The 62,500-nt window shown below is 50.3% G+C and overlaps 4 protein-coding genes across 4 annotated transcripts; all 4 read right to left on the bottom strand.

The window, feature by feature from the left end:
- Positions 1–19,420: 19,420 nt before the first annotated feature.
- Positions 19,421–27,629, bottom strand: LOC308146998 (FERM domain-containing protein 7-like; the record flags this gene model as incomplete). The annotated part of the gene is made up of 8 exons (XM_080519029.1): positions 19,421–20,605; positions 20,704–20,779; positions 21,335–21,403; positions 21,529–21,692; positions 21,779–21,874; positions 25,287–25,400; positions 25,659–25,994; positions 27,102–27,629. The coding sequence occupies 8 exons, from the start codon at positions 27,627–27,629 to the stop codon at positions 19,421–19,423; spliced, it is 2,568 nt and encodes an 855-aa protein (XP_080375155.1).
- Positions 27,630–28,479: 850 nt separating this feature from the next.
- LOC308146997 (uncharacterized protein) lies at positions 28,480–37,214 on the bottom strand (the record flags this gene model as incomplete). The annotated part of the gene is made up of 8 exons (XM_080519028.1): positions 28,480–28,530; positions 29,861–30,964; positions 31,062–31,137; positions 31,753–31,821; positions 31,947–32,110; positions 32,197–32,292; positions 35,469–35,693; positions 36,687–37,214. The coding sequence occupies 8 exons, from the start codon at positions 37,212–37,214 to the stop codon at positions 28,480–28,482; spliced, it is 2,313 nt and encodes a 770-aa protein (XP_080375154.1).
- An 823-nt stretch (positions 37,215–38,037) lies between these two features.
- Positions 38,038–47,722, bottom strand: LOC308146995 (uncharacterized protein; the record flags this gene model as incomplete). The annotated part of the gene is made up of 9 exons (XM_080519026.1): positions 38,038–38,082; positions 39,423–40,532; positions 40,632–40,707; positions 41,263–41,331; positions 41,457–41,620; positions 41,707–41,802; positions 44,786–44,941; positions 45,914–46,138; positions 47,195–47,722. The coding sequence occupies 9 exons, from the start codon at positions 47,720–47,722 to the stop codon at positions 38,038–38,040; spliced, it is 2,469 nt and encodes an 822-aa protein (XP_080375152.1).
- Positions 47,723–48,554: 832 nt separating this feature from the next.
- LOC308146994 (uncharacterized protein) lies at positions 48,555–58,901 on the bottom strand (the record flags this gene model as incomplete). The annotated part of the gene is made up of 11 exons (XM_080519025.1): positions 48,555–48,605; positions 49,952–51,067; positions 51,166–51,241; positions 51,898–51,966; positions 52,092–52,255; positions 52,342–52,437; positions 55,383–55,496; positions 55,755–56,090; positions 56,706–56,850; positions 57,952–58,064; positions 58,374–58,901. 11 exons carry the CDS (start codon positions 58,899–58,901, stop codon positions 48,555–48,557), a joined length of 2,808 nt encoding a protein of 935 aa, XP_080375151.1.
- Positions 58,902–62,500: the final 3,599 nt, after the last annotated feature.

Genomic DNA, 62,500 nt, shown 5'->3' with positions numbered 1-62,500 from the left:
AGGGCTAGCCTGTCGTATTTTTTCCCCTCTGAAACAACCACATTAGCACTAGCATTAGCTTTAGCTTTAGCGGCGTAGAACAGTCCCGGTTAATCGACGGCACAAAAGGAGGAAATTAAGCGGCAGTGAAATCCAAGATGGCGGCCGTGAAGGGCTAGCCTGTCGTATTTCGGCTGCGTCGGCGTGCTAACGGTTGAAGAGTCGTCCGTACTCGTCGAGTCGCGAGTCGTTTTCGTGAAACCAAACGTCTCAGCAGAACTCTGTCGCCCCCTAGTGGAACCTGACGTCCACCGACTTACAGGTGAAAACACTCGCACTCAATCTGCTTTCAACACACACACACACACACACACACACATACACACACACACACACACACACACACACACACACAATAAACACGTGTCACTGGTTGGCGTCGTACGTTTATTCCTGCCGGAGCGAGGGATTTGTTTTTGTTCTTCCTGTCACTCGCTCGTTTGACTTGATGGATGGTGGGTGGTGACGCAAAACACCTGCCCCCCCCCCCCCCACACACACAAACACACACACACACACACACACACGCACACACACATCAATGTTTACATTCAGCATTGTTCCTGCATGTGTGTAAATATGCCATCGACAAGTCGGAAGCAGCAAATAAACACAAGTGCTGCGTGTGTGTGTGTGTGTGTGTGTGTGTGTGTGTGTGTGTGTGTGTGTGTGTGTGTGTGTGTGTGTGTGTGTGTGTGTGTGTGTACTCATTCAGTCCTGACCACAACTCGTCAACGCTCCTCCGATAAACGAGACAAATAAAACTCCAGAATCGCGCCGACGATGCCAAACAGTGGCGGAGCTCGTCTGTTAGCATTAGCATTAGCTTTTAGCGTCAGCTGAAGCTCGTTCATGCTGGACTAACTCAGCAACACGACATATCATACCCCCCCCCCCCCCACACACACACACACACACACACACACGCACACACACAGACAACAGGAAGTAAATCGTTAGCCGACAACGTGGAACAGCTATTTCTGTCTGATACGATTCCGGGGGTGGGAACGTGTGTGTGTGTGTGTGTGTGTGTGTGTGTGTGTGTGTGTGTGTGTGTGTGTGTGTGTGTGTGTGTGTGTGTGTGTGTGTGTGTGTGTGTGTGTGTGTGTGTGTGTGTGTGTGTGTGTGTGTGTGTGTGTGTGTGTGTGTGTGTGTGTGTGTGTTGTTTCAGCTGGACCTCCTTGGTCTCCTTCTTGATCTTTGATCTTTCCAGCTGTTTGCATCCTCCTCCTCTGATTGGCTGTGAGCAGCGCATGGTCCTCCTCCTCCTCCTCCTCCTCTTCCTCCTCCTCCTCTTCCTCCTCTCTATCCTCTCCTTCCTCTCTGTCCTCCTCCTCCTCCTCCTCCATTCTGGCTGTCCCTCATCCCTTCATCTCGGCCGCCAAGAGAAAATCTCTTTGAGTTTGACTTGAAAGGACGACTCTCACAAAGTTTGGAGTCGGTGGCTCCGGACCGACGGAACATCCTGGAACCTCCTGGAACCTTCTGGAACCTCCTGGAACCTTCCGGAACCTTCTGGCCGGCGGCGGCGCTCTAATTATCACGCTCGCCGTCTGCTAGCGCAGCGCCACACCACCAACTTTTTTCACTCGTCGCTCAGAAACAAACAAAGCAACATCAAAGAAAATCCCTTCAATGACTTCAGTTTGGGTTGTTTTTTTAAAATGTGCTTAAATAGACGACGACGTATCATAAAACGGATAGTCAGGGGGGGGGGGGTTAGTGAGGCGGGGGTGGGGGGGTTAGTGAGGGGGGTGGGGGAGGGGGGGTGTCGTCCTCGGGTCTCTTTTACCATCATTTCACAGCCTAAACGTGCAAAAGGTCAGTTGTTATTAACAGCAGGCCCCCGAGGTGTGTGTGTGTGTGTGTGTGTGTGTGTGTGTGTGTGTGTGTGTGTGTGTGTGTGTGTGTGTGTGTGTGTGTGTGTGTGTGTGTGTGTGTGTGTGTGTGTGTGTGTGTGTGTGTGTGTGTGTGTGTGTGTGTGTGTGTGTGTGTGTGTGTGTGTGTGTGTGTGTGACAGACAGGCCTTGCATGTCACACCTCTCTGCTCTAAATGCCACGTATCCCGCCATCAGCGTGCCGCCGCCCCCCCCGCCGGCCGCTCAGGGTGCGTTTGAAAATCTGACCTGACGCCCCCCCCCCCCTCCTCCCTCCCCCCCCCTCCCTCCTCCCTCCTCCCATCAGTAGCATTGAGCCTTGACGTGTATCATTAGCTTGTAGCGTTAGCATTTAGCATGAATATTGATCATTAGCATTAGCTTTCACCAGTTTACATGAAACTGTGCGTGTGTGTGCGTGTGTGTGTGTGTGTGTGTGTGTGTGTGTGTGTGTGTGTGTGTGTGTGTGTGTGTGTGTGTGTGTGTGTGTGTGTGTGTGTGTGTGTGTGTGTGTGTGTGTGTGTGTGTGTGTGTGTGTGTGTGTCGTGACCCCCCGCAGTGAGCAGGAGGAAGATGGATGGGAGGAGGAAGAGGAGGAAACGATCTTCCTCTCTGTGTTTAACCTGCGACGCCTCAGAAGGAAACAAACAACCAGGAAGGAAATGAAGCCGGAGGACGAGGTCGCCGAGGGTCGACGGTTCGATTCCCCGGCAAACACCTCCTCCTTCTTCATTTACCTCCTCCTCCTCCTCCTCCTTCACCTTCTTCATCTTCATCTTCTTCTTCATCATCCACTACTTCTCCTTCTGCCTTCTTTGACACTCTTCTTCTTCCTCTTCTTCCCGTTCGTCAAATTGTTTTTATACATTTATGTGATTGTAGTAGTTAATCTGAGCGCAGGACACACACACACACACACACACACACACACACACACACACACACACACACACACACACACACACACACACACACACACACACACACACACACACACACACACACACACACACACACACTCAGGTGCAGGCAGGATCTCAGGGGTTCGGTTTGGGAGGAAACTCGTTCTAATTTTCCTCATAAAGACTCTAATGAAGACTAATGACGGAGCGAGGAGTGTGTGTGTGTGTGTGTGTGTGTGTGTGTGTGTGAGAATGTCTCTGTTCTCCCTCCATCTTGATCATCTCTTCCTGAACCAGACGATTGTTCCTCGTTTATCTGCCGTCAGTTCACGTCACGTCACGTCATCATCATGTCGTCGTCATGTCGTCATCATGTCGTCATCACGTCGTCATCATGTCGTCGTCATGTCATCATCATGTCGTCATCATGTCGTCATCGTGTCGTCGTCATGTCGTCATCGTGTCGTCATCATGTCATCATCAAGTCATCATCATGTCGTCGTCATGTCGTCATCACGTCGTCATCATGTCGTCATCATGTCGTCATCGTGTCGTCGTCATGTCGTCATCATGTCGTCATCATGTCATCATCAAGTCATCATCATGTCGTCGTCATGTCGTCATCACGTCGTCATCATGTCGTCGTCATGTCGTCATCATGTCGTCATCGTGTCGTCGTCATGTCATCATCATGTCGTCATCGTGTCGTCGTCATGTCGTCATCATGTCGTCATCATGTCGTCATCATGTCGTCGTCATGTCGTCATCATGTCGTCATCACGTCGTCATCATGTCGTCGTCATGTCATCATCATGTCGTCATCGTGTCGTCGTCATGTCGTCATCATGTCGTCATCATGTCGTCATCATGTCGTCGTCATGTCGTCATCGTGTCATCATCATGTCGTCGTCATGTCGTCATCATGTCGTCATCACGTCGTCATCATGTCGTCGTCATGTCATCATCATGTCGTCATCGTGTCGTCGTCATGTCGTCATCATGTCGTCATCATGTCATCATCAAGTCATCATCATGTCGTCGTCATGTCGTCATCACGTCGTCATCATGTCGTCGTCATGTCGTCATCATGTCGTCATCGTGTCGTCGTCATGTCATCATCATGTCGTCATCGTGTCGTCGTCATGTCGTCATCATGTCGTCATCATGTCGTCATCATGTCGTCGTCATGTCGTCATCATGTCGTCATCACGTCGTCATAACGTCGTCGTCATGTCATCATCATGTCGTCATCGTGTCGTCGTCATGTCGTCATCATGTCGTCATCATGTCGTCATCATGTCGTCATCATGTCGTCGTCATGTCGTCATCATGTCATCATCATGTCGTCATCATGTCGTCATCACGTCGTCATCATGTCGTCGTCATGTCGTCATCACGTCGTCATCATGTCGTCGTCATGTCGTCGTCATGTCGTCGTCATGTCGTAATCATGTCGTCATCATGTCGTCGTCATGTCGTCGTCATGTCGTCGTCATGTCGTCATCATGTCGTAATCATGTCGTCATCATGTCGTCGTCATGTCGTCCTCACGTCGTCATCATGTCGTCATCATGTCGTCATCATGTCGTCATCATGTCGTCATCATGTCGTCATCATGTCGTCACCATGTCGTCATCATGTCATCATCATGTCGTCGTCACGTCGTCGTCATGTCGTCATCACGTCGTCATCATGTCGTCATCATGTCGTCATCACGTCGTCATCACGTCGTCATCATGTCGTCGTCATGTCGTCATCATGTCGTAATCATGTCGTCATCATGTCGTCATCACGTCGTCGTCATGTCGTCGTCATGTCGTCATCATGTCGTCATCATGTCGTCATCATGTCGTCATCACGTCGTCATCATGTCGTCATCAAGTCGTCGTCATGTCGTCGTCATGTCGTCATCATGTCGTCGTCATGTCGTCATCATGTCGTCATCATGTCGTCATCACGTCGTCATCATGTCGTCGTCATGTCCTCATGTCGTCGTCATGTCGTCGCCATGTCGTCATCATGTCGTCATCATGTCGTCATCACGTCGTCGTCATGTCGTCATCACGTCGTCATGTCGTCGTCATGTCATCATCATGTCGTCATGTCGTCGTTATGTCATCATGTCGTCATCATGTCGTCATCATGTCATCATCATGTCGTCGCCATGTCGTCATCATGTCGTCGTCATGTCGTCATCATGTCGTCATCATGTCGTCGTCATGTCGTCATCATGTCGTCATCATGTCATCTTCACGTCGTCGTCACGTCGTCGTCACGTCATCATCATGTCGTTGTCATGTCGTCGTCATGTCGTCATCATGTTGTCATCATGTCGTCGTCATGTCGTCATCATGTCGTCATCATGTCATCTTCACGTCGTCGTCACGTCGTCGTCACGTCATCATCATGTCGTTGTCATGTCGTCATCACGTCGTCATCATGTCGTCATCACGTCGTCATCATGTCGTCGTCACGTCGTCATCATGTCGTCGTCATGTCATCATCATGTCGTCGTCATGTCGTCACCATGTCGTCATCATGTCATCATCATGTCGTCGTCATGTCATCTTCACGTCGTCATCATGTCGTCGTCATGTCGTCATCATGTCGTCATCATGTCGTCATCATGTCGTCATCATGTCGTCATCATGTCGTCACCATGTCGTCATCATGTCATCATCATGTCGTCGCCATGTCGTCATCATGTCGTCATCACGTCGTCGTTATGTCGTCATCACGTCGTCATGTCGTCATCATGTCATCATCATGTCGTCGCCATGTCGTCATCATGTCGTCATCACGTCGTCGTTATGTCGTCATCACGTCGTCATGTCGTCGTCATGTCATCATCATGTCGTCATGTCGTCGTTATGTCATCATGTCGTCATCATGTCGTCGTCATGTCATCATCATGTCGTCGTCATGTCGTCACCATGTCGTCATCATGTCATCATCATGTCGTCGTCATGTCATCTTCACGTCGTCATCATGTCGTCGTCATGTCGTCATCATGTCGTCATCATGTCGTCATCATGTCGTCATCATGTCGTCATCATGTCGTCACCATGTCGTCATCATGTCATCATCATGTCGTCGCCATGTCGTCATCATGTCGTCATCACGTCGTCGTTATGTCGTCATCACGTCGTCATGTCGTCATCATGTCATCATCATGTCGTCGCCATGTCGTCATCATGTCGTCATCACGTCGTCGTTATGTCGTCATCACGTCGTCATGTCGTCGTCATGTCATCATCATGTCGTCATGTCGTCGTTATGTCATCATGTCGTCATCATGTCGTCGTCATGTCATCATCATGTCGTCGTCATGTCGTCACCATGTCGTCATCATGTCATCATCATGTCGTCGTCATGTCGTCGTCATGTCGTCATCACGTCGTCATCATGTCGTCATCATGTCGTCATCACGTCGTCATCACGTCATCATCATGTCGTCGTCATGTCGTCATCATGTCGTAATCATGTCGTCATCATGTCGTCATCACGTCGTCGTCATGTCGTCGTCATGTCGTCATCATGTCGTCATCATGTCGTCATCACGTCGTCATCATGTCGTCATCAAGTCGTCGTCATGTCGTCGTCATGTCGTCATCATGTCGTCGTCATGTCGTCATCATGTCGTCATCATGTCGTCATCACGTCGTCATCATGTCGTCGTCATGTCCTCATGTCGTCGTCATGTCGTCGCCATGTCGTCATCATGTCGTCATCATGTCGTCATCACGTCGTCGTCATGTCGTCATCACGTCGTCATGTCGTCGTCATGTCATCATCATGTCGTCATGTCGTCGTTATGTCATCATGTCGTCATCATGTCGTCATCATGTCATCATCATGTCGTCGCCATGTCGTCATCATGTCGTCGTCATGTCGTCATCATGTCGTCATCATGTCGTCGTCATGTCGTCATCATGTCGTCATCATGTCATCTTCACGTCGTCGTCACGTCGTCGTCACGTCATCATCATGTCGTTGTCATGTCGTCGTCATGTCGTCATCATGTCGTCATCATGTCGTCGTCATGTCGTCATCATGTCGTCATCATGTCATCTTCACGTCGTCGTCACGTCGTCGTCACGTCATCATCATGTCGTTGTCATGTCGTCATCACGTCGTCATCATGTCGTCATCACGTCGTCATCATGTCGTCGTCACGTCGTCATCATGTCGTCGTCATGTCATCATCATGTCGTCGTCATGTCGTCACCATGTCGTCATCATGTCATCATCATGTCGTCGTCATGTCATCTTCACGTCGTCATCATGTCGTCGTCATGTCGTCATCATGTCGTCATCATGTCATCATCATGTCGTCGTCATGTCATCTTCACGTCGTCATCATGTCGTCGTCATGTCGTCATCATGTCGTCATCATGTCGTCATCATGTCATCTTCACGTCGTCGTCATGTCGTCATCATGTCGTCATCATGTCGTCGTCATGTCATCATCATGTCGTCATCATGTCGTCATCATGTCGTCACCATGTCGTCATCATGTCATCATCATGTCGTCGCCATGTCGTCATCATGTCGTCATCACGTCGTCGTTATGTCGTCATCACGTCGTCATGTCGTCGTCATGTCATCATCATGTCGTCATGTCGTCGTTATGTCATCATGTCGTCATCATGTCGTCATCATGTCATCATCATGTCGTCGCCATGTCGTCATCACGTCGTCATCATGTCGTCATCACGTCGTCATCATGTCGTCGTCACGTTGTCATCATGTCGTCGTCATGTCGTCATCATGTCATCTTCACGTCGTCGTCACGTCGTCGTCATGTCCTCATGTCGTCGTCATGTCGTCGCCATGTCATCATCATGTCGTCATCATGTCGTCATCATGTCGTCATCATGTCGTCATCATGTCATCTTCACGTCGTCGTCACGTCGTCGTCATGTCATCATCATGTCGTCGTCATGTCGTCATCATGTCGTCATCACGTCGTCGTCATGTCGTCGTCATGTCATCATCATGTCGTCATCATGTCGTCGTCATGTCGTCATCACGTCGTCGTCATGTCGTCGTCATGTCATCATCATGTCGTCATCATGTCGTCATCACGTCGTCATCATGTCGTCGTCATGTCGTCATCACGTCGTCATCATGTCGTCGTCATGTCGTCGTCATGTCGTCGTCATGTCGTAATCATGTCGTCGTCATGTCGTCGTCATGTCGTCGTCATGTCGTCGTCATGTCGTCATCATGTCGTAATCATGTCGTCATCATGTCGTCGTCATGTCGTCATCACGTCGTCATCATGTCGTCATCATGTCGTCGTCATGTCATCATCACGTCGTCGTCATGTCGTCACCATGTCGTCATCATGTCATCATCATGTCGTCGTCATGTCGTCGTCATGTCGTCATCACGTCGTCATCAAGTCGTCGTCATGTCGTCGTCATGTCGTCATCATGTCGTCGTCATGTCGTCATCATGTCGTCATCATGTCGTCATCACGTCGTCATCATGTCGTCGTCATGTCCTCATGTCGTCGTCATGTCGTCGCCATGTCGTCATCATGTCGTCATCATGTCGTCATCACGTCGTCGTCATGTCGTCATCACGTCGTCATGTCGTCGTCATGTCATCATCATGTCGTCATGTCGTCGTTATGTCATCATGTCGTCATCATGTCGTCATCATGTCATCATCATGTCATCATCATGTCGTCGCCATGTCGTCATCATGTCGTCGTCATGTCGTCATCATGTCGTCATCATGTCGTCGTCATGTCGTCATCATGTCGTCATCATGTCATCTTCACGTCGTCGTCACGTCGTCGTCACGTCGTCGTCACGTCATCATCATGTCGTTGTCATGTCGTCATCACGTCGTCATCATGTCGTCATCACGTCGTCATCATGTCGTCGTCACGTCGTCATCATGTCGTCGTCATGTCATCATCATGTCGTCGTCATGTCGTCACCATGTCGTCATCATGTCATCATCATGTCGTCGCCATGTCGTCATCATGTCGTCGTCATGTCATCTTCACGTCGTCATCATGTCGTCGTCATGTCGTCATCATGTCGTCATCATGTCGTCATCATGTCATCTTCACGTCGTCGTCATGTCGTCATCATGTCGTCATCATGTCGTCGTCATGTCATCATCATGTCGTCATCATGTCGTCATCATGTCGTCACCATGTCGTCATCATGTCATCATCATGTCGTCGCCATGTCGTCATCATGTCGTCATCACGTCGTCGTTATGTCGTCATCACGTCGTCATGTCGTCGTCATGTCATCATCATGTCGTCGTTATGTCATCATGTCGTCATCATGTCGTCATCATGTCATCATCATGTCGTCGCCATGTCGTCATCACGTCGTCATCATGTCGTCATCACGTCGTCATCATGTCGTCGTCACGTTGTCATCACGTCGTCCTCATGTCGTCGTCATGTCATCATCATGTCGTCGTCACGTCGTCGTCATGTCCTCATGTCGTCGTCATGTCGTCGCCATGTCATCATCATGTCGTCATCATGTCGTCATCATGTCGTCATCATGTCGTCATCATGTCATCTTCACGTCGTCGTCACGTCGTCGTCATGTCATCATCATGTCGTCGTCATGTCGTCATCATGTCGTCATCATGTCGTCATCATGTCATCTTCACGTCGTCATCATGTCGTCGTCATGTCATCATCATGTCGTCGTCATGTCGTCATCATGTCATCTTCACGTCGTCGTCACGTCGTCGTCATGTCATCATGTCGTCGTCATGTCATCATCATGTCGTCATGTCGTCGTTATGTCATCATGTCGTCATCATGTCGTCGTCATGTCGTCATCACGTCGTCATCATGTCGTCGTCACGTCGTCATCACGTCGTCGTCATGTCGTCATCACGTCGTCATCATGTCGTCGTCACGTCGTCATCACGTCGTCCTCATGTCGTCATCATGTCGTCGTCATGTCGTCATCATGTCGTCATCATGTCGTCGTCATCACGTCGTCCTCATGTCGTCATCATGTCGTCGTCATGTCGTCATCATGTCGTCATCATGTCGTCGTCATCATGTCGTCGTCATCATGTCGTCGTCATCATGTCGTCGTCATGTCGTCATCACGTCGTCATCATGTCGTCGTCACGTCGTCATCACGTCGTCCTCATGTCGTCGTCATGTCGTCATCATGTCGTCGTCATGTCATCATCATGTCGTCGTCATGTCGTCATCATGTCATCTTCACGTCGTCGTCACGTCGTCGTCATGTCGTCATGTCATCATGTCGTCGTCATGTCATCATCATGTCGTCATGTCGTCGTTATGTCATCATGTCGTCATCATGTCGTCGTCATGTCGTCGTCATGTCATCATGCCGTCGTTATGTCATCATGTCGTCATCATGTCGTCGTCATGTCGTCATCACGTCGTCGTCATGTCGTCATCATGTCGTCATCATGTCGTCGTCATGTCGTCATCATGTCATCTTCACGTCGTCGTCACGTCGTCGTCATGTCGTCATATTGTCGTCATCATGTCGTCGTCATGTCGTCATCATGTCGTCATCATGTCATCTTCACGTCGTCGTCACGTCGTCGTCATGTCGTCATCATGTCGTCATCATGTCGTCATCATGTCATCTTCACGTCGTCGTCACGTCGTCGTCATGTCATCATGTCGTCGTCATGTCGTCGTCATGTCGTCATGTCGTCGTCATGTCATCATCATGTCGTCATGTCGTCGTTATGTCATCATGTCGTCATCATGTCGTCGTCATGTCGTCGTCATGTCATCATGCCGTCGTTATGTCATCATGTCGTCATCATGTCGTCGTCATGTCGTCATCACGTCGTCATCATGTCGTCGTCACGTCGTCATCACGTCGTCGTCATGTCGTCATCACGTCGTCATCATGTCATCTTCACGTCGTCGTCACGTCGTCGTCATGTCGTCATCATGTCGTCATCATGTCGTCATCATGTCATCTTCACGTCGTCATCATGTCGTCGTCATGTCGTCATCATGTCATCTTCACGTCGTCGTCACGTCGTCGTCATGTCATCATGTCGTCGTCATGTCATCATCATGTCGTCATGTCGTCGTTATGTCATCATGTCGTCATCATGTCGTCGTCATGTCGTCGTCATGTCATCATGCCGTCGTTATGTCATCATGTCGTCATCATGTCGTCGTCATGTCGTCATCACGTCGTCATCATGTCGTCGTCATGTCATCATCATGTCGTCATGTCGTCGTTATGTCATCACGTCGTCGTCACGTTGTCGTCATGTCGTCGTCATGTCATCATGCCGTCGTCATGTCGTCATCACGTCGTCATCATGTCGTCGTCATGTCGTCATCACGGGTTAGGGTTAGGGTTAGATGGAACCAAGTGTAGCTCTAGGAGATGCTCTACCGATAGTAGCTCTAGGAGTAGATGGAATCTACCGAGTGTAGCTCTAGGTGTAGCTCTACCGAGTGTAGCTCTAGTTGTAGATGGAACCGAGTGTAGTCCAGAATGTCTGTCGGGGGAAACGTGGACAATGAAAGATGGAAGATTTTACAGGAATGTACTTTTGTTTTTTTTGTAGCGGGACTTTAGAGTTTTATGAATAAATATTTAAGTTTGATTGAGACTTTTGTTGCGTTCTCTCGTTATTTCTTTTGCTTTTCTGTTTCCATGGCAACAGCATTAGCGCCGAGAACGATGTCGCTTTCATGTTAGTCCACAGGTTGGCGCCGGCTGACGTTTAACGGTTTACCATTTTTCGAGTAAATCCACAAAAACCGCGAAGAAGTTTCCCGTACGAAGCTCATGAGAGAGACGCGCCTCGTGGAGATCAAAGATCAGCGTCTGTTGCCATGGAGACGAGCTCAATGTTTCACACAGTTTTGTCGCTACCTGACAGGATAATTAGCATCAACGTGTTAAAATGTGAAACTCTGTAGCCTCTATTAACAATATACAGTCATTCCCATCAAAGACAAAGTCATTCCCATCAAAGACATCAAAGTCATTCTCATCAAAGTTTTATCAACAGGAATCCAGTAAATCCAGAAAGCAAGGACTTTTTTTAATAGTGCCTCCCTCAGTGTGAAACCTGGACCTGATGGATGAAGAGCTGAGATCCTGGTTTTCAAAAACTTCTCCATCACTGTCACTGACACAGTACTTTGATACAAGATGGTAGCAGGAGGTGGAGATGAACCACACTGACGTCTGTCACTTTACATTTCAAAGGCACAGCCTAACAGAGTTTCTCAACCTCTGGTGTTTCCTCCAGATCGTCAGCTGAGTCGTGGGAAATGATCACATTACACATTATTTTCCAAAACAACCTTTGCTCTCACAGCGACAGTGTTGCAGAGTAATCATGTATAAATACTCTTCACCACTAGAGGGCAGCACAGAACTTTGCCGGTGAAATGTAAAGTGATTATTAAATTATATAAAAAAAAAGAAAAATCCGTTCCCACCAGTGATTAAAACACATTTTGATAAATAAATCACACGAGGAGCCAAAAAAAACAACAAAAAAGTTTGATTTAGTCCAGAAAATACGGTAAATCTACAAACTAACTTTGGGGGTTTTCAGGTTTCGTCAGTTTCTTCCTTCTGAACCAACAGTTCGTCCCGAACTCTTCCCCTCTTTCACTCCATCCCTCCATCCCTCCATCCCTCCATCCCGGTTCTCCTGGATGACTTGGCGGCGTTCTCCTCCCTCTCCGCTCTGTCCACCATCACCCGTCGTTCTCTCCGTCTCCGAGAGATTCAATTCAACTCAACTTTATTGACGCGGCAGGAAACGACACATTTCTTCTTTTAACGGAGAAAAAAACCAAACAAACTCACGGGAACAAGCGATTATTTACATTTACATTTATTTGCGACTGTGGGAAAGAAAAAGTGGAGGTGAAGAAGTCCGGGAAGGCGGAGCAGTGGAGTCTTGGACTCCGTCTCTTATGTGTCCAAGGAACCTTGGAGAGTCAACAGTCGGAGTTCCAGGTCCCGGGTGTTGCTCTCACAGTCGTCCATGTGGTCGCAGTACTTTTGTTCCAGCTTGTGAAAGACCAGCAGCACCTCATCGAGGTGTTCGTCTTTCTCCTGAGACATCTTCTCATTCTCTTCTCTTTCTAGCTGGAAACTCTTTTCCAAGGCCTGGACCTCCTCCTCCTTCTGTTTCAGCAGTTTCTCCTTGTCCTCCTCCAAACTGCTGACCTCTGAACTGAGCTCACTGACCTTCTGCTCAAACTCCGACCGCAGGACAAACTTGTGTTCCCCGGCCTCCTCCAGCTGAGTGACCTTCACCTGCTGGAGCTGAGCCTGGGCTCTCTCCAGGTCCACCCTGGTGCTCTCCAGGTCCACCTTGATGCTCTCCAGGTCGGTCCTGATGGTCGTTGCATCGCCCTTCAGTTCCTGCACTTCCTTTTTCAGGTCCTCGCACTCGGTCTCCTTGAGTTCCAGGTCATGGATTTTGTCGTCTCTCTGCTTTAACTTCCCCTCATTTTCTTCTCTTTCTAACCGGAGACTCTTTTCCAAGGCCCGGACCTCCTGAACCTTGTCTCTCAGCCGTTGGTCCTTGTATTGGAGTTCAAAGTGCCACTGTACTTGTTTCATCTCCAAAGCAGCCTTGGACTTCTCTAGTATATCCTGGGACATCTCTAAGTTGGTCCTGATTTTTGCTAGACCGTCATTCATGTCCTGCACTTCCTTTTTGAGGTCCTTGCACTCAGTCTCCTTGAGCTCCAGGTCACTTTTGAGGGTTTCCACGTCCAACTGTTCTTGTTTGGACTCCAGAGCAGCCTTGGACCTCTCTAGTTGATCCAGGGACGTCTCCAGGTTGGTCCTGATGGTCGTTACATCGTCCTTCAGTTCCTGCACTTCCTTTTTGAGGTCCTCGCACTCGGTCTCCTTGAGTTCCAGGTCATTCGTGAGGGTTTCCACTTCCAATTCCAGCTGGTGAGTGTTGGTGACACTGACCTCTATGTAGTCCTTGTGCAGCTCTGCCTGATGACTCAAGGCGTACGACAGCTCATTGATTTTGTCGTCTCGCTCCTTCAACTTCTGCTCAGTTTCTTCTCTATGTAGCGTGATTGTCTTGTCCACCCTTTTTGTGATGGTTTCCAGTTTCACTTGGAGCGTGTGATTCTTGGTGGTACATTCCTCTATGAGCATCTCCTCGCCCAGCTCTGCCTCATTCAAGGCGTACGACAGCTGGTTGATTTCACCGTCTTTCTCCTGCAACTTCCTCTCATTTTCTTCTCTTTCTAGCTGGACACTCTTTTCCAAGGCCTGAACCTCCTCATCCTTCTGTCTCAGCAGTTTCTCATTCTCGTCTTTCAGACTGGAGACGACTGCAGAAAGTTGACGGACTTCCTCCTCGTACGCAGACTGCAGGGCGGATTTCTCCTCAGCTGCTTCCTTCAGCTTGGTTTCCATCGTCCTCTCCAGTTGGGCCTTGGACTCTTCCAGTTGGGCCTTGGACTCTTCCAGTTGGCCCTTGGACTCTTCCAGTTGGGCCTTGGACCTCTCCTCCTCAGCTATGGACTCCTCCAGGTGATCCACGTACGTCTCCAGGTTGGTGCTGACAGTTGTTGCATACTCATGCATTTCCTTCAGTTCCTGCACTTCCTTTTTGAGGTACTCGCAATCGGTCTCCTTGAGTTCCAGGTCATTCGTGAGGGTTTCCACTTCCAATTCCAGCTGGTGAGTGTTGGTGACACTGACCTCTATGTAGTCCTTGTGCAGCTCTGCCTGATGACTCAAGGCGTACGACAGCTCATTGATTTTGTCGTCTCGCTCCTTCAACTTCTGCTCAGTTTCTTCTCTATGTAGCGTGATTGTCTTGTCCACCCTTTTTGTGATGGTTTCCAGTTTCACTTGGAGCGTGTGATTCTTGGTGGTACATTCCTCTATGAGCATCTCCTCGCCCAGCTCTGCCTCATTCAAGGCGTACGACAGCTGGTTGATTTCACCGTCTTTCTCCTGCAACTTCCTCTCATTTTCTTCTCTTTCTAGCTGGACACTCTTTTCCAAGGCCTGAACCTCCTCATCCTTCTGTTTCAGCAGCTTCTCATTCTCGTCTTTCAGACTGGAGACGACTGCAGAAAGTTGACGGACTTCCTCCTCGTACGCAGACTGCAGGGCGGATTTCTCCTCAGCTGCTTCCTTCAGCTTGGTTTCCATCGTCCTCTCCAGTTGGGCCTTGGACTCTTCCAGTTGGGCCTTGGACTCTTCCAGGTCGGCCTTGGACTCTTCCAGGTCGGCCTTGGACTCTTCCTGTTGATCCAGGAACATCTCCAGGTTGGTCCTGAGGGCCGTGACGTCGTCAACCATTTCCTTCAGTTCCTTTGTTTGATCGCCACACTCCGTCTCCTTACTGTCCAAGGCACTTTTGAGGACGTCCACTTCTAACTGAAGGTCATGAGTTTTCTCCTCGCAGTCGCCCATGTGCTCTTGGTACTTTTGTACCTGAGTACGATAGGCCTGCAGCAGCTGAGCGATTTGTTCAGCTCTCTCCTGTAACCTCGTCTCAGTTTCTTCACTTTGTGACTGGAGACTCTTTTCCAAGGCCTGAACCTCCTCATCCTTCTGTCTCAGCAGCTTCTCATTCTCGTCTTTCAGACTGGAGACGACTGCAGAAAGTTGACGGACTTCCTCCTCGTACGCAGACTGCAGGGCGGATTTCTCCTCAGCTGCTTCCTTCAGCTTGGTTTCCATCGTCCTCTCCAGTTGGGCCTTGGACTCTTCCAGTTGGGCCTTGGACTCTTCCAGTTGGCCCTTGGACTCTTCCAGTTGGGCCTTGGACCTCTCCTCCTCAGCTATGGACTCCTCCAGGTGATCCACGTACGTCTCCAGGTTGGTGCTGACAGTTGTTGCATACTCATGCATTGCCTTCAGTTCCTGCACTTCCTTTTTGAGGTACTCGCAATCGGTCTCCTTGAGTTCCAGGTCATTCGTGAGGGTTTCCACTTCCAATTCCAGCTGGTGAGTGTTGGTGACACTGACCTCTATGTAGTCCTTGTGCAGCTCTGCCTGATGACTCAAGGCGTACGACAGCTCATTGATTTTGTCGTCTCGCTCCTTCAACTTCTGCTCAGTTTCTTCTCTATGTAGCGTGATTGTCTTGTCCACCCTTTTTGTGATGGTTTCCAGTTTCACTTGGAGCGTGTGATTCTTGGTGGTACATTCCTCTATGAGCATCTCCTCGCCCAGCTCTGCCTCATTCAAGGCGTACGACAGCTGGTTGATTTCACCGTCTTTCTCCTGCAACTTCCTCTCATTTTCTTCTCTTTCTAGCTGGACACTCTTTTCCAAGGCCTGAACCTCCTCCTCCTTCTGTTTCAGCAGCTTCTCATTCTCGTCTTTCAGACTGGAGACGACTGCAGAAAGTTGACGGACTTCCTCCTCGTACGCAGACTGCAGGGCGGATTTCTCCTCAGCTGCTTCCTTCAGCTTGGTTTCCATCGTCCTCTCCAGTTGGGCCTTGGACCTCTCCTCCTCAGCCTTGGACCTCTCCATTTGACCCACGTACATCTCCAGGTTGGTCCAGTGGATCGTTGCATCGTCCTTCAGTTCCTTTTTCAGGTACTCGCACTCGGTCTCCTTGAGTTCCAGGTCTTCACTTTGTGACTGGAGACTCTTTTCCAAGGCCTGAACCTCCTGGTCCTTGTCTCTCAGCCGTTGGTCCTTGTCTTGGAGTTCAGAGTCCAACTTTTCCAGTTTGGTCTCCAGAGTTCTGACCCGGCTGCTGAAGTCTTCGTCCTTCTCTCTCAGCAGCTTCTCATTCTCGTCTTTCAGACTGGAGACGACTGCAGAAAGTTGACGGACTTCCTCCTCGTACGCAGACTGCAGGGCTGATTTCTCCTCAGCTGCTTCCTTCAGCTTGGTTTCCATCGTCCTCTCCAGTTGGGCCTTGGACTCTTCCAGTTGGGCCTTGGACTCTTCCAGTTGGGCCTTGGACTCTTCCAGTTGGGCCTTGGACCAGTGCAGGTCGGCCGTGGCCCAGTGCAGTTCGGAGTTGGACCTCTGCAGTTGGACCTTGGACCTCTTCTCCTCAGCTACGTACTCCTCCAGGTCATCCACGTACGTCTCCAGGTTGGTGTTGGCGGTTGTTACATCCTCATACATTTCCTTCATTTCCTTCAGTTCCTTTGCTTGATCGCCACACTCCGTCTCCTTACTGTCCAAGGCACTTTTGAGGACGTCCACTTCTAACTCCAGAGCTCCGACCCGGCTGCTCAACTCCTCCTTCTCTTTCAGCAGCTTCTCATCGTCTTTCAAGCTGCAGACGACTGGAGGAAGCTGGCCCAGATCCTTCTTGCACTGGCAATGCATTCCCGATCCGTCTTCAACTCTGTCCTCCCCCTGAGTGTCCACTTCCCCCTCCACGTCCCCTTTGGACCCCTCCAGAGCTTGGGCCAGTTGTTCTCGGTCTTCCTCCACGCTCCTTAGTCGACGCCAGAGCTTCATGTAATTCTCCATCTGGTCGTTGCTCAACGTTCTGTAAAAGCTGAGCTCGTTTTTCAATTGTTTGATTGCATCACAACTGCGTCCCGCAGTCGTCTGCTGTGCGCTTTCCATTCCTGAAGCAAAATCCTGCGACATGTTTTGACTTGTAACTCGTAAAATTCGTAAAATTCGTAAAACTTGTAAAACTCGTAAAATTCGTAAAATTCGTAAAACTCGTAAAACTCGTAAAGCTGCTCTCCACTGCAATGTAGTATCGATCTGTCTCTGAGATGAACTGAACACCTCTGGAACCTCGTGGGCTTTTATACCTGCGGACATCAAAGCCATCATGTTCCCATGACATCATAACATGATCCAAGGCTTTCATGTTCACATGACATCATAACATGATCAAGGGACTTTCATGTTCACTAACAAGGCATGACATGATCCACGGCTTTGATGTTCACAGTGAGCCTTCATGTTGTGGGTTGTCACGGTAACAGGTACCAGGACGACTGCAGACACACAAAGCTGCGTTGTTTTCAGCATTTCTGATGTTCCCATGGAAACGGATGTCATTTTTCAAAATGTGGGAAAACTTTTCTGAAACAATAAAAGAATAATATCTTTGTACTGGAAAAAACTGTACACGGCGCCTTTACCTCCACTAATCCAGATTATAGAGCATCTTCTTCTATATAATTTCAGATTACGGGTCAATAAAGTGACATCTGGTGGTTGTAGATGGATTATCAGGGCCAGTCCCCCCCCCCCCCCCCACACACACACACATTATGTCCTACAGTAAGTACACAATCAGAATCCAATGTAAGGCTCTACTATGCAGCAGTACTTCATCCACAGCAGCTGAGCAGCTTCACCGTCACATCGTCTCCCAGTTTCCTGCAGTTTGAACCCGTCAACACTTTACAATCAAAAACTGCCCCCAAAGCCACCAGCAGCACCGAACGAATCCAGAGAAAGTTACAAAAAAGACCAAAAAACAAACTAGCATCACCATCACGTGTAGATCAGACCAGAGTTTCTCAACCTCTGGTGTTTCCTCCAGATCGTCAGCTGAGTCGTGGGAAATTATCACATTTCACATTTCTTTCTAAAATAACCTTTGTTCTCACAGCGACAGTGTGTTGCAGAGTAATGATGTATAAATACTCTTCACCACTAGAGGGCAGTGTGTTGCAGAGTAATCATGTATAAATACTCTTCACCACTAGAGGGCAGCACAGAACTTTGCCGGTGAAATGTAAAGTGACAGACGTCAGTGTGGTTAATCTCCACCTCCTGCTACCATCTTGTATCAAAGTACTGTGTCAGTGACAGTGATGGAGAAGTTTTTGAAAACCAGGATCTCAGCTCTTCATCCATCAGGTCCAGGTTTCACACTGAGGGAGGCACTATTAAAAAAAGTCCTTGCTTTCTGGATTTACTGGATTCCTGTTGATAAAACTGTGATGAGAATGACTTTGATGTCTTTGATGGGAATGACTTTGATGTCTTTGATGAGAATGACTTATATTGTTAATAGAGGCTACAGAGTTTACCATTTCAACATTTTCAGGTGGTGGTGTCCCTCCAGATTTTTCCAAAAGTATGCCTTGGCTCGAAAAAGGTTGAAAAACACTCCTAACATTTTGTCTCTGGGTTCTGTGCTGCCATCTTGTGGCGAAGAGTATTTATACAGGATTACTCTGCAGTTTGATGGAGGCAGAAACTCTTGTTTTCTCCCTTTGCGGTTTTGTTGTTGGAAAGTAGATCTTTCTAAGCGTCGTCGTCGTCGTCGTGGCAACGGACACTTAAAACACGACCAAAGTTTTGTGTTTCCCACTCGGGGTTAAAACATCACAACTTCCTTCTCGATTGTAGATATTTTATTGACACACGTCGGTGAAACAAATTTCACTTTTACGCTACAAAAATCCACGATCCAGGAAATCGTCACGAAGGCGTCACGTTCACACATTTTGTTTTTTCCACTGTCACGTTTTTTTTTTTTTTTCTTCTTCCAGAGTTTGCCGCTGCAGCGCTCTGGTTTGAGTTGAAGTAGAAAACAAAAACAAAACAAAAACAAGGCAAAACAAGTACATGTGACCTGAAAGCGACTCGTCACGTTTCACATTGATCATCTAGAAACTGGTCTCCTCCTCTAGAGCCTCACTTGAGTGACCTTCGTTCCTTTCTTCTCCTCCCCTTCACTCGTTTCTTTCTTTTCCATTTTCTTCACCTCTTTTCTTACCTCCTCCTCCTCCTCCTCTTCCTCCTCGTCCAGCTGGAGGCTCCCGGAGGAAAACCTCATCCTGGCGAGCCCGGCGGACCGCGCCGCCTTGCCCATGAGCGGCGGCGGCGGCCAGTAGTACGGGTAGAAGACCTCCGGGTCGGAGTCGCTGTAGCTCCCGGCGCCGCCGCCGCCGCCTAGCATGCACAGCGACGCCGGGCGCTCCGGCAGGGGGGAGGAGTTGAGCGGGAGGTAGGTGGGCCTGGTGGGGCGCGTCAGGTGCGGGTAGTAGCCCAGCGGGCGGAACTCGGACGCGGGATTGGACGTCCTGGAGACGTAGAAGTCCACGTCCGGTTGGCTGGCCGCGCGGCGCGGCAGCCCCGGGAGGAAGCTGCAGTCGTCGCTGTAGTGCCCCGCCTCCGCACGCCCCAGCGGCCTCGACCCGTTGCTTCCCGGCTGGTAGACCCTGGCTAGCCCCAGCCCGCCGCCGCCGCCGCCGCCGCCGCCCACGAGCCGGACGCCCCGTCTGATGGGCGAAATCGACGGCGGGTAGAACGGCGGCCGCGGGACGCCGTCCGCCGCCACGTAGTCCCGCCGCCTCATTGTCGGGAAGCGCTCCAGCGAGGACACGGCCACGTAGTCCGACAGGTACGGGCGCCGGGCGAGCGGCGAGGAGCCGGCGAAGGGGAACGACGGCAGCACCGGGCGGTACTGGTAGGCGGGGCTGTTGGGGTAGAGCAGGACGAGCCGCTGCGCGGCGTCCGGGTGCGGCTGCGGGTTCGGGCGCCGCCGCGACCGGTTGCCGTAGACGCCGGCCAGCCGCTGCGCCTGCCGCTGCGCCCCGGCCCGCGCCCACCGCGCCTCGTCCGCCAGGGACGCCGACGCCGACCTCGTGTTGGGCGACGGCGTGGACGGGTAGTAGGGCGACGAGGGCGGCGTGTCCTGGTAGAGGGGGCGTGGCCTCCGGCCGACCTCGACGGAGGAGTGGCTGCGCTTGGCGCCCCGCTCGCCGCTCTCGACGTCGTCCGGGACTCGGGGACGGGCGTCCATCTCGTCCTGGCTGTGGACCGCCAGGGCGCGGCTCGTCCTGGGGAACGGGTGGGCGTGTTCGTACAGCTGGCGGGGGAGGGAGGAGGGGGGGACCGGCCAAGATTACTCACAAGCGATGGTTTTTATGAGAAAGTATTGTTTTGAGTGAGTGAAGGACTCGTCACCTGTTTGGAGACGTCGGTTAGGAGGTCGGGGGACGACTGACATTGTCTGGAGCTGTAGTCGGACGGACAGCCGCTCCTGGACAGGAAGAGGTTAATCACCTTTTAAAATCCACCTCCTCCTTCATTCTCCTCCATTAGAACATCACATCCTAGCAGCTGCATTCACAATCTGCTGTGTCTGTGTGAGCTGGACTGGCTCCGCCCATCTATGGGAAGATGGAGGAAGTACTTCCTCTCGTGGCGCCATGTGCCTGAGCAGCGCTGCCTGATTATGGGAGGAGTCAAAAGGGGGGGAGGAGCCTACCTTGATTGTGATTGGCTGAACCCCTGATGACACTATATAGGGTTTGATTTCTGATTGGCTGAGCAACACACTTTTTAAAAGAGAGAGAGCGAGAGAGAGAGAGGGAGGGAGAGAGCGAGCGAGAGAGACAGCGAACGAGAACACACTTTCTACACTTCCGGGATGTGGGTCCATGTATGCAGACGATCAGTACTCTTACTGCATAATATGACTCGTTACAAAAACAGCAGCTCCCAACAATTACAGGCTAAACGTGACAGTTTTGTGAAATGACCTCCTGCGGTGACTCTTCAATACTTTGATAAAACGATCCTCTCCCAGTCTCACCTCTCGAAGTGTGAAGGCTTCTTCTCCCCGGACCCCAGACACTCCAGCAGCTGTTTCTGCGTCCTGCCGCTGCAAGACGGCAAAGAAACCACATGAAGTCCTCTGGAACGCCGGACGGTATTCAGTCTCAATAGCAGATTTACTTCGGCGCCACATCCTGAAAGACGAGGGTCGTACAAAGGGAGTCTCTGTACCTGTATCTGAAGGTGGAGCCCTTGCAGGACAGCAGCGTCTTGTGCGTGGCCTCCGGTTCCTCGGCCAGCCGGAAGAAGGCGTGGTACTCCACGCACATCTTCCAGAAGTACTTGCAGACGTCCCGGCTGGCCATGGCGAACTCCAGGACGTCCTTGCGCAGCGGCTGAAAAGAACGCAGCGGCCACACGTTTTAACGCGCGAGAACTTTGGCAGTGAGAGTCCGCCGGCGCTCTCGGTTCAGGTTCTCACCCCGACTTTGTCGTGCAGCTTGATGAGGAAGTGTTTCCGTTTGAAGCTCAGCTTGCGGATCTTGGCCCAGCTGAACGTGTTGATTTTTGTGTTTCCCTGGAACGGAAATTAAAAAAAGAACATCCGGAAGGTCACGGGAACAAGTAATACCTCATTTTACCGCTGATATCGAGCTGGAATAGAGCTTTTCCTCAGCTTTCAGAAGAGGTATTACTACGTGTTGCTACGTGGACTAGCAAGCGAGCTACGGAGGCTTTTGGGGATTTTCTATCCTGGGATCTTGACGTTCAGCTCCAGAGGGAGACCTTTCCAAGATGGCGGCCCTGTAGGCACGTTGCATCATCAACAGGCACTGATAGGCTACCGAGTGTAGCTCTAGGTGTAGCTCTACCGAGTGTAGCTCTAGGAGTTGATCTACCAAGTGTAGCTCTAGGAGATGCTCTACCGAGTGAAGCTCTAGGAATAGATGGAACCGAGTGTAGCTCTAGGAGTAGCTCTACCGAGTGAAGCTCTAGGAATAGATAGAACCGAGTGTAGCTCTAGGAGTTGCTCTACCGAGTGTAGCTCTAGGAATAGATGGAACCGAGTGTAGCTCTAGGAGTAGATGGAACCGAGTGTAGCTCGAGGAGGAGTAGCTCTACCGAGTGTAGCTCTAGGTGAAGCTCTACCGAGTGTAGCTCTAGGAGTTGCTCTACCGAGTGTAGCTCTAGGAGTTGATCTACCAAGTGTAGCTCTAGGTGTAGATGGAACCAAGTGTAGCTCTAGTTGTAGCTCTACCAAGTGTAGCTCTAGGAGTGGCTCTACCGAGTGTAGCTCTAGGTGTAGCTCTACCGAGTGTAGCTCTAGGTGTAGATGGAACCAAGTGTAGCTCTAGTTGTAGCTCTACCAAGTGTAGCTCTAGGAGTGGCTCTACCCAGTGTAGCTCTAGGAGATGCTCTACCGAGTGTAGCTCTAGGTGTAGATGGAACCAAGTGTAGCTCTAGGAGATGCTCTACTCAGTGTAGCTCTAGGTGTAGCTCTACCGATAGTAGCTCTAGGAGTAGCTCTACCCAGTGTAGCTCTAGGTGTAGATGGAACCGAGTGTAGCTCTAGGAGTAGATGGAATCTACCGAGTGTAGCTCTAGGTGTAGATGGAATCTACCGAGTGTAGCTCTAGTTGTAGATGGAACTGAGTGTAGCTCTAGGTGTATCTCTACCGAGTGTAGCTCTAGGTGTAGATGGAACCGAGTGTAGCTCTAGGAGTTGATCTAGCAAGTGTAGTTCTAGGAGATGCTCTACCGAGTGTAGCTCTAGGTGTAGCTCTACCGAGTGTAGCTCTAGGTGTAGATGGAACCCAGTGTAGCTGCAGGTGTAGCTCTACCGAGTGTAGCTCTAGGTGTAGATGGAACCAAGTGTAGCTCTAGTTGTAGCTCTACCGAGTGTAGCTCTAGGAGTGGCTCTACCCAGTGTAGCTCTAGGTGTAACTCTACCGAGTGTAGCTCTAGGAGTTGCTCTACCAAGTGTAGCTCTAGGAGATGCTCTACCGAGTGTAGCTCTAGGTGTAGATGGAACCAAGTGTAGCTCTAGGAGATGCTCTACCCAGTGTAGCTCTAGGTGTAGCTCTACCGAGTGTAGCTCTAGGAGTAGCTCTACCCAGTGTAGCTCTACCGAGTATAGCTCTAGGAGTAGCTCTACCCAGTGTAGCTCTAGGTGTAGATGGAACCGAGTGTAGCTCTAGGAGTAGATGGAATCTACCGAGTGTAGCTCTAGGTGTAGATGGAATCTACCGAGTGTAGCTCTAGGTGTAGATGGAACCGAGTGTAGTCCAGAATGTCTGTCGGGGGAAACGTGGACAATGAAAGATGTAAGATTTTACCGGAATGTACTTTTGTTTTTTTGAATAAATATTTAAGTTTGATTGAGACTTTTGTTGCGTTCTCTCGTTATTTCTTTTGCTTTTCTGTTTCCATGGCAACAGCATTAGCGCCGAGAACGATGTCGCTTTCATGTTAGTCCACAGGTTGGCGCCGGCTGACGTTTAACGGTTTACCATTTTTCGAGTAAATCCACAAAAACCGCGAAGAAGTTTCCCGTACGAAGCTCATGAGAGAGACGCGCCTCGTGGAGATCAAAGATCAGCGTCTGTTGCCATGGAGACGAGCTCAATGTTTCACACAGTTCTGTCGCTACCTGACAGGATAATTAGCATCAACGTGTTAAAATGTGAAACTCTGTAGCCTCTATTAACAATATACAGTCATTCCCATCAAAGACAAAGTCATTCCCATCAAAGACATCAAAGTCATTCTCATCAAAGTTTTATCAACAGGAATCCAGTAAATCCAGAAAGCAAGGACTTTTTTTAATAGTGCCTCCCTCAGTGTGAAACCTGGACCTGATGGATGAAGAGCTGAGATCCTGGTTTTCAAAAACTTCTCCATCACTGTCACTGACACAGTACTTTGATACAAGATGGTAGCAGGAGGTGGAGATGAACCACACTGACGTCTGTCACTTTACATTTCAAAGGCACAGCCTAACAGAGTTCTTCACCCTCTGGTGTTTCCTCCAGATCGTCAGCTGAGTCGTGGGAAATTATCACATTTCACATTATTTTCTAAAACAACCTTTGCTCTCACAGCGACAGTGTTGCAGAGTAATCCTGTATAAATACTCTTCACCACTAGAGGGCAGCACAGAACTTTGCCGGTGAAATGTAAAGTGATTATTAAATTATATTTAAAAAAAAGAAAAATCCTTTCCCACCAGTGATTAAAACACATTTTGATAAATAAATCACACGAGGAGCCAAAAAAAGCAACAAAAAAGTTTGATTTAGTCCAGAAAATACGGTAAATCTACAAACTAACTTTGGGGGTTTTCAGGTTTCGTCAGTTTCTTCCTTCTGAACCAACAGTTCGTCCCGAACTCTTCCCCTCTTTCACTCCATCCCTCCATCCCTCCATCCCTCCATCCCCGTTCTCCTGGATGACTTGGCGGCGTTCTCCTCCCTCTCCGCTCTGTCCACCATCACCCGTCGTTCTCTCCGTCTCCGAGAGATTCAATTCAACTCAACTTTATTGACGCGGCAGGAAACGACACATTTCTTCTTTTAACGGAGAAAAAAACCAAACAAACTCACGGGAACAAGCGATTATTTACATTTACATTTATTTGCGACTGTGGGAAAGAAAAAGTGGAGGTGAAGAAGTCCGGGGAGGCGGAGCAGTGGAGTCTTGGACTCCGTCTCTTATGTGTCCAAGGAACCTTGGAGAGTCAACAGTCGGAGTTCCAGGTCCCGGGTGTTGCTCTCACAGTCGTCCATGTGGTCGCAGTACTTTTGTTCCAGCTTGTGAAAGACCAGCAGCACCTCATCGAGGTGTTCGTCTTTCTCCTGAGACATCTTCTCATTCTCTTCTCTTTCTAGCTGGAAACTCTTTTCCAAGGCCTGGACCTCCTCCTCCTTCTGTTTCAGCAGTTTCTCCTTGTCCTCCTCCAAACTGCTGACCTCTGAACTGAGCTCACTGACCTTCTGCTCAAACTCCGACCGCAGGACAAACTTGTGTTCCCCGGCCTCCTCCAGCTGAGTGACCTTCACCTGCTGGAGCTGAGCCTGGGCTCTCTCCAGGTCCACCCTGGTGCTCTCCAGGTCCACCCTGGTGCTCTCCAGGTCCACCCTGGTGCTCTCCAGGTTGGTCCTGGTGCTCTCCAGGTCGGTCCTGGTGCTCTCCAGGTTGGTCCTGATGGTCGTTACATCGCCCTTCAGTTCCTGCACTTCCTTTTTCAGGTCCTCGCACTCGGTCTCCTTGAGTTCCAGGTCATGGATTTTGTCGTCTCTCTGCTTTAACTTCCCCTCATTTTCTTCTCTTTCTAACCGGAGACTCTTTTCCAAGGCCCGGACCTCCTGAACCTTGTCTCTCAGCCGTTGGTCCTTGTATTGGAGTTCAAAGTGCCACTGTACTTGTTTCATCTCCAAAGCAGCCTTGGACTTCTCTAGTATATCCTGGGACATCTCTAAGTTGGTCCTGATTTTTGCTAGACCGTCATTCATGTCCTGCACTTCCTTTTTGAGGTCCTTGCACTCAGTCTCCTTGAGTTCCAGGTCACTTTTGAGGGTTTCCACGTCCAACTGTTCTTGTTTGGACTCCAGAGCAGCCTTGGACCTCTCTAGTTGATCCAGGGACGTCTCCAGGTTGGTCCTGATGGTCGTTACATCGTCCTTCAGTTCCTGCACTTCCTTTTTGAGGTCCTCGCACTCGGTCTCCTTGAGTTCCAGGTCATTCGTGAGGGTTTCCACTTCCAATTCCAGCTGGTGAGTGTTGGTGACACTGACCTCTATGTAGTCCTTGTGCAGCTCTGCCTGATGACTCAAGGCGTACGACAGCTCATTGATTTTGTCGTCTCGCTCCTTCAACTTCTGCTCAGTTTCTTCTCTATGTAGCGTGATTGTCTTGTCCACCCTTTTTGTGATGGTTTCCAGTTTCACTTGGAGCGTGTGATTCTTGGTGGTACATTCCTCTATGAGCATCTCCTCGCCCAGCTCTGCCTCATTCAAGGCGTACGACAGCTGGTTGATTTCACCGTCTTTCTCCTGCAACTTCCTCTCATTTTCTTCTCTTTCTAACTGGACACTCTTTTCCAAGGCCTGAACCTCCTCCTCCTTCTGTTTTAGCAGGTTCTCATTCTCGTCTTTCAGACTGGAGACGACTGCAGAAAGTTGACGGACTTCCTCCTCGTACGCAGACTGCAGGGTGGATTTCTCCTCAGCTGCTTCCTTCAGCTTGGTTTCCATCGTCCTCTCCAGTTGGGCCTTGGACTCTTCCAGTTGGGCCTTGGACTCTTCCTGTTGATCCAGGAACATCTCCAGGTTGGTCCTGAGGGCCGTGACGTCGTCAACCATTTCCTTCAGTTCCTTTGTTTGATCGCCACACTCCGTCTCCTTACTGTCCAAGGCACTTTTGAGGACGTCCACTTCTAACTGAAGGTCATGAGTTTTCTCCTCACAGTCGCCCATGTGCTCTTGGTACTTTTGTACCTGAGTACGATAGGCCTGCAGCAGCTGAGCCATTTGTTCAGCTCTCTCCTGTAACCTCGTCTCAGTTTCTTCACTTTGTGACTGGAGACTCTTTTCCAAGGCCTGAACCTCCTCATACTTCTGTCTCAGCAGCTTCTCATTCTCGTCTTTCAGACTGGAGACGACTGCAGAAAGTTGACGGACTTCCTCCTCGTACGCAGACTGCAGGGCGGATTTCTCCTCAGCTGCTTCCTTCAGCTTGGTTTCCATCGTCCTCTCCAGTTGGGCCTTGGACTCTTCCAGTTGGGCCTTGGACTCTTCCAGTTGGGCCTTGGACTCTTCCAGGTCGGCCTTGGACCAGTGCAGGTCGGCCGTGGCCCAGTGCAGTTCGGAGTTGGACCTCAGCAGTTGGACCTTGGACCTCTTCTCCTCAGCTACGTACTCCTCCAGGTCATCCACGTACGTCTCCAGGTTGGTGTTGGCGGTTGTTACATCCTCATACATTTCCTTCATTTCCTTCAGTTCCTTTGCTTGATCGCCACACTCCGTCTCCTTACTGTCCAAGGCACTTTTGAGGACGTCCACTTCTAACTCCAGAGCTCCGACCCGGCTGCTCAACTCCTCCTTCTCTTTCAGCAGCTTCTCATCGTCTTTCAAGCTGCAGACGACTGGAGGAAGCTGGCCCAGATCCTTCTTGCACTGGCAATGCATTCCCGATCCGTCTTCAACTCTGTCCTCCACCTGAGTGTCCACTTCCCCCTCCACGTCCCCTTTGGACCCCTCCAGAGCTTGGGCCAGTTGTTCTCGGTCTTCCTCCACGCTCCTTAGTCGACGCCAGAGCTTCATGTAACTCTCCATCTGGTCGTTGCTCAACGTTCTGTAAAAGCTGAGCTCGTTTTTCAATTGTTTGATTGCATCACAACTGCGTCCCGCAGTCGTCTGCTGTGCGCTTTCCATTCCTGAAGCAAAATCCTGCGACATGTTTTGACTTGTAACTCGTAAAATTCGTAAAATTCGTAAAATTCGTAAAACTCGTAAAATTCGTAAAACTTGTAAAACTCGTAAAATTCGTAAAATTCGTAAAACTCGTAAAACTCGTAAAGCTGCTCTCCACTGCAATGTAGTATCGATCTGTCTCTGAGATGAACTGAACACCTCTGGAACCTCGTGGGCTTTTATACCTGCGGACATCAAAGCCATCATGTTCCCATGACATCATTACATGATCCAAGGCTTTCATGTTCACATGACATCATAACATGATCAAGGGACTTTCATGTTCACTAACAAGGCATAACATGATCCACGGCTTTGATGTTCACAGTGAGCCTTCATGTTGTGGGTTGTCACGGTAACAGGTACCAGGGCGACTGCAGAGATACAAAGCTGCGTTGTTTTCAGCATTTCTGATGTTCCCATGGAAACGGATGTCATTTTTCAAAATGTGGGAAAACTTTTCTGAAACAATAAAAGAATAATATCTTTGTACTGGAAAAAACTGTACACGGCGCCTTTACCTCCACTAATCCAGATTATAGAGCATCTTCTTCTATATAATTTCAGATTACGGGTCAATAAAGTGACATCTGGTGGTCGTAGATGGATTATCAGGGCCAGTCCCCCCCCCCCCCCCCCACACACACACATTATGTCCTACAGTAAGTACACAATCAGAATCCAATGTAAGGCTCTACTATGCAGCAGTACTTCATCCACAGCAGCTGAGCAGCTTCACCGTCACATCGTCTCCCAGTGTTTCCTGCAGTTTGAACCCGTCAACACTTTACAATCAAAAACTGCCCCCAAAGCCACCAGCAGCACCGAACGAATCCAGAGAAAGTTACAAAAAAGACCAAAAAACAAACTAGCATCACCATCACGTGTAGATCAGACCAGAGTTTCTCAACCTCTGGTGTTTCCTCCAGATCGTCAGCTGAGCCGTGGGAAATTATCACATTTCACATTTCTTTCTAAAAAAACCTTTGCTCTCACAGCGACAGTGTGTTGCAGAGTAATGATGTATAAATACTCTTCACCACTAGAGGACAGTGTGTTGCAGAGTAATCCTGTATAAATACTCTTCACCACTAGAGGGCAGCACAGAACTTTGCCGGTGAAATGTAAAGTGACAGACGTCAGTGTGGTTCATCTCCACCTCCTGCTACCATCTTGTATCAAAGTACTGTGTCAGTGACAGTGATGGAGAAGTTTTTGAAAACCAGGATCTCAGCTCTTCATCCATCAGGTCCAGGTTTCACACTGAGGGAGGCACTATTAAAAAAAGTCCTTGCTTTCTGGATTTACTGGATTCCTGTTGATGAAACGTTGATGAGAATGACTTTGATGTCTTTGATGAGAATGACTTATATTGTTAATAGAGGCTACAGAGTTTACCATTTCAACATTTTCAGGTGGTGGTGTCCCTCCAGAGTTTTCCAAAAGTGTGCCTTGGCTCGAAAAAGGTTGAAAAACACTCCTAACATTTTGTCTCTGGGTTCTGTGCTGCCATCTTGTGGCGAAGAGTATTTATACAGGATTACTCTGCAGTTTGATGGAGGCAGAAACTCTTGTTTTCTCCCTTTGCGGTTTTGTTGTTGGAAAGTAGATCTTTCTAAGCGTCGTCGTCGTCGTCGTCGTGGCAACGGACACTTAAAACACGACCAAAGTTTTGCGTTTCCCACTCGGGGTTAAAACATCACAACTTCCTTCTCGATTGTAGATATTTTATTGACACACGTCGGTGAAACAAATTTCACTTTTACGCTACAAAAATCCACGATCCAGGAAATCGTCACGAAGGCGTCACGTTCACACATTTTGTTTTTTCCACTGTCACGTTTTTTTTTTTTTTTTTTCTTCCAGAGTTTGCCGCTGCAGCGCTCTGGTTTGAGTTGAAGTAGAAAACAAAAACAAAACAAAAACAAGGCAAAACAAGTACATGTGACCTGAAAGCGACTCGTCACGTTTCACATTGATCATCTAGAAACTGGTCTCCTCCTCTAGAGCCTCACTTGAGTGACCTTCGTTCCTTTCTTCTCCTCCCCTTCACTCGTTTCTTTCTTTTCCATTTTCTTCACCTCTTTTCTTACCTCCTCCTCCTCCTCCTCTTCCTCCTCGTCCAGCTGGAGGCTCCCGGAGGAAAACCTCATCCTGGCGAGCCCGGCGGACCGCGCCGCCTTGCCCATGAGCGGCGGCGGCGGCGGCCAGTAGTACGGGTAGAAGACCTCCGGGTCGGAGTCGCTGTAGCTCCCGGCGCCGCCGCCGCCGCCGCCGCCTAGCATGCACAGCGACGCCGGGCGCTCCGGCAGGGGGGAGGAGTTGAGCGGGAGGTAGGTGGGCCTGGTGGGGCGCGTCAGGTGCGGGTAGTAGCCCAGCGGGCGGAACTCGGACGCGGGATTGGACGTCCTGGAGACGTAGAAGTCCACGTCCGGTTGGCTGGCCGCGCGGCGCGGCAGCCCCGGGAGGAAGCTGCAGTCGTCGCTGTAGTGCCCCGCCTCCGCACGCCCCAGCGGCCTCGACCCGTTGCTTCCCGTCAGGTAGACCCTGGCTAGCCCCAGCCCGCCGCCGCCGCCGCCGCCGCCGCCCACGAGCCGGACGCCCCGTCTGATGGGCGAAATCGACGGCGGGTAGAACGGCGGCCGCGGGACGCCGTCCGCCGCCACGTAGTCCCGCCGCCTCATTGTCGGGAAGCGCTCCAGCGAGGACACGGCCACGTAGTCCGACAGGTACGGGCGCCGGGCGAGCGGCGAGGAGCCGGCGAAGGGGAACGACGGCAGCACCGGGCGGTACTGGTAGGCGGGGCTGTTGGGGTAGAGCAGGACGAGCCGCTGCGCGGCGTCCGGGTGCGGCTGCGGGTTCGGGCGCCGCCGCGACCGGTTGCCGTAGACGCCGGCCAGCCGCTGCGCCTGCCGCTGCGCCCCGGCCCGCGCCCACCGCGCCTCGTCCGCCGGGGACGCCGACGCCGACCTCGTGTTGGGCGACGGCGTGGACGGGTAGTAGGGCGACGAGGGCGGCGTGTCCTGGTAGAGGGGGCGTGGCCTCCGGCCGACCTCGACGGAGGAGTGGCTGCGCTTGGCGCCCCGCTCGCCGCTCTCGACGTCGTCCGGGACTCGGGGACGGGCGTCCATCTCGTCCTGGCTGTGGACCGCCAGGGCGCGGCTCGTCCTGGGGAACGGGTGGGCGTGTTCGTACAGCTGGCGGGGGAGGGGGGAGGGGGGAGGGGCCAAGATTACTCACAAGCGATGGTTTTTATGAGAAAGTATTGTTTTGAGTGAGTGAAGGACTCGTCACCTGTTTGGAGACGTCGGTTAGGAGGTCGGGGGACGACTGACATTGTCTGGAGCTGTAGTCGGACGGACAGCCGCTCCTGGACAGGAAGAGGTTAATCACCTTTTAAAATCCAGCTCCTCCTTCATTCTCCCTCCATTAGAACATCAGATCCTAGCAGCTGCATTCACAATCTGCTGTGTCTGTGTGAGCTGGACTGGCTCCGCCCATCTATGGGAAGATGGAGGAAGTACTTCCTCTCGTGGCGCCATGTGCCTGAGCAGCGCTGCCTGATTATGGGAGGAGTCAAAAGGGGGGGAGGAGCCTACCTTGATTGTGATTGGCTGAACCCCTGATGACACTATATAGGGTTCGATTTCTGATTGGCTGAGCAACACACTTTTTAAAAGAGAGAGAGAGAGAGGGACAGAGAGAGAGAGAGCGAGAGAGAGAGAGGGAGGGAGGGGAGGGAGAGAGAGAGAGAGAGAGAGGGAGAGAGAGAGCGAGAGAGAGAGAGAGCGAACGAGAACACACTTTCTACACTTCCGGGACGTGGGTCCATGTATGCAGACGATCAGTACTGTTACTGCATAATATGACTCGTTACAAAAACAGCAGCTCCCAACAATTACAGGCTAAACGTGACAGTTTTGTGAAACGACCTCCTGCGGTGACTCTTCAATACTTTGATAAAACGATCCTCTCCCAGTCTCACCTCTCGAAGTGTGAAGGCTTCTTCTCCCCGGACCCCAGACACTCCAGCAGCTGTTTCTGCGTCCTGCCGCTGCAAGACGGCAAAGAAACCACATGAAGTCCTCTGGAACGCCGGACGGTATTCAGTCTCAATAGCAGATTTACTTCGGCGCCACATCCTGAAAGACGAGGGTCGTACAAAGGGAGTCTCTGTACCTGTATCTGAAGGTGGAGCCCTTGCAGGACAGCAGCGTCTTGTGCGTGGCCTCCGGTTCCTCGGCCAGCCGGAAGAAGGCGTGGTACTCCACGCACATCTTCCAGAAGTACTTGCAGACGTCCCGGCTGGCCATGGCGAACTCCAGGACGTCCTTGCGCAGCGGCTGAAAAGAACGCAGCGGCCACACGTTTTAACGCGCGAGAACTTTGGCAGTGAGAGTCCGCCGGCGCTCTCGGTTCAGGTTCTCACCCCGACTTTGTCGTGCAGCTTGATGAGGAAGTGTTTCCGTTTGAAGCTCAGCTTGCGGATCTTGGCCCAGCTGAACGTGTTGATTTTTGTGTTTCCCTGGAACGGAAATTAAAAAAAGAACATCCTGAAGGTCACGGGAACAAGTAATACCTCATTTTACCGCTGATATCGAGCTGGAATAGAGCTTTTCCTCAGCTTTAAGAAGAGGTATTACTACGTGTTGCTACGTGGACTAGCAAGCGAGCTACGGAGGCTTTTGTGGATTTTCTATCCTGGGATCTTGACGTTCAGCTCCAGAGGGAGACCTTTCCAAGATGGCGGCCCTGTAGGCACGTTGCATCATCAACAGGCACTGATAGGCTACCGAGTGTAGCTCTAGGTGTAGCTCTACCGAGTGTAGCTCTAGGAGTTGATCTACCAAGTGTAGCTCTAGGAGATGCTCTACCGAGTGTAGCTCTAGGTGTAGCTCTACCGAGTGTAGCTCTAGGTGTAGATGGAACCCAGTGTAGCTGCAGGTGTAGCTCTACCGAGTGTAGCTCTAGGTGTAGATGGAACCGAGTGTAGCTCTAGGTGTAGATGGAACTGAGTGTAGCTCTAGGTGTATCTCTACCGAGTGTAGCTCTAGGTGTAGATGGAACCGAGTGTAGTCCAGAATGTCTGTCGGGGGAAACGTGGACAATGAAAGATGTAAGATTTTACCGGAATGTACTTTTGGTTTTTTTTTGTAGCGGGACTTTAGAGTTTTATGAATAAATATTTAAGTTTGATTGAGACTTTTGTTGCGTTCTCTCGTTATTTCTTTTGCTTTTCTGTTTCCATGGCAACAGCATTAGCGCCGAGAACGATGTCGCTTTCATGTTAGTCCACAGGTTGGCGCCGGCTGACGTTTAACGGTTTACCATTTTTCAAGTAAATCCACAAAAACCGCGAAGAAGTTTCCCGTACGAAGCTCATGAGAGAGACGCGCCTCGTGGAGATCAAAGATCAGCGTCTGTTGCCATGGAGACGAGCTCAATGTTTCACACAGTTTTGTCGCTACCTGACAGGATAATTAGCATCAACGTGTTAAAATGTGAAACTCTGTAGCCTCTATTAACAATATACAGTCATTCCCATCAAAGACAAAGTCATTCCCATCAAAGACATCAAAGTCATTCTCATCAAAGTTTTATCAACAGGAATCCAGTAAATCCAGAAAGCAAGGACTTTTTTTAATAGTGCCTCCCTCAGTGTGAAACCTGGACCTGATGGATGAAGAGCTGAGATCCTGGTTTTCAAAAACTTCTCCATCACAAGTGATTATTAAATTATATTAAAAAAAAGAAAAATCCGTTCCCACCAGTGATTAAAACACATTTTGATAAATAAATCACACGAGGAGCCAAAAAAAACAACAAAAAAGTTTGATTTAGTCCAGAAAATACGGTAAATCTACAAACTAACTTTGGGGGTTTTCAGGTTTCGTCAGTTTCTTCCTTCTGAACCAACAGTTCGTCCCGAACTCTTCCCCTCTTTCACTCCATCCCTCCATCCCTCCATCCCTCCATCCCCGTTCTCCTGGATGACTTGGCGGCGTTCTCCTCCCTCTCCGCTCTGTCCACCATCACCCGTCGTTCTCTCCGTCTCCGAGAGATTCAATTCAACTCAACTTTATTGACGCGGCAGGAAACGACACATTTCTTCTTTTAACGGAGAAAAAAACCAAACAAACTCACGGGAACAAGCGATTATTTACATTTACATTTATTTGCGACTGTGGGAAAGAAAAAGTGGAGGTGAAGAAGTCCGGGAAGGCGGAGCAGTGGAGTCTTGGACTCCGTCTCTTATGTGTCCAAGGAACCTTGGAGAGTCAACAGTCGGAGTTCCAGGTCCCGGGTGTTGCTCTCACAGTCGTCCATGTGGTCGCAGTACTTTTGTTCCAGCTTGTGAAAGACCAGCAGCACCTCATCGAGGTGTTCGTCTTTCTCCTCAGACATCTTCTCATTCTCTTCTCTTTCTAGCTGGAAACTCTTTTCCAAGGCCTGGACCTCCTCCTCCTTCTGTTTCAGCAGTTTCTCCTTGTCCTCCTCCAAACTGCTGACCTCTGAACTGAGCTCACTGACCTTCTGCTCAAACTCCGACCGCAGGACAAACTTGTGTTCCCCGGCCTCCTCCAGCTGAGTGACCTTCACCTGCTGGAGCTGAGCCTGGGCTCTCTCCAGGTCCACCCTGGTGCTCTCCAGGTCCACCCTGGTGCTCTCCAGGTTGGTCCTGGTGCTCTCCAGGTCCACCCTGGTGCTCTCCAGGTTGGTCCTGGTGCTCTCCAGGTCCACCCTGGTGCTCTCCAGGTTGGTCCTGATGGTCGTTGCATCGCCCTTCAGTTCCTGCACTTCCTTTTTCAGGTCCTCGCACTCGGTCTCCTTGAGTTCCAGGTCATGGATTTTGTCGTCTCTCTGCTTTAACTTCCCCTCATTTTCTTCTCTTTCTAACCGGAGACTCTTTTCCAAGGCCCGGACCTCCTGAACCTTGTCTCTCAGCCGTTGGTCCTTGTATTGGAGTTCAAAGTGCCACTGTACTTGTTTCATCTCCAAAGCAGCCTTGGACTTCTCTAGTATATCCTGGGACATCTCTAAGTTGGTCCTGATTTTTGCTAGACCGTCATTCATGTCCTGCACTTCCTTTTTCAGGTCCTCGCACTCGGTCTCCTTGAGTTCCAGGTCATTCGTGAGGGTTTCCACTTCCAATTCCAGCTGGTGAGTGTTGGTGACACTGACCTCTATGTAGTCCTTGTGCAGCTCTGCCTGATGACTCAAGGCGTACGACAGCTCATTGATTTTGTCGTCTCGCTCCTTCAACTTCTGCTCAGTTTCTTCTCTATGTAGCGTGATTGTCTTGTCCACCCTTTTTGTGATGGTTTCCAGTTTCACTTGGAGCGTGTGATTCTTGGTGGTACATTCCTCTATGAGCATCTCCTCGCCCAGCTCTGCCTCATTCAAGGCGTACGACAGCTGGTTGATTTCACCGTCTTTCTCCTGCAACTTCCTCTCATTTTCTTCTCTTTCTAGCTGGACACTCTTTTCCAAGGCCTGAACCTCCTCATCCTTCTGTTTCAGCAGCTTCTCATTCTCGTCTTTCAGACTGGAGACGACTGCAGAAAGTTGACGGACTTCCTCCTCGTACGCAGACTGCAGGGCGGATTTCTCCTCAGCTGCTTCCTTCAGCTTGGTTTCCATCGTCCTCTCCAGTTGGGCCTTGGACTCTTCCAGTTGGGCCTTGGACTCTTCCAGTTGGGCCTTGGACTCTTCCAGGTCGGCCTTGGACTCTTCCTGTTGATCCAGGAACATCTCCAGGTTGGTCCTGAGGGCCGTGACGTCGTCAACCATTTCCTTCAGTTCCTTTGTTTGATCGCCACACTCCGTCTCCTTACTGTCCAAGGCACTTTTGAGGACGTCCACTTCTAACTGAAGGTCATGAGTTTTCTCCTCGCAGTCGCCCATGTGCTCTTGGTACTTTTGTACCTGAGTACGATAGGCCTGCAGCAGCTGAGCGATTTGTTCAGCTCTCTCCTGTAACCTCGTCTCAGTTTCTTCACTTTGTGACTGGAGACTGTTTTCCAAGGCCTGAACCTCCTCATCCTTCTGTCTCAGCAGCTTCTCATTCTCGTCTTTCAGACTGGAGACGACTGCAGAAAGTTGACGGACTTCCTCCTCGTACGCAGACTGCAGGGCGGATTTCTCCTCAGCTGCTTCCTTCAGCTTGGTTTCCATCGTCCTCTCCAGTTGGGCCTTGGACCTCTCCTCCTCAGCTATGGACTCCTCCAGGTGATCCACGTACGTCTCCAGGTTGGTGCTGACAGTTGTTGCATACTCATGCATTTCCTTCAGTTCCTGCACTTCCTTTTTGAGGTCCTCGCACTCGGTCTCCTTGAGTTCCAGGTCATTCGTGAGGGTTTCCACTTCCAATTCCAGCTGGTGAGTGTTGGTGACACTGACCTCTATGTAGTCCTTGTGCAGCTCTGCCTGATGACTCAAGGCGTACGACAGCTCGTTGATTTTGTCGTCTCGCTCCTTCAACTTCTGCTCAGTTTCTTCTCTATGTAGCGTGATTGTCTTGTCCACCCTTTTTGTGATGGTTTCCAGTTTCACTTGGAGCGTGTGATTCTTGGTGGTACATTCCTCTATGAGCATCTCCTCGCCCAGCTCTGCCTCATTCAAGGCGTACGACAGCTGGTTGATTTCACCGTCTTTCTCCTGCAACTTCCTCTCATTTTCTTCTCTTTCTAGCTGGACACTCTTTTCCAAGGCCTGAACCTCCTCATCCTTCTGTTTCAGCAGCTTCTCATTCTCGTCTTTCAGACTGGAGACGACTGCAGAAAGTTGACGGACTTCCTCCTCGTACGCAGACTGCAGGGCGGATTTCTCCTCAGCTGCTTCCTTCAGCTTGGTTTCCATCGTCCTCTCCAGTTGGGCCTTGGACTCTTCCAGTTGGGCCTTGGACTCTTCCAGTTGGGCCTTGGACTCTTCCAGGTCGGCCTTGGACCAGTGCAGGTCGGCCGTGGCCCAGTGCAGTTCGGAGTTGGACCTCTGCAGTTGGACCTTGGACCTCTTCTCCTCAGCTACGTACTCCTCCAGGTCATCCACGTACGTCTCCAGGTTGGTGTTGGCGGTTGTTACATCCTCATACATTTCCTTCATTTCCTTCAGTTCCTTTGCTTGATCGCCACACTCCGTCTCCTTACTGTCCAAGGCACTTTTGAGGACGTCCACTTCTAACTCCAGAGCTCCGACCCGGCTGCTCAACTCCTCCTTCTCTTTCAGCAGCTTCTCATCGTCTTTCAAGCTGCAGACGACTGGAGGAAGCTGGCCCAGATCCTTCTTGCACTGGCAATGCATTCCCGATCCGTCTTCAACTCTGTCCTCCACCTGAGTGTCCACTTCCCCCTCCACGTCCCCTTTGGACCCCTCCAGAGCTTGGGCCAGTTGTTCTCGGTCTTCCTCCACGCTCCTTAGTCGACGCCAGAGCTTCATGTAATTCTCCATCTGGTCGTTGCTCAACGTTCTGTAAAAGCTGAGCTCGTTTTTCAATTGTTTGATTGCATCACAACTGCGTCCCGCAGTCGTCTGCTGTGCGCTTTCCATTCCTGAAGCAAAATCCTGCGACATGTTTTGACTTGTAACGCGTAAAACTCGTAAAATTTGTAAAATTCGTAAAGCTCGTAAAACTCGTAAAGCTCGTAAAACTCGTAAAACTCGTAAAGCTGCTCTCCACTGCAATGTAGTATCGATCTGTCTCTGAGATGAACTGAACACCTCTGGAACCTCGTGGGCTTTTATACCTGCGGACATCAAAGCCATCATGTTCCCATGACATCATTACATGATCCAAGGCTTTCATGTTCACATGACATCATAACATGATCAAGGGACTTTCATGTTCACTAACAAGGCATAACATGATCCACGGCTTTGATGTTCTCAGTGAGCCTTCATGTTGTGGGTTGTCACGGTAACAGGTACCAGGGCGACTGCAGAGATACAAAGCTGCGTTGTTTTCAGCATTTCTGATGTTCCCATGGAAACGGATGTCATTTTCAAAATGTGGGAAAACTTTTCTGAAACAATAAAAGAATAATATCTTTGTACTGGAAAAAACTGTACACGGGGCCTTTACCTCCACTAATCCAGATTATAGAGCATCTTCTTCTATATAATTTCAAATTACGGGTCAATAAAGTGACATCTGGTGGTCGTAGATGGATTATCAGGGCCAGTCCCCCCCCCCACACACACACACATTATGTCCTACAGTAAGTACACAATCAGAATCCAATGTAAGGCTCTACTATGCAGCAGTACTTCATCCTCAGCAGCTGAGCAGCTTCACCGTCACATCGTCTCCCAGTGTTTCCTGCAGTTTGAACCCGTCAACACTTTACAATCAAAAACTGCCCCCAAAGCCACCAGCAGCACCGAACGAATCCAGAGAAAGTTACAAAAAAGACCAAAAAACAAACTAGCATCACCATCACGTGTAGATCAGACCAGAGTTTCTCAACCTCTGGTGTTTCCTCCAGATCGTCAGCTGAGCCGTGGGAAATTATCACATTTCACATTTCTTTCTAAAAAAACCTTTGCTCTCACAGCGACAGTGTGTTGCAGAGTAATCATGTATAAATACTCTTCACCACTAGAGGACAGTGTGTTGCAGAGTAATCATGTATAAATACTCTTCACCACTAGAGGGCAGCACAGAACTTTGCCGGTGAAATATAAAGTGACAGACGTCAGTGTGGTTCATCTCCACCTCCTGCTACCATCTTGTATCAAAGTACTGTGTCAGTGACAGTGATGGAGAAGTTTTTGAAAACCAGGATCTCAGCTCTTCATCCATCAGGTCCAGGTTTCACACTGAGGGAGGCACTATTAAAAAAGACATTGGGAAATACTTTTTTTCTGTATTTATTTGATTCCTGTTGATGAAACGTTGATGAGAATGACTTTGATGTCTTTGATGAGAATGACTTATATTGTTAATAGAGGCTACAGAGTTTACCATTTCAACATTTTCAGGTGGTGGTGTCCCTCCAGAGTTTTCCAAAAGTGTGCCTTGGCTCGAAAAAGGTTGAAAAACACTCCTAACATTTTGTCTCTAGGTTCTGTGCTGCCATCTTGTGGCGAAGAGTATTTATACATGATTACTCTGCAGTTTGATGGAGGCAGAAACTCTTGTTTTCTCCCTTTGCGGTTTTGTTGTTGGAAAGTAGATCTTTCTAAGCGTCGTCGTCGTCGTCGTCGTGGCAACGGACACTTAAAACACGACCAAAGTTTAGCGTTTCCCACTCGGGGTTAAAACATCACAACTTCCTTCTCGATTGTAGATATTTTATTGACACACGTCGGTGAAACAAATTTCACTTTTACGCTACAAAAATCCACGATCCAGGAAATCGTCACGAAGGCGTCACGTTCACACATTTTTTTTTTTCCACTGTCACGTTTTTTTTTTTTTTTTTTCTTCCAGAGTTTGCCGCTGCAGCGCTCTGGTTTGAGTTGAAGTACAAAACAAAAACAAAACAAAAACAAGGCAAAACAAGTACATGTGACCTGAAAGCGACTCGTCACGTTTCACATTGATCATCTAGAAACTGGTCTCCTCCTCTAGAGCCTCACTTGAGTGACCTTCGTTCCTTTCTTCTCCTCCCCTTCACTCGTTTCTTTCTTTTCCATTTTCTTCACCTCTTTTCTTACCTCCTCCTCCTCCTCCTCCTCTTCCTCCTCGTCCAGCTGGAGGCTCCCGGAGGAAAACCTCATCCTGGCGAGCCCGGCGGACCGCGCCGCCTTGCCCATGAGCGGCGGCGGCGGCGGTGGCCAGTAGTACGGGTAGAAGACCTCCGGGTCGGAGTCGCTGTAGCTCCCGGCGCCGCCGCCGCCGCCTAGCATGCACAGCGACGCCGGGCGCTCCGGCAGGGGGGAGGAGTTGAGCGGGAGGTAGGTGGGCCTGGTGGGGCGCGTCAGGTGCGGGTAGTAGCCCAGCGGGCGGAACTCGGACGCGGGATTGGACGTCCTGGAGACGTAGAAGTCCACGTCGGGCTGGCTGGCCACGCGGCGCGGCAGCCCCGGGAGGAAGCTGCAGTCGTCGCTGTAGTGCCCCGCCTCCGCACGCCCCAGCGGCCTCGACCCGTTGCTTCCCGACTGGTAGACCCTGGTTAGCCCCAGCCCGCCGCCGCCGCCGCCGCCGCCGCCGCCGGCCACGAGCCGGACGCCCCGTCTGATGGGCGAAATCGACGGCGGGTAGAACGGCGGCCGCGGGACGCCGTCCGCCGCCACGTAGTCCCGCCGCCTCATTGTCGGGAAGCGCTCCAGCGAGGACACGGCCACGTAGTCCGACAGGTACGGGCGCCGGGCGAGCGGCGAGGAACCGGCGAAGGGGAACGACGGCAGCACCGGGCGGTACTGGTAGGCGGGGCTGTTGGGGTAGAGCAGGACGAGCCGCTGCGCGGCGTCCGGGTGCGGCTGCGGGTTCGGGCGCCGCCGCGACCGGTTGCCGTAGACGCCGGCCAGCCGCTGCGCCTGCCGCTGCGCCCCGGCCCGCGCCCACCGCGCCTCGTCCGCCAGGGACGCCGACGCCGACCTCGTGTTGGGCGACGGCGTGGACGGGTAGTAGGGCGACGAGGGCGGCGTGTCCTGGTAGAGGGGGCGTGGCCTCCGGCCGACCTCGACGGAGGAGTGGCTGCGCTTGGCGCCCCGCTCGCCGCTCTCGACGTCGTCCGGGACTCGGGGACGGGCGTCCATCTCGTCCTGGCTGTGGACCGCCAGGGCGCGGCTCGTCCTGGGGAACGGGTGGGCGTGTTCGTACAGCTGGCGGGGGAGGGGGGAGGGGGGGGAGGGGCCAAGATTACTCACAAGCGATGGTTTTTATGAGAAAGTATTGTTTTGAGTGAGTGAAGGACTCGTCACCTGTTTGGAGACGTCGGTTAGGAGGTCGGGGGACGACTGACATTGTCTGGAGCTGTAGTCGGACGGACAGCCGCTCCTGGACAGGAAGAGGTTAATCACCTTTTAAAATCCAGCTCCTCCTTCATTCTCCTCCATTAGAACATCACATCCTAGCAGCTGCATTCACAATCTGCTGTGTCTGTGTGAGCTGGACTGGCTCCGCCCATCTATGGGAAGATGGAGGAAGTACTTCCTCTCGTGGCGCCATGTGCCTGAGCAGCGCTGCCTGATTATGGGAGGAGTCAAAAGGGGGGGAGGAGCCTACCTTGATTGTGATTGGCTGAACCCCTGATGACACTATATAGGGTTTGATTTCTGATTGGCTGAGCAACACACTTTTTAAAAGAGAGAGAGCGAGAGAGAGAGAGGGAGGGAGAGAGCGAGCGAGAGAGACAGCGAACGAGAACACACTTTCTACACTTCCGGGACGTGGGTCCATGTATGCAGACGATCAGTACTGTTACTGCATAATATGACTCGTTACAAAAACAGCAGCTCCCAACAATTACAGGCTAAACGTGACAGTTTTGTGAAACGACCTCCTGCGGTGACTCTTCAATACTTTGATAAAACGATCCTCTCCCAGTCTCACCTCTCGAAGTGTGAAGGCTTCTTCTCCCCGGACCCCAGACACTCCAGCAGCTGTTTCTGCGTCCTGCCGCTGCAAGACGGCAAAGAAACCACATGAAGTCCTCTGGAACGCCGGACGGTATTCAGTCTCAATAGCAGATTTACTTCGGCGCCACATCCTGAAAGACGAGGGTCGTACAAAGGGAGTCTCTGTACCTGTATCTGAAGGTGGAGCCCTTGCAGGACAGCAGCGTCTTGTGCGTGGCCTCCGGTTCCTCGGCCAGCCGGAAGAAGGCGTGGTACTCCACGCACATCTTCCAGAAGTACTTGCAGACGTCCCGGCTGGCCATGGCGAACTCCAGGACGTCCTTGCGCAGCGGCTGAAAAGAACGCAGCGGCCACACGTTTTAACGCGCGAGAACTTTGGCAGTGAGAGTCCGCCGGCGCTCTCGGTTCAGGTTCTCACCCCGACTTTGTCGTGCAGCTTGATGAGGAAGTGTTTCCGTTTGAAGCTCAGCTTGCGGATCTTGGCCCAGCTGAACGTGTTGATTTTTGTGTTTCCCTGGAACGGAAATTAAAAAAAGAACATCCTGAAGGTCACGGGAACAAGTAATACCTCATTTTACCGCTGATATCGAGCTGGAATAGAGCTTTTCCTCAGCTTTAAGAAGAGGTATTACTACGTGTTGCTACGTGGACTAGCAAGCGAGCTACGGAGGCTTTTGTGGATTTTCTATCCTGGGATCTTGACGTTCAGCTCCAGAGGGAGACCTTTCCAAGATGGCGGCCCTGTAGGCACGTTGCATCATCAACAGGCACTGATAGGCTAGCGAGTGTAGCTCTAGGAGTAGCTCTACCGAGTGTAGCTCTAGGAGTTGATCTACCAAGTGTAGCTCTAGGAGATGCTCTACCGAGTGTAGCTCTAGGTGTAGCTCTACCGAGTGTAGCTCTAGGTGTAGATGGAACCAAGTGTAGCTCTAGTTGTAGCTCTACCAAGTGTAGCTCTAGGTGTAACTCTACCGAGTGTAGCTCTAGGAGTTGCTCTACCAAGTGTAGCTCTAGGAGATGCTCTACCGAGTGTAGCTCTAGGTGTAGATGGAACCAAGTGTAGCTCTAGGAGATACTCTACCGAGTGTAGCTCTAGGTGTAGATGGAACCAAGTGTAGCTCTAGGAGATGCTCTACCCAGTGTAGCTCTAGGTGTAGCTCTACCGATAGTAGCTCTAGGAGTAGCTCTACCCAGGGTAGCTCTACCGAGTATAGCTCTAGGAGTAGCTCTACCCAGTGTAGCTCTAGGTGTAGATGGAACCGAGTGTAGCTCTAGGAGTAGATGGAATCTACCGAGTGTAGCTCTAGGTGTAGATGGAATCTACCGAGTGTAGCTCTAGTTGTAGATGGAACTGAGTGTAGCTCTAGGTGTATCTCTACCGAGTGTAGCTCTAGGTGTAGATGGAACCGAGTGTAACTCTAGGAGTTGCTCTACCGAGTGTAGCTCTAGGAGTTGATCTAGCAAGTGTAGCTCTAGGAGATGCTCTACCGAGTGTAGCTCTAGGTGTAGATGGAACCCAGTGTAGCTGCAGGTGTAGCTCTACCGAGTGTAGCTCTAGGTGTAGATGGAACCAAGTGTAGCTCTAGTTGTAGCTCTACCGAGTGTAGCTCTAGGAGTGGCTCTACCCAGTGTAGCTCTAGGTGTAACTCTACCGAGTGTAGCTCTAGGAGTTGCTCTACCAAGTGTAGGTCTAGGAGATGCTCTACCGAGTGTAGCTCTAGGTGTAGATGGAACCAAGTGTAGTCCAGAATGTCTGTCGGGGGAAACGTGGACAATGAAAGATGTAAGATTTTACCGGAATGTACTTTTGTTTTTTTTGTAGCGGGACTTTAGAGTTTTATGAATAAATATTTAAGTTTGATTGAGACTTTTGTTGCGTTCTCTCGTTATTTCTTTTGCTTTTCTGTTTCCATGGCAACAGCATTAGCGCCGAGAACGATGTCGCTTTCATGTTAGTCCACAGGTTGGCGCCGGCTGACGTTTAACGGTTTACCATTTTTCGAGTAAATCCACAAAAATCGCGAAGAAGTTTCCCGTACGAAGCTCATGAGAGAGACGCGCCTCGTGGAGATCAAAGATCAGCGTCTGTTGCCATGGAGACGAGCTCAATGTTTCACACAGTTTTGTCGCTACCTGACAGGATAATTAGCATCAACGTGTTAAAATGTGAAAATCTGTAGCCTCTATTAACAATATACAGTCATTCCCATCAAAGACAAAGTCATTCCCATCAAAGACATCAAAGTCATTCTCATCAAAGTTTTATCAACAGGAATCCAGTAAATCCAGAAAGCAAGGACTTTTTTTAATAGTGCCTCCCTCAGTGTGAAACCTGGACTTGATGGATGAAGAGCTGTGATCCTGGTTTTCAAAAACTTCTCCATCACTGTCACTGACACAGTACTTTGATACAAGATGGTAGCAGGAGGTGGAGATGAACCACACTGACGTCTGTCACTTTACATTTCAAAGGCACAGCCTAACAGAGTTCTTCACCCTCTGGTGTTTCCTCCAGATCGTCAGCTGAGTCGTGGGAAATTATCACATTTCACATTATTTTCTAAAACAACCTTTGCTCTCACAGCGACAGTGTGTTGCAGAGTAATCCTGTATAAATACTCTTCACCACTAGAGGGCAGCACAGAACTTTGCCGGTGAAATGTAAAGTGATTATTAAATTATATTAAAAAAAAGAAAAATCCGTTCCCACCAGTGATTAAAACACATTTTGATAAATAAATCACACGAGGAGCCAAAAAAAACAACAAAAAAGTTTGATTTAGTCCAGAAAATACGGTAAATCTACAAACTAACTTTGGGGGTTTTCAGGTTTCGTCAGTTTCTTCCTTCTGAACCAACAGTTCGTCCCGAACTCTTCCCCTCTTTCACTCCATCCCTCCATCCCTCCATCCCTCCATCCCTCCATCCCTCCATCCCTCCATCCCCGTTCTCCTGGATGACTTGGCGGCGTTCTCCTCCCTCTCCGCTCTGTCCATCATCACCCGTCGTTCTCTCCGTCTCCGAGAGATTCAATTCAACTCAACTTTATTGACGCGGCAGGAAACGACACATTTCTTCTTTTAACGGAGAAAAAAACCAAACAAACTCACGGGAACAAGCGATTATTTACATTTACATTTATTTGCGACTGTGGGAAAGAAAAAGTGGAGGTGAAGAAGTCCGGGGAGGCGGAGCAGTGGAGTCTTGGACTCCGTCTCTTATGTGTCCAAGGAACCTTGGAGAGTCAACAGTCGGAGTTCCAGGTCCCGGGTGTTGCTCTCACAGTCGTCCATGTGGTCGCAGTACTTTTGTTCCAGCTTGTGAAAGACCAGCAGCACCTCATCGAGGTGTTCGTCTTTCTCCTGAGACATCTTCTCATTCTCTTCTCTTTCTAGCTGGAAACTCTTTTCCAAGGCCTGGACCTCCTCCTCCTTCTGTTTCAGCAGTTTCTCCTTGTCCTCCTCCAAACTGCTGACCTCTGAACTGAGCTCACTGACCTTCTGCTCAAACTCCGACCGCAGGACAAACTTGTGTTCCCCGGCCTCCTCCAGCTGAGTGACCTTCACCTGCTGGAGCTGAGCCTGGGCTCTCTCCAGGTCCACCCTGGTGCTCTCCAGGTCCACCTTGATGCTCTCCAGGTTGGTCCTGGTGCTCTCCAGGTCCACCCTGGTGCTCTCCAGGTCGGTCCTGGTGCTCTCCAGGTTGGTCCTGATGGTCGTTGCATCGCCCTTCAGTTCCTGCACTTCCTTTTTCAGGTCCTCGCACTCGGTCTCCTTGAGTTCCAGGTCATGGATTTTGTCGTCTCTCTGCTTTAACTTCCCCTCATTTTCTTCTCTTTCTAACCGGAGACTCTTTTCCAAGGCCCGGACCTCCTGAACCTTGTCTCTCAGCCGTTGGTCCTTGTATTGGAGTTCAAAGTGCCACTGTACTTGTTTCATCTCCAAAGCAGCCTTGGACTTCTCTAGTATATCCTGGGACATCTCTAAGTTGGTCCTGATTTTTGCTAGACCGTCATTCATGTCCTGCACTTCCTTTTTCAGGTCCTCGCACTCGGTCTCCTTGAGTTCCAGGTCATTCGTGAGGGTTTCCACTTCCAATTCCAGCTGGTGAGTGTTGGTGACACTGACCTCTATGTAGTCCTTGTGCAGCTCTGCCTGATGACTCAAGGCGTACGACAGCTCATTGATTTTGTCGTCTCGCTCCTTCAACTTCTGCTCAGTTTCTTCTCTATGTAGCGTGATTGTCTTGTCCACCCTTTTTGTGATGGTTTCCAGTTTAAATTGGAGCGCGTGATTCTTGGTGGTACATTCCTCTATGAGCATCTCCTCGCCCAGCTCTGCCTCATTCAAGGCGTACGACAGCTGGTTGATTTCACCGTCTTTCTCCTGCAACTTCCTCTCATTTTCTTCTCTTTCTAACTGGACACTCTTTTCCAAGGCCTGAACCTCCTCATCCTTCTGTTTCAGCAGCTTCTCATTCTCGTCTTTCAGACTGGAGACGACTGCAGAAAGTTGACGGACTTCCTCCTCGTACGCAGACTGCAGGGTGGATTTCTCCTCAGCTGCTTCCTTCAGCTTGGTTTCCATCGTCCTCTCCAGTTGGGCCTTGGACTCTTCCAGTTGGGCCTTGGACTCTTCCAGGTCGGCCTTGGACTCTTCCTGTTGATCCAGGAACATCTCCAGGTTGGTCCTGAGGGCCGTGACGTCGTCAACCATTTCCTTCAGTTCCTTTGTTTGATCGCCACACTCTGTCTCCTTACTGTCCAAGGCACTTTTGAGGACGTCCACTTCTAACTGAAGGTCATGAGTTTTCTCCTCGCAGTCGCCCATGTGCTCTTGGTACTTTTGTACCTGAGTACGATAGGCCTGCAGCAGCTGAGCCATTTGTTCAGCTCTCTCCTGTAACCTCGTCTCAGTTTCTTCACTTTGTGACTGGAGACTCTTTTCCAAGGCCTGAACCTCCTCATCCTTCTGTTTCAGCAGCTTCTCATTCTCGTCTTTCAGACTGGAGACGACTGCAGAAAGTTGACAGACTTCCTCCTCGTACGCAGACTGCAGGGCGGATTTCTCCTCAGCTGCTTCCTTCAGCTTGGTTTCCATCGTCCTCTCCAGTTGGGCCTTGGACTCTTCCAGTTGGGCCTTGGACTCTTCCAGTTGGGCCTTGGACTCTTCCAGTTGGGCCTTGGACCTCTCCTCCTCAGCTATGGACTCCTCCAGGTGATCCACGTACGTCTCCAGATTGGTGCTGACAGTTGTTGCATACTCATGCATTTCCTTCAGTTCCTGCACTTCCTTTTTGAGGTCCTCGCACTCGGTCTCCTTGAGTTCCAGGTCATTCGTGAGGGTTTCCACTTCCAATTCCAGCTGGTGAGTGTTGGTGACACTGACCTCTATGTAGTCCTTGTGCAGCTCTGCCTGATGACTCAAGGCGTACGACAGCTCATTGATTTTGTCGTCTCGCTCCTTCAACTTCTGCTCAGTTTCTTCTCTATGTAGCGTGATTGTCTTGTCCACCCTTTTTGTGATGGTTTCCAGTTTCACTTGGAGCGTGTGATTCTTGGTGGTACATTCCTCTATGAGCATCTCCTCGCCCAGCTCTGCCTCATTCAAGGCGTACGACAGCTGGTTGATTTCACCGTCTTTCTCCTGCAACTTCCTCTCATTTTCTTCTCTTTCTAGCTGGAGACTTTTTTCCAAGGCCTGAACCTCCTCATCCTTCTGTCTCAGCAGCTTCTCATTCTCGTCTTTCAGACTGGAGACGACTGCAGAAAGTTGACGGACTTCCTCCTCGTACGCAGACTGCAGGGCGGATTTCTCCTCAGCTGCTTCCTTCAGCTTGGTTTCCATCGTCCTCTCCAGTTGGGCCTTGGACTCTTCCAGTTGGGCCTTGGACTCTTCCAGTTGGGCCTTGGACTCTTCCAGGTCGGCCTTGGACCAGTGCAGGTCGGCCGTGGCCCAGTGCAGTTCGGAGTTGGACCTCTGCAGTTGGACCTTGGACCTCTTCTCCTCAGCTACGTACTCCTCCAGGTCATCCACGTACGTCTCCAGGTTGGTGTTGGCGGTTGTTACATCCTCATACATTTCCTTCATTTCCTTCAGTTCCTTTGCTTGATCGCCACACTCCGTCTCCTTACTGTCCAAGGCACTTTTGAGGACGTCCACTTCTAACTCCAGAGCTCCGACCCGGCTGCTCAACTCCTCCTTCTCTTTCAGCAGCTTCTCATCGTCTTTCAAGCTGCAGACGACTGGAGGAAGCTGGCCCAGATCCTTCTTGCACTGGCAATGCATTCCCGATCCGTCTTCAACTCTGTCCTCCCCCTGAGTGTCCACTTCCCCCTCCACGTCCCCTTTGGACCCCTCCAGAGCTTGGGCCAGTTGTTCTCGGTCTTCCTCCACGCTCCTTAGTCGACGCCAGAGCTTCATGTAATTCTCCATCTGGTCGTTGCTCAACGTTCTGTAAAAGCTGAGCTCGTTTTTCAATTGTTTGATTGCATCACAACTGCGTCCCGCAGTCGTCTGCTGTGCGCTTTCCATTCCTGAAGCAAAATCCTGCGACATGTTTTGACTTGTAACGCGTAAAACTCGTAAAATTCGTAAAATTCGTAAAATTCGTAAAACTCGTAAAATTCGTAAAACTCGTAAAACTCGTAAAGCTGCTCTCCACTGCAATGTAGTATCGATCTGTCTCTGAGATGAACTGAACACCTCTGGAACCTCGTGGGCTTTTATACCTGCGGACATCAAAGCCATCATGTTCCCATGACATCATTACATGATCCAAGGCTTTCATGTTCACATGACATCATAACATGATCAAGGGACTTTCATGTTCACTAACAAGGCATAACATGATCCACGGCTTTGATGTTCACAGGGAGCCTTCATGTTGTGGGTTGTCACGGTAACAGGTACCAGGGCGACTGCAGACACACAAAGCTGCGTTGTTTTCAGCATTTCTGATGTTCCCATGGAAACGGATGTCATTTTTCAAAATGTGGGAAAACTTTTCTGAAACAATAAAAGAATAATATCTTTGTACTGGAAAAAACTGTACACGGGGCCTTTACCTCCACTAATCCAGATTATAGAGCATCTTCTTCTATATAATTTCAGATTACGGGTCAATAAAGTGACATCTGGTGGTCGTAGATGGATTATCAGGGCCAGTCCCCCCCCCCCCCCCCCCCCCCACACACACACACACATTATGTCCTACAGTAAGTACACAATCAGAATCCAATGTAAGGCTCTACTATGCAGCAGTACTTCATCCACAGCAGCTGAGCAGCTTCACCGTCACATTGTCTCCCAGTGTTTCCTGCAGTTTGAACCCGTCAACACTTTACAATCAAAAACTGCCCCCAAAGCCACCAGCAGCACCGAACGAATCCAGAGAAAGTTACAAAAAAGACCAAAAAACAAACTAGCATCACCATCACGTGTAGATCAGACCAGAGTTTCTCAACCTCTGGTGTTTCCTCCAGATCGTCAGCTGAGTCGTGGGAAATTATCACATTTCACATTTCTTTCTAAAAAAAACCTTTGTTCTCACAGCGACAGTGTGTTGCAGAGTAATGATGTATAAATACTCTTCACCACTAGAGGGCAGTGTGTTGCAGAGTAATCCTGTATAAATACTCTTCACCACTAGAGGGCAGCACAGAACTTTGCCGGTGAAATGTAAAGTGACAGACGTCAGTGTGGTTCATCTCCACCTCCTGCTACCATCTTGTATCAAAGTACTGTGTCAGTGACAGTGATGGAGAAGTTTTTGAAAACCAGGATCTCAGCTCTTCATCCATCAGGTCCAGGTTTCACACTGAGGGAGGCACTATTAAAAAAAGTCCTTGCTTTCTGGATTTACTGGATTCCTGTTGATAAAACTGTGATGAGAATGACTTTGATGTCTTTGATGGGAATGACTTTGATGTCTTTGATGAGAATGACTTATATTGTTAATAGAGGCTACAGAGTTTACCATTTCAACATTTTCAGGTGGTGGTGTCCCTCCAGATTTTTCCAAAAGTGTGCCTTGGCTCGAAAAAGGTTGAAAAACACTCCTAACATTTTGTCTCTAGGTTCTGTGCTGCCATCTTGTGGCGAAGAGTATTTATACATGATTACTCTGCAGTTTGATGGAGGCAGAAACTCTTGTTTCTTGCGGTTTTGTTGTTGGAAAGTAGATCTTTCTAAGCGTCGTCGTCGTCGTCGTGGCAACGGACACTTAAAACACGACCAAAGTTTTGTGTTTCCCACTCGGGGTTAAAACATCACAACTTCCTTCTCGATTGTAGATATTTTATTGACACATGTCGGTGAAACAAATTTCACTTTTACGCTACAAAAATCCACGATCCAGGAAATCGTCACGAAGGCGTCACGTTCACACATTTTTTTTTTTCCACTGTCACGTTTTTTTTTTTTTTTCTTCTTCCAGAGTTTGCCGCTGCAGCGCTCTGGTTTGAGTTGAAGTAGAAAACAAAAACAAAACAAAAACAAGGCAAAACAAGTACATGTGACCTGAAAGCGACTCGTCACGTTTCACATTGATCATCTAGAAACTGGTCTCCTCCTCTAGAGCCTCACTTGAGTGACCTTCGTTCCTTTCTTCTCCTCCCCTTCACTCGTTTCTTTCTTTTCCATTTTCTTCACCTCTTTTCTTACCTCCTCCTCCTCCTCCTCTTCCTCCTCGTCCAGCTGGAGGCTCCCGGAGGAAGACCTCATCCTGGCGAGCCCGGCGGACCGCGCCGCCTTGCCCATGAGCGGCGGCGGCGGCGGCCAGTAGTACGGGTAGAAGACCTCCGGGTCGGAGTCGCTGTAGCTCCCGCCGCCGCCGCCGCCGCCGCCTAGCATGCACAGCGACGCCGGGCGCTCCGGCAGGGGGGAGGAGTTGAGCGGGAGGTAGGTGGGCCTGGTGGGGCGCGTCAGGTGCGGGTAGTAGCCCAGCGGGCGGAACTCGGACGCGGGATTGGACGTCCTGGAGACGTAGAAGTCCACGTCGGGCTGGCTGGCCGCGCGGCGCGGCAGCCCCGGGAGGAAGCTGCAGTCGTCGCTGTAGTGCCCCGCCTCCGCACGCCCCAGCGGCCTCGACCCGTTGCTTCCCGTCAGGTAGACCCTGGCTAGCCCCAGCCCGCCGCCGCCGCCGCCGCCGCCGCCGCCGCCGCCGCCGGCCACGAGCCGGACGCCCCGTCTGATGGGCGAAATCGACGGCGGGTAGAACGGCGGCTGCGGGACGCCGTCCGCCGCCACGTAGTCCCGCCGCCTCATTGTCGGGAAGCGCTCCAGCGAGGACACGGCCACGTAGTCCGACAGGTACGGGCGCCGGGCGAGCGGCGAGGAGCCGGCGAAGGGGAACGACGGCAGCACCGGGCGGTACTGGTAGGCGGGGCTGTTGGGGTAGAGCAGGACGAGCCGCTGCGCGGCGTCCGGGTGCGGCTGTGGGTTCGGGCGCCGCCGCGACCGGTTGCCGTAGACGCCGGCCAGCCGCTGCGCCTGCCGCTGCGCCCCGGCCCGCGCCCACCGCGCCTCGTCCGCCAGGGACGCCGACGCCGACCTCGTGTTGGGCGACGGCGTGGACGGGTAGTAGGGCGACGAGGGCGGCGTGTCCTGGTAGAGGGGGCGTGGCCTCCGGCCGACCTCGACGGAGGAGTGGCTGCGCTTGGCGCCCCGCTCGCCGCTCTCGACGTCGTCCGGGACTCGGGGACGGGTGTCCATCTCGTCCTGGCTGTGGACCGCCAGGGCGCGGCTCGTCCTGGGGAACGGGTGGGCGTGTTCGTACAGCTGGCGGGGGAGGGGGGAGGGGGGGAGGGGCCAAGATTACTCACAAGCGATGGTTTTTATGAGAAAGTATAGTTTTGAGTGAGTGAAGGACTCGTCACCTGTTTGGAGACGTCGGTTAGGAGGTCGGGGGACGACTGACATTGTCTGGAGCTGTAGTCGGACTGACAGCCGCTCCTGGACAGGAAGAGGTTAATCACCTTTTAAAATCCACCTCCTCCTTCATTCTCCCTCCATTAGAACATCACATCCTAGCAGCTGCATTCACAATCTGCTGTGTCTGTGTGAGCGGGACTGGCTATGGGAAGATGGAGGAAGTACTTCCTCTCGTGGCGCCATGTGCCTGAGCAGCGCTGCCTGATTATGGGAGGAGTCAAAAGGGGGGGAGGAGCCTACCTTGATTGTGATTGGCTGAACCCCTGATGACACTATATAGGGTTTGATTTCTGATTGGCTGAGCAACACACTTTTTAAAAGAGAGAGAGGGACAGAGAGAGAGAGAGAGCGAGAGAGAGAGAGGGAGGGAGGGGAGGGAGAGAGAGAGAGAGGGAGGGAGGGGAGGGAGAGAGAGAGAGAGAGAGAGAGGGAGAGAGAGAGAAAGGGAGAGAGGGAGAGAGAGAGCGAGCGAGAGAGACAGCGAACGAGAACACACTTTCTACACTTCCGGGACGTGGGTCCATGTATGCAGACGATCAGTACTCTTACTGCATAATATGACTCGTTACAAAAACAGCAGCTCCCAACAATTACAGGCTAAACGTGACAGTTTTGTGAAACGACCTCCTGCGGTGACTCTTCAATACTTTGATAAAACGATCCTCTCCCAGTCTCACCTCTCGAAGTGTGAAGGCTTCTTCTCCCCGGACCCCAGACACTCCAGCAGCTGTTTCTGCGTCCTGCCGCTGCAAGACGGCAAAGAAACCACATGAAGTCCTCTGGAACGCCGGACGGTATTCAGTCTCAATAGCAGATTTACTTCGGCGCCACATCCTGAAAGACGAGGGTCGTACAAAGGGAGTCTCTGTACCTGTATCTGAAGGTGGAGCCCTTGCAGGACAGCAGCGTCTTGTGCGTGGCCTCCGGTTCCTCGGCCAGCCGGAAGAAGGCGTGGTACTCCACGCACATCTTCCAGAAGTACTTGCAGACGTCCCGGCTGGCCATGGCGAACTCCAGGACGTCCTTGCGCAGCGGCTGAAAAGAACGCAGCGGCCACACGTTGTAACGCGCGAGAACTTTGGCAGTGAGAGTCCGCCGGCGCTCTCGGTTCAGGTTCTCACCCCGACTTTGTCGTGCAGCTTGATGAGGAAGTGTTTCCGTTTGAAGCTCAGCTTGCGGATCTTGGCCCAGCTGAACGTGTTGATTTTTGTGTTTCCCTGGAACGGAAATTAAAAAAAGAACATCCTGAAGGTCACGGGAACAAGTAATACCTCATTTTACCGCTGATATCGAGCTGGAATAGAGCTTTTCCTCAGCTTTAAGAAGAGGTATTACTACGTGTTGCTACGTGGACTAGCAAGCGAGCTACGGAGGCTTTTGTGGATTTTCTATCCTGGGATCTTGACGTTCAGCTCCAGAGGGAGACCTTTCCAAGATGGCGGCCCTGTAGGCACGTTGCATCATCAACAGGCACTGATAGGCTAGCGAGTGTAGCTCTAGGTGTAGCTCTACCGAGTGTAGCTCTAGGAGTTGATCTACCAAGTGTAGCTCTAGGAGATGCTCTACCGAGTGTAGCTCTAGGAGTAGCTCTACCGAGTGTAGCTCTAGGTGTAGATGGAACCAAGTGTAGCTCTAGTTGTAGCTCTACCAAGTGTAGCTCTATTAGTGGCTCTACCCAGTGTAGCTCTAGGTGTAACTCTACCGAGTGTAGCTCTAGGAGTTGCTCTACCAAGTGTAGCTCTAGGAGATGCTCTACCGAGTGTAGCTCTAGGTGTAGATGGAACCAAGTGTAGCTCTAGGAGATGCTCTACCCAGTGTAGCTCTAGGTGTAGCTCTACCGATAGTAGCTCTAGGAGTAGCTCTACCCAGGGTAGCTCTACCGAGTATAGCTCTAGGAGTAGCTCTACCCAGTGTAGCTCTAGGTGTAGATGGAACCGAGTGTAGCTCTAGGAGTAGATGGAATCTACCGAGTGTAGCTCTAGGTGTAGATGGAATCTACCGAGTGTAGCTCTAGGTGTAGATGGAATCTACCGAGTGTAGCTCTAGTTGTAGATGGAACTGAGTGTAGCTCTAGGTGTATCTCTACCGAGTGTAGCTCTAGGTGTAGATGGAACCGAGTGTAACTCTAGGAGTTGCTCTACCGAGTGTAGCTCTAGGAGTTGATCTAGCAAGTGTAGCTCTAGGAGATGCTCTACCGAGTGTAGCTCTAGGTGTATCTCTACCGAGTGTAGCTCTAGGTGTAGATGGAACCGAGTGTAGCTCTAGGTGTATCTCTACCGAGTGTAGCTCTAGGTGTAGATGGAACTGAGTGTAGCTCTAGGTGTATCTCTACCGAGTGTAGCTCTAGGTGTAGATGGAACTGAGTGTAGCTCTAGGTGTATCTCTACCGAGTGTAGCTCTAGGTGTAGATGGAACCGAGTGTAGTCCAGAATGTCTGTCGGGGGAAACGTGGACAATGAAAGATGTAAGATTTTACAGGAATGTACTTTTGTTTTTTTTGTAGCGGGACTTTAGAGTTTTATGAATAAATATTTAAGTTTGATTGAGACTTTTGTTGCGTTCTCTCGTTATTTCTTTTGCTTTTCTGTTTCCATGGCAACAGCATTAGCGCCGAGAACGATGTCGCTTTCATGTTAGTCCACAGGTTGGCGCCGGCTGACGTTTAACGGTTTACCATTTTTCGAGTAAATCCACAAAAACCGCGAAGAAGTTTCCCGGACGAAGCTCATGAGAGAGACGCGCCTCGTGGAGATCAAAGATCAGCGTCTGTTGCCATGGAGACGAGCTCAATGTTTCACACAGTTTTGTCGCTACCTGACAGGATAATTAGCATCAACGTGTTAAAATGTGAAAATCTGTAGCCTCTATTAACAATATACAGTCATTCCCATCAAAGACAAAGTCATTCCCATCAAAGACATCAAAGTCATTCTCATCAAAGTTTTATCAACAGGAATCCAGTAAATCCAGAAAGCAAGGACTTTTTTTAATAGTGACTCCCTCAGTGTGAAACCTGGACCTGATGGATGAAGAGCTGAGATCCTGGTTTTCAAAAACTTCTCCATCACTGTCACTGACACAGTACTTTGATACAAGATGGTAGCAGGAGGTGGAGATGAACCACACTGACGTCTGTCACTTTACATTTCAAAGGCACAGCCTAACAGAGTTCTTCACCCTCTGGTGTTTCCTCCAGATCGTCAGCTGAGTCGTGGGAAATTATCACATTTCACATTATTTTCTAAAACAACCTTTGCTCTCACAGCGACAGTGTGTTGCAGAGTAATCATGTATAAATACTCTTCACCACTAGAGGGCAGCACAGAACTTTGCCGGTGAAATGTAAAGTGATTATTAAATTATATTAAAAAAAAGAAAAATCCGTTCCCACCAGTGATTAAAACACATTTTGATAAATAAATCACACGAGGAGCCAAAAAAAACAACAAAAAAGTTTGATTTAGTCCAGAAAATACGGTAAATCTACAAACTAACTTTGGGGGTTTTCAGGTTTCGTCAGTTTCTTCCTTCTGAACCAACAGTTCGTCCCGAACTCTTCCCCTCTTTCACTCCATCCCTCCATCCCTCCATCCCTCCATCCCTCCATCCCCGTTCTCCTGGATGACTTGGCGGCGTTCTCCTCCCTCTCCGCTCTGTCCACCATCACCCGTCGTTCTCTCCGTCTCCGAGAGATTCAATTCAACTCAACTTTATTGACGCGGCAGGAAACGACACATTTCTTCTTTTAACGGAGAAAAAAACCAAACAAACTCACGGGAACAAGCGATTATTTACATTTACATTTATTTGCGACTGTGGGAAAGAAAAAGTGGAGGTGAAGAAGTCCGGGAAGGCGGAGCAGTGGAGTCTTGGACTCCGTCTCTTATGTGTCCAAGGAACCTTGGAGAGTCAACAGTCGGAGTTCCAGGTCCCGGGTGTTGCTCTCACAGTCGTCCATGTGGTCGCAGTACTTTTGTTCCAGCTTGTGAAAGACCAGCAGCACCTCATCGAGGTGTTCGTCTTTCTCCTGAGACATCTTCTCATTCTCTTCTCTTTCTAGCTGGAAACTCTTTTCCAAGGCCTGGACCTCCTCCTCCTTCTGTTTCAGCAGTTTCTCCTTGTCCTCCTCCAAACTGCTGACCTCTGAACTGAGCTCACTGACCTTCTGCTCAAACTCCGACCGCAGGACAAACTTGTGTTCCCCGGCCTCCTCCAGCTGAGTGACCTTCACCTGCTGGAGCTGAGCCTGGGCTCTCTCCAGGTCCACCCTGGTGCTCTCCAGGTCCACCCTGGTGCTCTCCAGGTCCACCCTGGTGCTCTCCAGGTTGGTCCTGGTACTCTCCAGGTCCACCCTGGTGCTCTCCAGGTCGGTCCTGATGGTCGTTGCATCGCCCTTCAGTTCCTGCACTTCCTTTTTCAGGTCCTCGCACTCGGTCTCCTTGAGTTCCAGGTCATGGATTTTGTCGTCTCTCTGCTTTAACTTCCCCTCATTTTCTTCTCTTTCTAACCGGAGACTCTTTTCCAAGGCCCGGACCTCCTGAACCTTGTCTCTCAGCCGTTGGTCCTTGTATTGGAGTTCAAAGTGCCACTGTACTTGTTTCATCTCCAAAGCAGCCTTGGACTTCTCTAGTATATCCTGGGACATCTCTAAGTTGGTCCTGATTTTTGCTAGACCGTCATTCATGTCCTGCACTTCCTTTTTGAGGTCCTTGCACTCAGTCTCCTTGAGTTCCAGGTCACTTTTGAGGGTTTCCACGTCCAACTGTTCTTGTTTGGACTCCAGAGCAGCCTTGGACCTCTCTAGTTGATCCAGGGACGTCTCCAGGTTGGTCCTGATGGTCGTTACATCGTCCTTCAGTTCCTGCACTTCCTTTTTGAGGTCCTCGCACTCGGTCTCCTTGAGTTCCAGGTCATTCGTGAGGGTTTCCACTTCCAATTCCAGCTGGTGAGTGTTGGTGACACTGACCTCTATGTAGTCCTTGTGCAGCTCTGCCTGATGACTCAAGGCGTACGACAGCTCATTGATTTTGTCGTCTCGCTCCTTCAACTTCTGCTCAGTTTCTTCTCTATGTAGCGTGATTGTCTTGTCCACCCTTTTTGTGATGGTTTCCAGTTTCACTTGGAGCGTGTGATTCTTGGTGGTACATTCCTCTATGAGCATCTCCTCGCCCAGCTCTGCCTCATTCAAGGCGTACGACAGCTGGTTGATTTCACCGTCTTTCTCCTGCAACTTCCTCTCATTTTCTTCTCTTTCTAGCTGGACACTCTTTTCCAAGGCCTGAACCTCCTCCTCCTTCTGTCTCAGCAGCTTCTTATTCTCGTCTTTCAGACTGGAGACGACTGCAGAAAGTTGACGGACTTCCTCCTCGTACTCAGACTGCAGGGCGGATTTCTCCTCAGCTGCTTCCTTCAGCTTGGTTTCCATCGTCCTCTCCAGTTGGGCCTTGGACTCTTCCAGTTGGGCCTTGGACTCTTCCAGGTCGGCCTTGGACTCTTCCAGGTCGGCCTTGGACTCTTCCTGCTGATCCAGGAACATCTCCAGGTTGGTCCTGAGGGCCGTGACGTCGTCAACCATTTCCTTCAGTTCCTTTGTTTGATCGCCACACTCCGTCTCCTTACTGTCCAAGGCACTTTTGAGGACGTCCACTTCTAACTGAAGGTCATGAGTTTTCTCCTCACAGTCGCCCATGTGCTCTTGGTACTTTTGTACCTGAGTACGATAGGCCTGCAGCAGCTGAGCGATTTGTTCAGCTCTCTCCTGTAACCTCGTCTCAGTTTCTTCACTTTGTGACTGGAGACTCTTTTCCAAGGCCTGAACCTCCTCATCCTTCTGTTTCAGCAGCTTCTCATTCTCGTCTTTCAGACTGGAGACGACTGCAGAAAGTTGACAGACTTCCTCCTCGTACGCAGACTGCAGGGCGGATTTCTCCTCAGCTGCTTCCTTCAGCTTGGTTTCCATCGTCCTCTCCAGTTGGGCCTTGGACTCTTCCAGTTGGGCCTTGGACTCTTCCAGTTGGCCCTTGGACTCTTCCAGTTGGGCCTTGGACCTCTCCTCCTCAGCTATGGACTCCTCCAGGTGATCCACGTACGTCTCCAGGTTGGTGCTGACAGTTGTTGCATACTCATGCATTTCCTTCAGTTCCTGCACTTCCTTTTTGAGGTTCTCGCACTCGGTCTCCTTGAGTTCCAGGTCATTCGTGAGGGTTTCCACTTCCAATTCCAGCTGGTGAGTGTTGGTGACACTGACCTCTATGTAGTCCTTGTGCAGCTCTGCCTGATGACTCAAGGCGTACGACAGCTCATTGATTTTGTCGTCTCGCTCCTTCAACTTCTGCTCAGTTTCTTCTCTATGTAGCGTGATTGTCTTGTCCACCCTTTTTGTGATGGTTTCCAGTTTCACTTGGAGCGTGTGATTCTTGGTGGTACATTCCTCTATGAGCATCTCCTCGCCCAGCTCTGCCTCATTCAAGGCGTACGACAGCTGGTTGATTTCACCGTCTTTCTCCTGCAACTTCCTCTCATTTTCTTCTCTTTCTAGCTGGACACTCTTTTCCAAGGCCTGAACCTCCTCGTCCTTCTGTCTCAGCAGCTTCTCATTCTCGTCTTTCAGACTGGAGACGACTGCAGAAAGTTGACGGACTTCCTCCTCGTACGCAGACTGCAGGGCGGATTTCTCCTCAGCTGCTTCCTTCAGCTTGGTTTCCATCGTCCTCTCCAGTTGGGCCTTGGACCTCTCCTCCTCAGCCTTGGACCTCTCCATTTGACCCACGTACATCTCCAGGTTGGTCCAGTGGATCGTTGCATCGTCCTTCAGTTCCTTTTTCAGGTACTCGCACTCGGTCTCCTTGAGTTCCAGGTCTTCACTTTGTGACTGGAGACTCTTTTCCAAGGCCTGAACCTCCTGGTCCTTGTCTCTCAGCCAGTGGTCCTTGTCTTGGAGTTCAGAGTCCAACTTTTCCAGTTTGGTCTCCAGAGTTCTGACCCGGCTGCTGAAGTCTTCGTCCTTCTCTCTCAGCAGCTTCTCATTCTCGTCTTTCAGACTGGAGACGACTGCAGAAAGTTGACGGACTTCCTCCTCGTACTCAGACTGCAGGGCGGATTTCTCCTCAGCTGCTTTCTTCAGCTTGGTTTCCATCGTCCTCTCCAGTTGGGCCTTGGACTCTTCCAGGTCGGCCTTGGACCAGTGCAGGTCGGCCGTGGCCCAGTGCAGTTCGGAGTTGGACCTCAGCAGTTGGACCTTGGACCTCTTCTCCTTAGCTACGTACTCCTCCAGGTCATCCACGTACGTCTCCAGGTTGGTGTTGGCGGTTGTTACATCCTCATACATTTCCTTCATTTCCTTCAGTTCCTTTGCTTGATCGCCACACTCCGTCTCCTTACTGTCCAAGGCACTTTTGAGGACGTCCACTTCTAACTCCAGAGCTCCGACCCGGCTGCTCAACTCCTCCTTCTCTTTCAGCAGCTTCTCATCGTCTTTCAAGCTGCAGACGACTGGAGGAAGCTGGCCCAGATCCTTCTTGCACTGGCAATGCATTCCCGATCCGTCTTCAACTCTGTCCTCCACCTGAGTGTCCACTTCCCCCTCCACGTCCCCTTTGGACCCCTCCAGAGCTTGGGCCAGTTGTTCTCGGTCTTCCTCCACGCTCCTTAGTCGACGCCAGAGCTTCATGTAATTCTCCATCTGGTCGTTGCTCAACGTTCTGTAAAAGCTGAGCTCGTTTTTCAATTGTTTGATTGCATCACAACTGCGTCCCGCAGTCGTCTGCTGTGCGCTTTCCATTCCTGAAGTCAAATCCTGCGACATGTTTTGACTTGTAACGCGTAAAACTCGTAAAATTCGTAAAATTCGTAAAGCTCGTAAAACTCGTAAAGCTCGTAAAACTCGTAAAACTCGTAAAGCTGCTCTCCACTGCAATGTAGTATCGATCTGTCTCTGAGATGAACTGAACACCTCTGGAACCTCGTGGGCTTTTATACCTGCGGACATCAAAGCCATCATGTTCCCATGACATCATTACATGATCCAAGGCTTTCATGTTCACATGACATCATAACATGATCAAGGGACTTTCATGTTCACTAACAAGGCATAACATGATCCACGGCTTTGATGTTCACAGTGAGCCTTCATGTTGTGGGTTGTCACGGTAACAGGTACCAGGGCGACTGCAGAGATACAAAGCTGCGTTGTTTTCAGCATTTCTGATGTTCCCATGGAAACGGATGTCATTTTTCAAAATGTGGGGAAACTTTTCTGAAACAATAAAAGAATAATATCTTTGTACTGGAAAAAACTGTACACGGCGCCTTTACCTCCACTAATCCAGATTATAGAGCATCTTCTTCTATATAATTTCAGATTACGGGTCAATAAAGTGACATCTGGTGGTCGTAGATGGATTATCAGGGCCAGTCCCCCCACCCCCCCCCCCCCCCACCCCCCCCCCCCCCCCCACACACACACACACATTATGTCCTACAGTAAGTACACAATCAGAATCCAATGTAAGGCTCTACTATGCAGCAGTACTTCATCCACAGCAGCTGAGCAGCTTCACCGTCACATCGTCTCCCAGTGTTTCCTGCAGTTTGAACCCGTCAACACTTTACAATCAAAAACTGCCCCCAAAGCCACCAGCAGCACCGAACGAATCCAGAGAAAGTTACAAAAAAGACCAAAAAACAAACTAGCATCACCATCACGTGTAGATTAGACCAGTTTCTCAACCACTGGTGTTTCCTCCAGATCGTCAGCTGAGTCGTGGGAAATTATCACATTTCACATTTCTTTGTTCTCACAGCGACAGTGTGTTGCAGAGTAATGATGTATAAATACTCTTCACCACTAGAGGGCAGCACAGAACTTTGCAGGTGAAATGTAAAGTGACAGACGTCAGTGTGATTCATCTCCACCTCCTGCTACCATCTTGTATCAAAGTACTGTGTCAGTGACAGTGATGGAGAAGTTTTTGAAAACCAGGATCTCAGCTCTTCATCCATCAGGTCCAGGTTTCTCACTGAGGGAGGCACTATTAAAAAAAGTCCTTGCTTTCTGGATTTACTGGATTCCTGTTGATAAAACTCTGATGAGAAAGACTTTGATGTCTTTGATGAGAATGACTTTGTCTTTGATGAGAATGACTTTATATTGTTAATAGAGGCTGCAGAGTTTCACATTTTAACATTTCCGGGTGGAGGTGTGACTCCAGATGTTTCCAAAGACACTGGATTAAATCATCCTGCTGTAAAATTCGGACGAAGCCTTTGATCGTCGGAGTTTCTGGTGTCGATCTTCTTCTGCTCACAAGTGGAAAAGTTCCCTGAAGCAACTGATTCCACACAGATTTCAGAATCACTTTTTAATTATTAAAAAAAAAACAACGAAAAATCCGTTCCCACCATTTTGATAAATAAATCACACGAGGAGCCAAAAAAACCAACAAAAAAGTTTGATTTAGTCCAGAAAATACGGTAAATCTACAAACTAACTTTGGGGGTTTTCAGGTTTCGTCAGTTTCTTCCTTCTGAACCAACAGTTCGTCTCGAACTCTTCCCCTCTTTCACTCCATCCCTCCATCCCTCCATCCCCGTTCTCCTGGATGACTTGGCGGCGTTCTCCTCCCTCTCCGCTCTGTCCATCATCACCCGTCGTTCTCTCCGTCTTCTCCATTTCCTCCCACGTCCGTTCAATCTACCCCTCCACCTCTCCGTCCCTCCTCATCGCCTTCCTTCGCTCCCCGTCTATCGCTCTTCATCTCCTCCTCCTCCTCCTCCTCCTCGCCTTCTATCGCTCTTCATCTCCTCCTCCTCCTCCTCCTCGCCGTCCATCGCTCTGTGTTTCCGCCTCCATTAGGGGGGAAATGGAAAAAGTGACATCAGCTATTTGGTAAACTGAGAGAGATGGAGGGAGAGGGAGAGAGAGAGAGAGAGAGAGAGATGAAGAGATGGTGGGGAACAGGGGGAGATGAAACAGTGAGGGAGGAGAAAATGGAAGGCAAAGGTCGGAAGAGTGACAGTGGAGGGGGGGAGAGAGAGGTGGAAGAGAGGTCGAGAAAAAGAGCAAGAGGGAGAGATAGAAAGATCAAGAGATAGAGGGGGAGACAGAGCAAGAGGGAAGGAGAGGAAGAGAGAGAGAGAGTGGTAGAAAGTGAGAAAGAGGGAGAGAGTGGTAGACAGCAAGAGAGAGAGGGAGAGAGTGAGTGATAGAGGTAGAGAGATGCAGAGAGAAAGAGAGAGAGAGTGGGAGAGATAGAAAGAGAGAGAAAAAGAGTGGTAGAGATAGAGAGAGAGTGGTAGAGAGAGAAAGAGAGAGAAAGACTGGTAGAGAGAGAGAGAAAGAGTGGTAGAAAGAGATAAAGAGAGAGAGAGAGAAAGAGTGGTAGAGAGAGAGAATAAAAGAGTGGTGGAAAGAGAGAGAGAGAAAGCGTGGTAGAGAGAGAGAGAAAGAGTGGTAGAAAGAGATCAAGAGAGAGAGAAAGAGTGGTAGAGAGAGAAAAAAGAGTGGTGGAGAGAGAGGAAGAGAGAGAGAGAGAGAGGAAGAGAGAGAGAGAGAGAGAGGAAGAGAGAGAGAGAGAGCGGCTTCACCTCATTAACCTGGTAATACAGAGTAAACATACAGTCTAAATGGAACAGAGACGTGTGTGTGTGTGTGTGTGTGTGTGTGTGTCTGTGTGTGTGTGTGTGTGTGCGTGTGTGTGTGTGTGTCTGTGTGTGTGTGTTTACTGTCAAGCTTCTGTGTGTGTTCACGAAACACATTACCAGAATACCAAAGTGTGTGTGTGTGTGTGTGTGTGTGTGTGTGTGTGTGTGTGTGTGTGTGTGTGTGTGTGTGTGTGTGCAGAAAGCAGCGGGACACGTCGTGGTCATAATACTGTATATTGTCTCAAACAGCAGCGACCGAGACGTCAGGAGACGGAACGAAACAGAAGAAACGAAAAACAAACAAACAAACAAACAAGAAAGAAAACGTCTCAATGTCGTTTCTATCTACACACAATATCCCTATAAACCCCGCCCCCTCCCCCTCCCCCCCGCCCTGGCCCCGCCCCCCTCTCACACATTTCAAAGAGTAGTAATCAACAAAGAAACACGCAGTGGAAGAAAAAAAAACGACAGTCTGCACTCGTTTTCAAGGGAAGTGAAGTGTTGAGGCGTCGTTCTCCTCGACAGGCGGGCGAATCAAGCGCTCCTCCACAGTCCGACGAGCACCACAGGCCTCACTGCGGCGGCGGGAAGTGGGAAGTGGGAAGTGGGAAGTGGGAAGTGGGAGGAAGAAGTCGG

This window comes from Blennius ocellaris (genome assembly GCF_963422515.1).
Source record: "Blennius ocellaris genome assembly, chromosome: 23".
NCBI lineage: Eukaryota > Metazoa > Chordata > Actinopteri > Blenniiformes > Blenniidae > Blennius > Blennius ocellaris.
This window is presented reverse-complemented; position numbering and strand designations above follow the sequence as displayed.